The 71,296-nt window shown below is 36.8% G+C and overlaps 6 protein-coding genes and 1 non-coding gene across 16 annotated transcripts; 4 read left to right on the top strand and 3 right to left on the bottom strand.

Moving 5' to 3' along the window:
• Nucleotides 1-15,904: 15,904 nt before the first annotated feature.
• LOC138888804 (small nucleolar RNA R71) lies at nt 15,905-16,011 on the top strand. The gene has a single exon (XR_011406383.1). It is a non-coding gene; the product is annotated as a small nucleolar RNA R71 (small nucleolar RNA).
• Nucleotides 16,012-30,245: 14,234 nt separating this feature from the next.
• On the top strand, nt 30,246-31,084 carry LOC104224862 (protein RESPONSE TO LOW SULFUR 3-like). The gene has a single exon (XM_009776578.2). It carries the CDS (start codon nt 30,368-30,370, stop codon nt 30,719-30,721), a length of 354 nt encoding a protein of 117 aa, XP_009774880.1. The 5' UTR covers nt 30,246-30,367; the 3' UTR covers nt 30,722-31,084.
• An 8,763-nt stretch (nt 31,085-39,847) lies between these two features.
• Nucleotides 39,848-43,655, bottom strand: LOC104224864 (chloroplastic import inner membrane translocase subunit HP30-2). Its single transcript, XM_009776582.2, has 6 exons — nt 43,196-43,655; nt 42,553-42,668; nt 41,762-41,888; nt 40,340-40,488; nt 40,197-40,259; nt 39,848-40,106 (listed from the first exon to the last, which is right to left on the bottom strand). The coding sequence occupies exons 1-6, from the start codon at nt 43,490-43,492 to the stop codon at nt 40,076-40,078; spliced, it is 783 nt and encodes a 260-aa protein (XP_009774884.1). The 5' UTR covers nt 43,493-43,655; the 3' UTR covers nt 39,848-40,075.
• A 1,421-nt stretch (nt 43,656-45,076) lies between these two features.
• Nucleotides 45,077-45,640, top strand: LOC104224870 (serine/threonine-protein phosphatase 7 long form homolog). The gene has a single exon (XM_009776590.1). It carries the CDS (start codon nt 45,077-45,079, stop codon nt 45,638-45,640), a length of 564 nt encoding a protein of 187 aa, XP_009774892.1.
• A 6,610-nt stretch (nt 45,641-52,250) lies between these two features.
• On the top strand, nt 52,251-58,730 carry LOC104224868 (DNA-binding protein BIN4). 4 transcript variants are annotated; one of them, XM_070171085.1, is made up of 13 exons: nt 52,251-52,439; nt 53,195-53,453; nt 53,559-53,620; nt 55,479-55,707; nt 55,907-55,965; nt 56,045-56,098; nt 56,937-57,054; nt 57,338-57,384; nt 57,524-57,550; nt 57,764-57,845; nt 57,962-58,095; nt 58,177-58,225; nt 58,587-58,730. In XM_070171085.1, the coding sequence occupies exons 1-13, from the start codon at nt 52,392-52,394 to the stop codon at nt 58,643-58,645; spliced, it is 1,227 nt and encodes a 408-aa protein (XP_070027186.1). In that variant the 5' UTR covers nt 52,251-52,391; the 3' UTR covers nt 58,646-58,730. The 4 variants fall into 4 exon arrangements, with proteins under 4 accessions (XP_070027186.1, XP_070027188.1, XP_070027187.1 ...); XM_070171087.1 differs by lacking the exon at nt 58,587-58,730 and adding an exon at nt 58,463-58,562 and having other exon boundaries at nt 52,252-52,439; XM_070171086.1 differs by having other exon boundaries at nt 52,254-52,439; nt 57,764-57,839.
• LOC104224866 (pathogenesis-related thaumatin-like protein 3.5) lies at nt 58,641-65,711 on the bottom strand. Of its 7 annotated transcripts, XM_070171091.1 has the most exons (9): nt 65,649-65,711; nt 64,499-64,572; nt 62,757-63,273; nt 61,937-62,662; nt 61,781-61,820; nt 60,525-61,671; nt 59,598-60,354; nt 59,098-59,371; nt 58,641-59,002 (listed from the first exon to the last, which is right to left on the bottom strand). In XM_070171091.1, exons 7-9 carry the CDS (start codon nt 60,082-60,084, stop codon nt 58,855-58,857), a joined length of 909 nt encoding a protein of 302 aa, XP_070027192.1. In that variant the 5' UTR covers nt 60,085-60,354; nt 60,525-61,671; nt 61,781-61,820; nt 61,937-62,662; nt 62,757-63,273; nt 64,499-64,572; nt 65,649-65,711; the 3' UTR covers nt 58,641-58,854. The 7 variants fall into 7 exon arrangements, with proteins under 7 accessions (XP_070027192.1, XP_070027189.1, XP_070027191.1 ...); XM_070171088.1 differs by having other exon boundaries at nt 61,781-62,662; XM_070171090.1 differs by having other exon boundaries at nt 60,525-61,820.
• Nucleotides 63,739-64,505, bottom strand: LOC104224865 (uncharacterized). Its single transcript, XM_070171093.1, has one exon. The coding sequence runs from the start codon at nt 64,502-64,504 to the stop codon at nt 64,067-64,069; it is 438 nt and encodes a 145-aa protein (XP_070027194.1). The 5' UTR covers nt 64,505; the 3' UTR covers nt 63,739-64,066.
• Nucleotides 65,712-71,296: the final 5,585 nt, after the last annotated feature.

The following is a 71,296-nucleotide window of genomic DNA, read 5'->3' as shown; positions in this document are numbered from 1 at the left end:
TAATTGCAATAAGGTCAGAGGGGTAGTTTGGTAATTGAACATTTTGTAATTCTTTATGTTAAGCATAGGGGACAAAATGTAATGGGGTGGGTTTTGATATTATTGTTTAATTGAATGGGGGACAAGACAAAATGTAGTGGAGGGGAATATGGTAATTATTTATGTTAGGCATGGGGGACAAAATATGATGGTTTGGTTTGATATGTTAGTTTAATATAGTGGGAGATGAGTGGGAAGATAATGAGTTTGGTAGGAGAATATGGGTTGATTTAAATTGATTAAAGGATTCTGGGATGGGATATATATAGAGGTCTTAATCAGAATAAGAGGGGGGCAACGAATCTGAAATAGGAGAATAAGAATAGAGAGAATAGACAGAAAAAAAAGGGACAGAGAAAAAAGGGCTGAATATTTAAAAGAGAAAGAAAAATTCCGAAAAATATTTAAACTTTCAAATAAAAAAAACTAAAAAAATCTTCTGCTTTCATTCATTGTTTTGAAATCAGCATTAGTTGTTGGTTGTTTCATAAGAGCTTGAAGCTTTTGTTTTGGGATTACTACTCCACCGGTCTATTCCTGGGTTATTACTGTTGCTGGACTGTTGTTGCTGTGCTATATTGTTATTATTGCTGCTGATTCTCATCTTCATTTTCTTTTGCTTCCAATATCAGGTACACAACTGACTCGCTGGTTATTGTAAACTGAAACATGTAGCATAAATACGAAAATGAAGAGTTGAAGTTTCAGATTTATTTTAATTATATTCTAAATTTTATTTGTATATATAAATTGTTTAGCTTACTCTAATCAGAATCATGTAGTTGTTTAATATATATAGTGAAACATCGGATGATAGCTTAACGGACGAACTATCTATATATTGCCTAAAATAAATAAATGGTGTAGTAACTTCGTCTAGTTAATTCGCTATTGTTGGATGATTACCATGTCTCAAAAAGCACGTTAGTTTATCAAAATAGACCATTTTGGAACTTGGAGGAATGTTGTTTAATTAAATATTATTGGTTGATTTCAGCATGTAAATAAATTAAGACATTTTTTTATTTTATTTTGTAGAGACAAATTTAATAGAGAATAATGTAGGCATTTTAGGATTGTCTTTTAAAAATAAATGAGACGAGCCTCGCCGAATAAAAATACAAAATTATGGGGCCCTCGATAAATGTTTAATTAAAATTAATTAGACTTTGAGATGAGCCGTTTAGCAAAATTCCACGGCCTTACCCAGAAATAATAATACGTTAATTGCTTCAGGCGCGCATTTTAATAAGCTTACCTTCTTAAACTCGGGTGTGCATTTCATGCGACCCAAATCCAAATCCCAAAACATTGAATAAAAATGTGTTTCGGATTGCGGGTGCATTTCATGTGACGTAATCCAAAGACATATTTTAAACAATGTTCACATCCTTTTAAAATAATAATAATAAAGTGGTAAAAAGTTAAAATTGACACATAAGTTCATATTTGTATTAAAATCAGATAAATAAGCCGAATATGACAGTTGAGTGACCGTGCTAGAACCACGGAATTCGGGAATGCCTAACAACTTCTCCCGGGTTAACAGAATTCCTTATCCGGATTTCTGGTACGCAGACAGTAATATGGAGTCATTCTTTTCCTCGATTCGGGATTAAAATTGGTGACTTGGGACACCCTAAATCTCCCAAGTGGCGACTCTGAAATAAACAAACCAATCCCGTTTTGATTGTCCTTTAATTAGAAAAACTCCTACGCCCCTCGCGGGAGCGGAAAAAGGAGGTGTGACATTTAGGATATAATTTTATATTTTTAGGATCAATTAGGGGTTAATTTGTTTTAGAACCAAACATGAAAAATTACAAATAGCTCACTTTCACATTTTAATTGTTTTAATCATAAATTTGGCGTAAAATAGGTTTTAAATAATTTTAGAATTTAATTAGTTTAGTTTTGAAATATATTAGGACTTTATTTTAATTGTTGCAATTGTATAAAATCAGAAAAAAATAAAAACACAAAATTACAAAGAAGAAAACAAACAAGAACAAATTGGGCTTATCTCAAATTTAAACCCAAACTTCGGCCCAAGTCAGTTTTCGACCCAGACCCAGAACCATCTCTCCATCCAGTCCAATTCGATAAAATCAAAACGACGTCGTTTGGCGTTGATTAATCCAAACCGTCGAGGTTAACAAGATCAACGGCTCAGAGGCGGGGTAGGTGTACTATAAGACTGTCTGAAGGTCCCCCCCCACCCCATTCATCATCGTCTTCCTCAACCCCCACAAACCCTAGTCGTGCCGCCCTGAAAACCCTAGATCGCCGGTGGTGGCGCGGACGCTAATCACCCCCAAATTTACACCCCTCGTCCTCCCCACTCTCCTCTTTCCATTCCTACCATTGGTTTCCCTCGAATATTGCCGGAGCTCGTCGAATCTTCGATTGAAGTTTCCGGCCAAGTCGCAAGTTCATCCAAACCGGCCCAAAATCATACCACACCATCCTCACACTTCCCTCTACCCAAATCCATGACCATCTTCCTTCGAATCTCGGCGAAGCGGCTCGAATTTCATATCTAAGAATTTCTGGCCAAAACCCTAACCCAAAATCTTTGTGATTTTAGACCATAAAATCCTTAACCATGTGTTCTTTTGTGAAAAAACACATGGTTAGGGATGTTATGTGTCAAAAATCTGGAAAGATTCGGATGATAACAATCGGCCGGAATTTCTCGTGCTTCAGTGAGCTTTCTTGTTTCTTTTTAATTGAATAGTTACAGTTTTAGTTATAAGTTTTGATTTCATTAAGGTGTTCTGTTAATTTTACGATTTCGTTTTTGTGTGTATTAGTATAGTTTAAATCTTCTTTGTTCCTTGCTCCTTGATCAGTAAAGCATCTTCGCATTTTTAATTTAGTTTGAGGCATGTGTCGTTTATTAGTTAATCACAATTTTAATTGTAGAATCGGCATAATTAATTAGTTTGGATTCAGTACCATTTTTTTTCCATTAATATTGACTGATCCTGTTTTTTTTTAAGTTGTTTGAGTTTGGGTGATTGAATAATTGGGATTGGTTAGTTCAATTGGTTAATTTCTGACTTCTAATTAATCAGTCCTAGTTAGTTTTGAATTAATTCAGGGGATTGGTTATAGCTGTTGAGAATATAGGTAGAATCAGTAACTTGGAGAAGCTTTCAGGGGTAGTTTAGGCATGGAAAAGGGCAGTTTCTTTGGGAATAGTAATTTCAAAATAGGGGTAAGGGTAGTATAGGTTTTTTAGGGGTAGAAGAGCATCCTAGGGCCTTCTAGAAGGGTATTTTAGTGTTGGTTTCAGCCAACTTAGGAGATTAGCTTGGGAAACAAGTCAAGAAATGAGGGACTAAACTGAAAATAGGGGAGGGACTAAAAAGAAAACCAAAAATCTGATTAACCCTCTTGGATCACCAATAAAAGGGCATGAAGTGCCTTGAGGAAGGGGATTGAATTTTCAGCCTAAACATTTCACTAAACATATTCTTCAGTCTCCAGATCTGAAATTCTATTAGCTGAATTACAACACTTTTCCTGGTTTAATTTCGAGTGGTTTCTAAATTCAAACAAGTCAAATTTGGAATCATTTATCTAGGATTTTTAATGGTTGGTATTCCTGAGTGTGTTTTGGGTTGATTCATGGGGTTTGCTCTGCATTTCAACTCATTTCTTCTGAATTGTTGAACTTGGGTGGACTGTATTACTCCTTCACTGACTGTGACTGGGTTATTACTCTAGTTTCTGAGCTGCTGCTGAGTTGTTACTGCTGCTAACCTCCCCTTCTCTATTTACATTCCAATTTCCAGGTACACTTTCAAAATCACCTTGATGTAATCACAATGTGGGATGCAATGCAATCACCTTGGTCAATCTGTGCTCGTTGGATGTATATAGTTGTAATTAGTTGACTGATAAGTGATTATATATATCTGATTCGTTTGGATTGAATCGTATTAGAGATTGTTAATTCAAACCATTTCCAGACTATTCAGACTGTTGCATTCCATGTTTATGTAGCTGTAGCTTTCAGTTTGTTTAAGTTTAGCAGTTTGTTAAAGTTAAATTTGCAAAGTTACAACTGATTTTGAGTTCAATACGCGTGATTGGTTTCAATTTTGGTTTTAATCTGAATTGCATATTCAATAGCTTCGTACTGTGCCAGTTTTCATTTGGGCCTGGGTGTATTAATAGGCAGCCCAGGTCTGTCTTGGTCAAGTAGTGACTTGAATTGGGCCTAGGTGCATTAAAATCCTGAAACAATTAGTTAAACCAAAGGGTGCCCCAAGGGCTCAATCCCTGGGCTTTACAGATGCCTATCATTGGGTTTAAAATTTTGGCTTGCGTTAGGCCCAATGCTTGGAGCTGTAGGAGTTTGAGCTTGCAGCATGTGCAATTACATGATTTGGGCCTTATGGGCTCAAGACCAATTTTCTCTGCACTTTTTCCTGGATATTTGAACTCGGATTTGAAAAGTATTGGCCTTAACTAATCAGGATTCTTAGAGACAAATTAAGTAGATACTAGTAGAATTATTTAATTAATTAAGTTTGGAAAGGTTGTTTAGTAAATTCCACCGCCTTCCCCAAAAATAATAATACGTTAGAATCTTTAGGCACGATTTAATTAAATCACTTTCTTAAATTCGGGTGCGTATTGGTGCGGCCCAAATCCCAATCTCAACGAAGTTGAAGTGTGTTGACAACCACGGGCGCATTGATTGCGGCGCGGTTCGAAACGCATTTTCACGACGTTGCAATTCTTTTAAAAAATAATTATAAAAGGCACATAAGCTAGCATGTATTAAGATCAAATAAAATTAAATACAATAGTTAAGCGACCGTGCTAGAACCACGAAACTCGGGAATGCCTAACCCCTTCTCCCGAGTTAACAGAATTCCTTACTCGGATTTCTGGTTCGCAGACTGTAACAGAGTCATATTTTTCCTCAGTTCGGGGTTCAACCGAAGACTTGGGACACCATTAATCTCCCAAGTGGCGACTCTGAATAATTAATAATTAAATCTCGTTCCGATTGTCCTTTAAATGAGAAAAACTCCTTTACGCCCTTACGGGTGTAGTGAAAAAGGAGGTGTGACAGTCGTCACGTGAGTTACCGCCCCGTTTCCCCCATTTTATGCTTCTTCGTGTTTCATTATCGGTATTCGGAGTGTTGGAGGTAAATCGGATTGGTTTTCATAAGAAATGAGACACTTAGTCTCTTTTAAGAAGGCTTAAGTTGGAAAAGTCAACTAGATGTTGACTTATGTGTTAGAGGGTTTGGATGTGAGTTCCGATGGTTTGGTTAGCTTCGGGAGGTGATTTGTGAATTAGGAGAGTGACCGTAAGTGGTTTTGGAGGTACGGTGTAGAATTAGGCTTGAATTGGCGAAGTTAGTGTTTTGGCGAATTCCAGTTGATAGGTGAGATTTTGATCTGAGGGTCGGAATGGAATTCCGAGAGTTGTTATAGCTCCGTTAAGTGATTTGGGATATGTGTGCAAAATTTCAAGTCACTCGAACATGGTTTGGTTGGGTTTTTGATCAAAAATGAAATTTGGAAGTTCTTGAGATTCATAGGCATGAATTCGATGTGATTTGATGATTTTTGGTGTTAGTCGATGTCTTTTGATTATTGGAACGAGGTTGAATAATGTTTAGGATGCGTTGGTGCTTTTGGTTGAGGTCCCGGGGGCCTCGGGCGTGTTTCGGGTGAGTTTTGAGCGAGTACGGACACCCCGGAACTTAGAAAATGGAGGGGGCAGCAGTTGTGGCGCGGACCGCGCTCCTTTTCGCGCTGGGCGCGCTGGCCTAGCGCTGACCTCGTCAAAGTGGCCGCGGCCGCGGTCACTGAAGACTGCAGGTTGCTGGTCCTACTTCGGAAGCTTATATCTTTTGATCCACAATGAATTTTGAGGTGATTCAAACACGAAAGTTGTAGATCTTTGTGTCTAGTTTCCAAAACAGTAAAGATATCGCAATTTGGACATCTGTAACGAAAGTTATGGCCAAAATACTAAAGCCTATCCCTGCAGAGCAAGACCTGCGCGGCCGCGGTCGTTTTTGCATGGACCCCGCTGGTTTTGCGCGGACCGCGGTCATTTTTTTGCGGTCAGCGGTGTCGGAATCTGAGGGGTACCCTATAAATACTAGGTTTTGGGTTTTATTTGATATTTTGACCTAGAGAGCTCGGATTTTGGCGATTTTTCGAAGGTTTTCCAAGAAATTGGTCGGGGTAAGTGATTCTAACTAAGATTTGGTTAGAGTACATGAATCTATCACTGAATTCATCATTTAATTCGTGATTTGAGATAGAATTTGGGAAGAAAATTGTGGAACCTTTCAAAAATGTAAAATGATGATTTGAAGGACCAAATGGTATCGGAATTGGATAATTTTGGTATGGTTAGACTCGTGAGGGTATGAGGATTCTGAAAATGTAAATTTTACCCAATTTCGAGACGTGGGACCGGGGCTCGGGTTTTGCTAATTTCGAGATTTTTGATATTTTTTGAATGTTTTCGCTTGGGCTTTGTTCCCTTAGCATATTGTGACCTATTCGTTCTGATTTTGGATAGATTCGATGCGCGTGGAGGCCAATTTGAGAGGCAAGGGTATAGCGAGCTAGAGTTTTGGCTAGTTTGAGGTGAGTAATTTATATAAATGATGTCATGAGGGTTTGAAACCCCGAAATTTCACATCGTCACGCTATATTGAGGTGACTTGCACGCCGGATAACGGGCGTGGGGTAGAGCACCGTTGGGGATTTTACCGTATTTTCTACTTGAACTAAATTGAGAATCATCCTTACTTGGATTTAATTGTTACATTTGGGCTTCTTGCTAATTAGTTAAATCCTTCAGGGATTGACATCACCATTTTCGCATACATGCATATCATTTGATCTCAGTCCAAGGTTTTAAATACTGTTTTGCAAACTCAACCATCTTTCTAAGATTTGAAAACTTAAATGATATTTTTAAATGATATTTCGGGCTAAGAACTACTGTTTTACAAATGCCCAAGGGGCTTATGATGATTTTTGGACTGAGCATGGATCGGGCTGCGCGTCGCAGTAGTGTTATATTGATATTGAGGCTGAGAGCCTGGTTGATTACATTGATATTGAGGCCGAGAGTCTGGTTGATTACATTGATATTGAGGTCGAGAGCTTGGGTGATTATACTGAGAATGATATGAGGCCGAGGGCCTAGATTTGATGCCACAAGATGGCTTGTTATTGCGCTTGGGTTGTAGGAGCCCCTTCGGAGTCTGTACACACCCCCAATGAGTGCCATCGACGATAAATAAATATGGATGGCTCGGGCTGCACGCCGCAGTGGGTACTAGAGGGTACCGTCATATGCATTGCATTGAACTCATGCATTTATTCTTTATCTGTATTATCTGCCATAATAATTATATGCTCTTATTTCATTGATTGATTGCTTTGTACTGTTCTGAGCCTGAGGGGCTGATACTGTTCCGAGATACTGAGCCCGAGGGGAAAATTTCTAGTTATTATTTTGATATTGAGCCCGAGGGGCAGATTTCTACTTGTTGTTTTGATATTGAGCCCGAGGGGCAGATTTCTACTCGTCATTTTACTGCAAAATTACATGTTTTACCGGTTTAAAAGAAATTTCACATGATGTTTCACTGAATTGTTATTTTAAATGATTTCACTGCTTCTGTATAGAATGTTGTGTGCCTTAACGTGTTTTCTTACCTTCAGTCATTATTTATATTTATTACTCACTTGGTCGGAGTACTCACATTACTCCCTGCACCATGTGTGCAGGTACAGGTATTCTTGAAGCATAGAGCGAGTTTTTCTGCTGTTCAGTTTTCATCGGAGTTATCGAGGTAGCTGCATGGCGTTCGCAGACCTGTTTTCTCCCTTATCTTCTGTCATTTATGATATCTTCAGACTTTGTTCCTAATTCCATACTTTGTAGAATTTTTAGTAAACTCTGTAGTAGCTCATGATTTGTGACACCCCGGTTAGGGCTGAGTTGGGTTGGATTTTTCGTATTTTATCTATACTTTCCGCTATTGGATATTATTAAACAATGTTTATACTATAATTGTGTTAATTAATTATCTTAAAAGGATGAATTGGGTTGAATGGTTGGCTTTGTCTTCATGAGAGGCGCCATCACGACCAGGTTCGGGAATTGGGTCGTGATAAGTTGGTATCAGAGCCTAGGTTAATTGGTCTAGCGAGTTATGAGCCGGTTTAGTAGAGTCTTGCGGATTGGTACGGAGACGTCTGTATTTATCCTCGAGAGGCTGCAGAACCTTTAGTAAAACTTCACATTCTTGAATTCTTATCGTGCGTCCTTGATTCATCTTGAAAAGAAACTTTTGAAATTCCTTCCACGCATTCGTACGCGCGCATGAGCGCTCAGTATCAGATGTGCCTCGATGGCTTGTGATTCCCCGATCGAGGGGCGAGGTGTTATCTTTGTGAGTTTATGGTGGGCCAGTCTGGAGGACTTGAGGGTGGATCTTTGCCTATGGCGGGAGCACCGAGGTGCTGATTGTGTGAGCAAGTGTTTTGAACTTATATGTTCGGTATTGTCCCTATTAGTGGAAGTGACGGTTGAGTAACTATGTGATGAGTATGTTAGTACTGCGAGATGTATTCATATGATTTGGAAACGACAAGAAGGGTCTGATGGAAGATAGAAGAACTATTAGATGCTTGAATTCCATCTTGATTCGAGGTATAGGCCCGAGTTATAGGTGTGTGAAGAATCTTTTCATGTCTCCTAGTTGGGAGTGAAGTAAATTTCATGTTATGGTATAAGTACAGACTCAGGAGGATCAAGTGACTACGTAATGCTTATGGCGGTGGAAGGTATGCAAAAATGTTAGTTGGGGGCAAAGCAGGTGGGTCATCTCCTGCGGGGTGTTCTAAAGTTGTGTTATCCTTATGTTATCTATTAGAAAACCTCAATTGCAAGTGAATAAAATGTGTTGAAATCTAAATTGGATCGCCTAGAGAGTGGGATTAACTGCAGTGTGAGTGAATGCGAGATTTGCAGAAGAGTTAAAAATTCTAAATGACTTGTGTTTCCACAAGCTTATGAAGGGTCGAGTTTAATCTCACTATGGTATTGAGGCAACAATGGAGTATATGCGTTATGAGTATAGTATGTTGTGATCTATGGCTTCGAGCCAAGTTGGGGAGCTTGCTATTGGTTAGCGGATTATGCGGTTATGTACTATGTTAGTTCCGATTTGATGCATGCTGGTGAATCAGTTCTGGTTGTGGAAATTGGGCCGAGAATGGCACGAGTGAAGGAAAATTTTTGACAAGATGTCATGAGCTCGGATGAGCAGGAGATAAGTTTCGATGTTTACGGTAAGTTGGTATTGTCTTCAGTGCCACCTAAGATCGGTGTTTTGTAAAAAGGGTTTTGCGTCCTGGTTAACAATTCTTGATCGCTCTTTAGCGTTAGTGCGACCGGTGGTTTGGATGTACGCTCCAGATATTGTTGTGGTAGGTTGTGGGAGTGTGTCTTGTGGGAGTGTGTCCCACGGGAAGATTCTATAAGTGTGGCATGTGATCACTTGATTGATTAAAGATGTAAACCAAGTATGAAGTTTGCAACAGTGTGATGTTGAGTATAGTTTTCTATATGCTATTTTGTATGCCTTGCTTCCTGTTTTCTAAGGAAAGTCCGTATTAGTGCGTGGGATTGGTAATTCCTTCTAGAGTTCATTTTCTTTTTTTTGTACCGCGTTCGAATTGGTAGCCTGTTGGCATATTGGGGCATCATATGCGGCTTTTGATTATGTCTGGGTGGCTTATTGCCTGAGCAGTTCGTAATGGGTGATACGAGATCAGTACAATCTAAGTATATGAAGTAAATTAAGGGGTTAAGACCATTGTTTGGTTCAGAATGAGGTGATAGTTCTTGCCAGAAGTATAGACCCAATGAATTGTTGATTCGGCGGTGTTATGAATTTATACAGATCCTATCTGTCATATCGGTATTGTAAGAATTTGAACAAGACCTATGTATGTCATGCAGAGCATGGGATGTGTGATGATTTTTCTTCTAGATGGGATCAATGGAAGTTCTTGATTAGTTGAGTACGTAAACGTTCATGGTTCGGAAAGGAGGTGAAGTCCTCATGTTACCTTAGTATGGTATGGTATATGCGATATGTTGTGAAGGGTTGAAATTTGCGTGTGTAAGGTTACAGTTCAGTTCTGAATGGAAATTCATAACATTCTTAAGCGGTACAGGCAGATTTAGGTGATTAGAGAAATGAGCTTCAGATGATTAGGGTGAATGATCTTCAGATGATTAAGGAAATGGTATTGTTAATTGGAAGTGATTTGATGAGAGTATATGTCACAGAAAAAGGTAATGTGATTAAACTGATGATATTTCGGTAGTATTGCGGCATGTTCTTGGTGGGTCCACTGGTGGTATTCAGGTTTGCTTGGTGGCACAGGAAAATTTTGAGTATCTGTCGTGGAATGATTGGGTATAAAAAATGTGCATGTATTCGCACGGTGGAAACTGGAATCAGGTATGATGATATGTATGTAATATGGAGTTGGAGACTGGGAGTTCTCATGTACATGCTAGGTTGTGGTGGTGGATCGTGTGTATTCAGCACCGTTTAGCGGCAATCGGGATTTGGAGGCTCGAGTGGATCTTTGTTTGCTGGTATGTTAGATTTTGGATGTGATGTCGGAATTCAGACTGGTTGTCTCACTGTTGAGTGATTCTAAACTATTGTGCTACGAGCAATACCGAAAATGCCACAGGTTGAGTGATGAAGTGCATTGGATTATACTCTAGTAGAGTGGTTTATATTTCAAAGGACCAGCGGACGGTTGGGAAGGATTGTTTTCTTAATTGGGCATTCGTGATGGATGTCAGTGCAAAGGTTGCTATCATTAATTCAGTTCCGGTGTTGGGGGACTTTTCAGATGAGTTTCATATGGCTAGGCATGTCGCCGGGCGAGGTTGTTGATTTTGGTATTAATTTGGTGTCGGGCACCGGATCGTCTGGATTCGATAGGAGTTGTAGTAGTGGAAGTCAAGCGGGATGAGTAATTGGGTGTTGCTCGGTGAATAATGTACCAGTTATGTTCTATCAAGTTTGCGTGGTGTGTGTTATTTGTTTCACCATGGGTGTAATGATTTGCTTTGGCTCCAGACATCAATTGAGCATGATTGTCGATTTCAAGCATAGTAACTTGAGGTGTTTCCTGTGGAGTAGTATTTGGATAGGAACGCGCGTTGCAGCAAAGCTATGTGGAAACATGACATTGTGGGTCAAATTTGTGTGTCCTGTTTCTATGATGTGAGACAGGGTCTCAGCCTTGTGTTGTGGCAGTACTGGTGAGTTTGAGGTACAACTCTCTCAGTTGAGTCATTTTCATGAATTGAGTATGTTCGAACTATTTCTTATCAGTGCACGTATTATGCAAGTTGTGGCTTAGGCATGTATTAATGTGTCATGTCACCTGAATAGTGTGTTTGGTCAAAAGAGATCGTTGAAATCATTAATGAATGCAAATGGATTCGATATCAGTATGTGTGATAGGTAAATATTTAGGTTCGTTCAAAATTTGCTATGGTAATTACTAGGAGAGAAATGACTTCATGAATGGTTGACATAGGAAATGGTTATGATTTATTGCGTGTTTCCTTTATCATTGGCAGTATGTGAAAGTGTTGTAATGAGGCTTTAGTTGTTAAGAGGTTTACTATCGATATTCGATTATTATGTGCAGCTACTGTGAATAGAAATTATCGTTCTGAGTGTCTGAGTTATGTGGTATATCATATAATTGCACCTGATGTTGCAGGTATGGGTTATTACAGTTGGTTCGGGCTTATTCTGAGTATGGATGTGAAGTTCTAATCTTGTGTATGATTTCGGAAGGTGCGGTGTGGTTCTATGGTTTATGGACTAGATGGATTGTGAAATTTCAGCTATGTTATGTTATCAGACCTATACGAGATAGGGTAGTGTGGGATTACCTACAGGTTTATGCTCGATAAGGTCATTCAGCTTTCGGTTGGCTTCTAGGACAACTCTGGGTACGCTCGAGGACGAGCGTTCGTTTAAGTTGGGGAGAATGTGACGACCCGACTCGTCGTCACATGAGTTACCGCCCTATTTCCCCCATTTTATGCTTCTTCATGTTTCGTTATCGGTATTCGGTGTGTTAGAGTTAAATCGGATTGGTTTTGATAAGAAATGAGACACTTAGTCTCTTTTAAGAAGGCTTAAGTTGGAAAAGTCAACCAGATGTTGACTTATGTGTTAGAGGGTTCGTATGTAAGTTCCAATGGTTCGGTTAGCTTCGAGAGATGATTTTTGACTTAGGAGAGTGATCGGAAGTGGTTTTGGAGGTACGGTGTAGAATTAGGCTTGAATTGGCGAAGTTAGTATTTTGGCGAATTCCAGTTGATAGGTGAGATTTTGATCCGAGGGTCGGAATGCAATTCCGAGAGTTGTTGTAGCTCCGTTAAGTGATTTGGGATATGTGTGCAAAATTTCAGGTCATTCGGACGTGGTTTGGTTGGGTTTTTTATCAAAAATGGAATTTGGAAGTTCTTGAGATTCATAGGCTTGAATTCTATGTGATTTGATGATTTTTGGTGTTAGTCGATGTGTTTTGATGATTGGAACAAGGTTGAATAATGTTTAGGATGCGTTGGTGCTTTTGGTTGAGGTCCCGGGGACCTCGGGCGTGTTTGGGTGAGTTTTGAGCGAGTACGGACACCCCGGAACTTAGCGCTGGCCTAGCGTTGACCGCGTCAAAGTGGCCGCGGCCGCGGTCACCGAAGACTGCAGGTTGCTGGTCCTACTTTGGAAGCTTATATCTTTTGATCCACAAGGAATTTTGAGGTGATTCAAAAACGAAAGGTGTAGCTCTTTGTGTCTAGTTTCCAGAAGGGTAAAGATAACGTAATTTGGACATCTGTAGAGAAAGTTATGGCCAAAATACAAAAGTCTATCCCTGCAGAGCAAGACCTGCACGACCGCGGTCGTTTTTGTGCGGACCGCGATCATTTTTGTGCGGTCAGCGGTGTTGGAATCTGAGGGGTACCCTATAAATACGAGGTTTTGGGTTTTATTTGATATTTTGACCTAGAGAGCTCGGATTTTGGCGATTTTTCGAAGGTTTTCCAATAAATTGGTCGGGGTAAGTGATTCTAACTCAGATTTGGTTAGAGTACATGAATCTATCACTGAATTCATCATTTAATACGTGATTTGAGATGGAATTTGGGAAGAAAATTGTGGAACCTTTCAAAAATGTAAAATGATGATTTGAAGGACCAAATGGTATCGGAATTGGATAATTTTGGTATGGTTAGACTCGTGAGGGTATGAAGATTCTGAAAATGTAAATTTTACCCGATTCTGAGATGTGGGCCCGGGGCTCGGGTTTTGCTAATTTCGAGATTTTTGATATTTTTTGAATGTTTTCGCTTGGGCTATGTTCCCTTAGCATATTGTGACCTACTCGTTCTGATTTTGGATAGAATCGACGCGCGTGGAGGCCAATTTGAGAGGCAAGGGCATAGCTAGCTAGAGTTTTGGCCAGTTTGAGGTGAGTAATTGATGTAAATGATGTCCTGAGGGTTTGAAACCCCGGAATTTCACATCGTAACGCTATATTGAGGTGACTTGCACGCCGGATAATGGGCGTGGGGTAGAGTACCGTTGGGGATTGCGACTTAGTCCGTCCCGAGAGATGTTTTTACCGTATTTTCTACTTGAACTAAATTGAGAATCATCCTTACTTGGATTTAATTGTTACATTTGGGCTTCTTGCTAATTATTTAAATCCTTAAGGGATTGACATCACTGTTTTCGCATACATGCATATCATTTGATCTCAGTCCAAGGTTTTAAATACTGTTTTGCAAACTCAGCTATCTTTCTAAGATTTGAAAACTTAAATGATATTTTTAAATGATATTTCGGGCTGAGAACTACTGTTTTACAAATGCCCAAGGGGCTTATGATGATTTCTGGACTGAGCATGGATCGGGCTGCGCATCGCAACAGTGTTATATTGATATTGAGGTCGAGAGCCTAGTTGATTACATTAATATTAAGGTCGAGAGTCTGGTTGATTACATTGATATTGAGGCCGAGAGCCTGGGTGATTATACTGAGATTGATATGAGGCCGAGGGCCTAGATTTGATGCCACGAGATAGCTTGTTATTGCGCTTGGGCTGTAGGAGCCCCTCCGGAGTCTGTACACACCCCCAGTGAGCGTCGTCGACGATAAATAAATATGGATGGCTCGGGTTGCACGCCGAAGTGGGTACCAGAGGGTACCGTCATATGCATTGCATTGCACTCATGCATTTATTCTTTATCTGCATTATCTGCCATAATGATTATGTGCTCTTATTTCATTGATTAGTTGCTTTGTACTGTTCTGAGCCTGAGGGGCTGATACTGTTCCGAGATACTGAGCCCGAGGGGCAGATTTCTAGTTATTATTTTGATACTGAACCCGAGGGACAGATTTCTACTTGTTGTTTTGATATTGAGCTCGAGGGGCAGATTTCTACTCGTCATTTTACTGCAAAATTACATGTTTTACCGGTTTAAAAGAAATTTCACATGATGCTTCACTGAATTATTATTTTAAATGATTTCACTGCTTCTGTATAGAATGTTGTGTGCCTTAACGTGTTTTCTTACCTTCAGTCATTATTTATATTTATTACTCACTGGGTCGGAGTACTCACATTACTCCCTGCACCATGTGTGCAGGTACAGGTATTCCTAAAGCATAGAGCGAGTTTTTCTGCAGTTCAGTTTTCATCGGAGTTATCGAGGTAGCTGCATGGCGTTCGCAGACCCGTTTTCTCCCTTATCTTCTGTCATTTATGATATCTTCAGACTTTGTTCCTAATTCCATACTTTGTAGAATTTTTAGTAAACTCTGTAGTAGCTCATGACTTGTGACATCCCGGTTAGGGCTGAGTTGTGTTGGATTTTCCGTATTTTATCTATACTTTCTGCTATTGGATATTATTAAACAATGTTTATACTATAATTGTGTTAATTAATTGTCTTAAAAGGATGAATTGGGTTGAATGACTGGTCTTGTCTTCATGAGAGGCGCCATCACGACCAGGTTCGAGAATTGGGTCGTGATATGTTGGACAAGCTTTATATTCATATTTAGTCAGTATTCGTTGTCGTCTTGCAATGTGTCCCATGGCCAAAAGTATGACATCATATATTCAGAGTCCCTTAGTTGCAAGTTGGTACGCAAGGATAGGTAAGACACTGGGTGCTGGTCTCGCTTCCCCAAGTTCGGGGCGTGACAATTTTATTGTCCACTATTTTGATTTTAATATCCGGGTGGACTTTGTACCTATTGCTTTTGATAGTTTTGAGAGTTTTCAGCACCATTTGCATTGCTCCATTGAAATCCTGGATGTTTTTGTGCTAATGGACTTCCAAAAGGATACGGCTTGTATCCGATGATATTGACTTGTTCATCATTTTGATTGGTTGCTTGACATTCGTGGTTTAGATGGTTTCCCCCACACAAGTTACAAGCCTCATATTGGCTTGGTTGTTGTGTATTTACCTGAAAGATTCAAATTTTTGTGCCAAAGAAACAATCTGTTATGTTAGTATATTTAAAGCATCCACCTGATTTACTGTAGCAGATTTCTTAATGATTACACGCTCAGATGGCCATTGTATGGCATTTTCAAAAATTTCATTAAGCAATTGCAATGCATCTTCTGTGATTTTTCCCATTATGGAACCTCCTGCAGCTGCATCTATTACATTTCTAGAAGATGGTTTCAAACCATGATAAAAAATGTACAACTGCATATGTTCAGGAATGTCATGATGTGGACATTTCCTTAACATTATTTTCAATCTTTTCCAAGCTTGATAAACTGACTCAGTGTTAGTCTACAAGAAGTTAGATATATCATGTCTTAACTTTGTTGTTTTAGCAGGGAAAAAATATTTATTTAAAAATTTCTGAGTCATTTGGTCTCATGTGGTAATAAACCCTTGCGGCAAACTTCGTAACCAAGTTTTGGCCTCTCCTTTTAAAGATAAAGGAAATAGCCTTAACTTAATTGCTTCAGGAGGTACTCCATTATACTTTGCGGTTTCAACCAATTCTAAAAAGTCAATTAAATGACTATGTGGATCTTCACTTAGATCACCAGTGAAAATGCAAGATTATTGAATTGTTTGAATCAGGGCTGTCCTGATTTCAAAGTTATTAGCTGCTACTGGAGGTTTCCTGACACTAGATTCACAGTTAAAGCGATCAGGTCTAGCATAATCCCTTAGGATTCTGTTTGCTGGTCTTGGTGCTACTTCATCAAACTGCTCCTCTACATGAGCTGGTGGTGGAATTTGTAGTGGATTGTTATCATCTTGTAATTGGTGCTCCATTCTGTTGCAAGTTATGTTTTGAGACGATATTTGTCCTTTCCTGCACAATCGCAAAGTTTTTTCAATTTCAGGATCATAATTAGCCAACTCTTTTGTAGAAGAGCAGGTCATAAACTATTTGAAATTAAAGTAAAATAAAGACAGTTCCTAAAATAGTAATAGATAATTTTTAAAAATAAATAAAAAAATAGTACGCAAATATTATAGTTAACTAAAATAATAAGTTGTAACTAACCATCAAAAGAAATAATATAATACTAATTATATTATATGAAAAAAAATTCAATAATAAATCAAGTATGCTGAAGGATTAAAGTACTATCACTTAAAAAAAGTTGAACAAAAATATTATTTTATAAAAATACATTAAAAGTAATAGTTATAATAATAGTAATATAGAATAGTACAAAGGATACGTTTAGAATTAGAATAATAAAACAAGTACTTACAATTTTAATAATAAAAATAATAAAATATACTAAACAAATTGACAAATAAAAAAATGAGATTGTGAATCATAAAACTAATATATTATACTATTATATAGATGTTAGTACTAACAATAATAATATAATAATAAAATATAAAATAAAATAGGTTGAAGTTTTTTATTTTTATTTTTTTATATATGCTTTTTTACAATATTATATAGAATTGCTCCTAATATTAATAACAATTATGATAGTAGTATTTAAGAGATAACATTTTGAAGGAAAAATTAACAATATAATAAATTCTCAAATTAGTAATAAAATAGTTAATCTGAAGTAGATGTGTGCCAATCCCCGGCAACGGCGCCAAAAATTTGACGAAGCTTGTGTGTATAGGATTTTCTGCTCGTACTCTGTCAAATAGTATAGTTATGATATCGTCCCACAGAGATTGGACAATCTAAACTACAGACTTGTAATATTTTGACTACTATTTGAGAGAACCAAATTGATGAAAGGTGTGTTTGAAATTATAAAATAAGACAAATTTCTTCTGAAAAGTTTATATTTAAAAGAGTTGAGAATCGTTGAATTCACTTGATATATCATTACAATAAAATCTCAGTTTTATACGTATTTCTCTAAAGAATAATTGCTTATTGCTAATACAATTATATTTTTACACTAAGAAATAAATAAATAATTAACACTCTGTGAGGTTATGTCAATTAATTGATTTAAAACTAGTGACAATTAAACTGAAATATCTTGCCTGAATTGTGCTCAAGTGTAGTAAAATCTTCGTGAGAATATTTTTACTAGAAAATCAATAATCTTGCCTTCAACAATTCCTCCGTGAGAATTAAAACTGAGGAAAGCAAGATTACAGACTTGAAATAACAATCTTACCAAAAATTACTTTCACTCTAATATTATATTCATTAGTTATTATATATTAATTTTGCTCTGTGAGAATTACAAAATTAATATAAGAATAACTTAGATATAAAATATTTAGATGTGATAAGAATTATTAAAAAATCATCATTCCAGCACAGTATGAAATGTAAATAGAGTTTCAGGGCAAGAATGTATTGAACTAAGATAGTATTATAATTATATCAAGTTTTATCAACTATCCCAACAAAAAGAAATTACTCCATTATGAAGTAAGAAAGGTAAAAAATACTTTCAAAAGACTAAGAATATTTTTACTACAAAGATAAAGACTAGAGGAAGAGACCAAGATTACTCTTCTCTTTCTCTTTAGAAACTTAGAAAAAATTAGATAGGAAATTGGATACAAAGTGGGATGCTCTTTCTTCTACAAACATATGCTTATTTATAGGAAAATTTCTGCAAGACCTTGGTGAGAATTTTCAAGATAATATCAATATATCATATGGCCTTGATGAGAAATTGACATGGCAATTTGTCATGAAATGTTTGTTAGAATTTGCAATAACTTTTATATCCCTTGACTTTGTGTAGTCTTAGATGAAATTGTCACGGATGTATCCTTCTTCTTTGAACTGTAGGTTATTTCTTTTTCTCTTTTTCCATGTATTCTTTTTCCTGGAAGAATTGTTAGAAAAGTGCGAGAATAGGATATAAATTGGTCATGTTTTATATCTAACATATTATATTTTTTTATTAAAATATAAGAATAATTTATATCCATCAGTAATTGTTTATACTGACCATGCTGCTCTCAGGTACCTAATTGAGAAAAGGGAGTCAAAGCCGCACCTTATTCGATGGGTGCTACTGCTGCAAGAATTTGACTTGGAAATCCGTGACCGAAAGGGAATGGAGAACCAAGTAGCTGATCACTTGTTTAGGCTGGAAGAAGTAGAGAAGAAGGTTGAGGTGGAAGAGATTGTGGAGACTTTACCAGATGAACAATTGTTGGCCACGAGCCTCAGAGCCTTGAGGGAATGCCATGGTATGCAGATATTGCAAATTACCTGGCAAGCGGTATTATCCCCTATGACCTCTCCTCTGTCCAAAAGAAAAAGTTCTTTCGTGACTGTCGTATGTATTATTGGGATGAGCCTTATCTGTTCAAGATTTGTGTTGATAACATGATCCGGAGATGTATCCCTGAGACAAACCAATCTTCTGTTTTGCAGGCTTGTCACGCATACTCATGATGGCCATTTCGAAGGAGTAAGGACAGCTGCGAAAGTGTTGGAGTCGGGCTTCTATTATCTGACATTTCAAAGATGCACACCTCTAGGTGAAGGGTTGTGATGAATGGCAACAGACCTGGAATATTTCTAGCCCACATGAGATGCCCATGAACCCAATTCAGGAAGTGTAAGTGTTTGACGTATGAGGAATCGATTTCATGGGCCATTTTGTCAGCTTATATGGCAACAAGTACATACTTGTAGCTGTGGACTATATGTCAAAATGGGTGGAAGCTGTGGCACTCCCTACAAATGATGCAAAGAGAGTCATTGGTTTTTGAGAAAGAATATATTCACTCGGTTTGGCATTCCAATGGCAATAATCAGTGATGGAGGCACTCACTTCTGCAATCGAGCTTTCACAAAGTTGTTTAAAAAATACAGTGTTCGCCATAAGGTTGCCACCCTATATCACCCACAAACAAGCGGGCAAGTGGAGGTGTCGAACCGAGAGATAAAGAGTGTTTTGACAAAGACCGTTAATGCTACAAGAACGGATTGGGCAAGAAAGCTAGATGTTGCACTCTTGGCCTATCGTACTGCTTTTAAAACCCCAATTGACATATCTCTATATAAACTGGTGTTTGGAAATGCGTGTCACTTACCCGTGGAGTGGGAACATAGAGCTTTGTAGGCATTAAGGCAGCTGAATCTAGACATAGAAATAGCGGGTACACGTAGAATCACAGAATTTCACGAGCTTGATGAGTTCCGGCAACCATAATTTTGAAAGTAAAAGGCTATATAAGGAGAGAATGAAGATGATGCATGACAAAAATATTCTTGAGTAAAATTTTAAACCTGGAGATATTGTATTGCCATACGATTCGAGATTGAAGTTGTTTCCGGGCAAGTTGAAGTCAAGATGGTCAGGACCATTTCGTGTGGTAGAGATGTATCCCGCCGGAGCTGTAGAAATTGCATCAGAAGATGGCTCCCGCAAGTTCAAAGTTAACAGGCAAAGGTCAAATCATTATCAAGGCATGGTTGAAGAATATAAATTGATCTCAACTATGTACTTGAAGGATCCTTGATAAAGGATAGCCCAAGTTGTGTCGTGATGTTAAATCAGGTGCTTCGTAGGAGGCAACCTATTGTAATAGTGTAATTCATTGTGCCGCGACGTTAAATCAAGCGCTTGTCGGGAGGCAACCCAATTTTCTTGTTTTCATCTAGTTGTCATTTAGTTAAAAGAAAAAAAAGGAACGTGGGGCGGCAGCAAAATGAAGCTAGCTTCGCGAGACCGAGACCAAGAATGTTAAGGAGAAAACTTTTAGGGATAGTGAAGTGTGTCTCGCTTCGCAAGACCGAGACCGGGCATAACTGAACCAGGTAAAAGGGCGCGTCTCCAGGTCGCGCATTACGCGGTCCTAGCACGACCCCAGGTAATTTCTTAATTTTTTTTCTTGTCTATTTTTTTGTTTTCTAGTCAGTTTATTAAAAAATCCTCTCTCGTTCCCTTAGGTCATGACACTATTAGAAAATTGAACCAAATGAAGCTTAACAAAAGTTGTGCACATAAAGTGTTCGATAATTTGTTCGAATGAATTTTTTTGGTGAGGTTTAGTGAAATCTGAGTAGCTAACCTACCTTTATTGGCAATAAGAACATATCTTAGGTGTGGGGTAGCCGTTGGGTGTCTTATGAACTTCAATTGTGCTCTTTCAAAGACAAGTATCATTCGCGGCCAACTTAGGCATAACTAAGGTGTGCATTACCCACATGTTTTTGAATTGTGCTAATTAACATGGAATAACTATCAAGTTACAGACTGATGTACATGGGCTCCAGACAATTGATTTGAGTGCTACTGATGGCATTATTGTAGAGGAGCCAGGACTAGCCGATGTGACCGTGGTTCACTACCGGTCCTCATCTCGACCAGAGTGATTTTGAAGGAGTTTCTGACATCCACTCTACTTTTGATCTTGCTTATTTGTATTTCTGTGATATTGCGCAACTGAGGACAGTGCACATTCTTAGGTGTGGGGTGGGGTGTCAGGCTTTAATTTTTGTGGTATGTGTCAATGTAATTGTATAATTATAGTAGTTTTTTTGTAGTGGCTAAATCCCGGGTTTTCTTTAAACCATAGTTCTTTCCCGAGGATGCCATTTTCTTGAACCGGGTAGATCTTTTTTTTCAAACTTTGTAAAGAATTATGGACTTTTCCCGAAGTTGGATTACCTAGGCAGTTTTCTTGAGGGATTAAAGTCTAAAGAAAAATGCAAAAAGATTTTTTTATTTCTCTTTTATTTTGTTTTATGGTTGAACTAACAATGGAATTGGAAGAAGCTTGTGTAATTTGTGCTTTTGACATATTTTATATCGAAGCATAGGTCTGGAGCATTTGAACTAAGTACTTTCTTCATGAACTCTATAATTACATGCTTTGACAATATGTGTAACTATTTTTGACACTGAGGCTCATCTCTAGAATCTTGTGATTAATTTCTATGTATTGAAAGCTTATGATGATTGTGCTAGTTGCTTTAACTCGAGTGTCTGGTCCGAGCCATCCTAAGTGAGTCATGTGCATTGTGTGAGGTGAGACTTTATTGTATTATGTGCCATCCTTGTAAGTCTAGAACTTGCCCCGTGTGTGAGTCAAAGCGAAATGATTAAGTCTTGTAAGTTTGGGAAGTGATATAGGCTTTCTTTGATTGACTAGTTAGCCTATTTGCCTACCAATACTAATATTATCCGTAGTCACCCCTTTTGAGCTTGTAGACCCTTTCTTTGGCAACCACATTACAAGACAGATCTCTTTTGTTCTGAATCAAATTTTGTTGAACCTTTACCTCCGAAAGCACTTAAGTAACTAGAAGAGTAAAGAAAGAGAGTGGGTAGCTTTTGAGTGCCACCATAGAAAGGCCGAAAAGGTGCACATTTGTACAAATAAGAAAAAGTACTAGCCGAAAATACCAAATTGAAGAGAGTGGGAAAAAAAGAATAACACCTCTCATATAGGTCTGGGCTAGTAAATATTTATATATTGATGTGCTTAATGAAGAAGGGCCTAAATGTGTATGATTTCATGGCAAGACATTGAATTAGTCATGACAAGGAGGTGCTTAAAAGTGAAGTGTAGTGTATTAAAAGCTTAGGAGGGTTAGTCACTATTTTCTCAAATATATCCTACCCTTCCCTTAGCCTACATTACAACATATAAAGTCCTACTTGATCCTTGACTTTACGCGCTTAAATTAGTATAGACTTACACTAAGGGCAAGCATATGGTATTAAATTGGGTGGCATAAGAGTTTCTTTGTGAGAGTGAGAGAATTCTTTCTATATTTGAGTCCTTAAACTATACTTGAACTTATATTGAGTGTGTGGACTACTTTCTCTCTTTGGTTTGTTCGTGTGGACACATGATTTGTAAAGGATTGGTAGAGACCTTGATTTTTAAGTGGCACAAGAAGTGAGTCATAGTGTAGAATACATTAGAGTCAAGTTTTGAGGCGAGGATGTTAGAAAGAGCCACATGAGTATTTTAGATGATCTTGGCCTGGGTTTAAAACATGAAGAAAGATATGAAGAGTGCATATGATGGGTTCTAAGCATTGATATAAACCATTGTCATTGGTGTGATGCTTGAGTATGTTTTGAAAGGTGTTTCTTGCTTATGTGCTTACTTTTAAGTTGCTCGAGGATGAACAAGAGTTTAAGTGTGGGGTGGTGATAAGGATGAAAAGTGCATGTTTTGAGTATGTTTGTGTGTTATTTCGTGTGTGAGTTTGCGGGAGTTCACATTACTTTTGAAGTGAAAATATGCTCATTACGTGTTTCTTATGTGTAGGAATAAACTTGCACGGAAAAGGATCAAATGGAAGAAAAAATTGGTGAAAAAAGAGCTGAAGAGAAAAGCCTCGGACAGCGTTGCAAGGTTCACTTAGCCAGACCGGGACCGAAGCAGAAAAAATCAGAAAAGTCTCGGACAGCAAAGTGAGGGTCACTTCTCCAGACCGGGACCGGAGCAGAAAAACTCAGCTTTTCCAATCTGAATTAGGAGAAGCCAATTCGGCCCAACTCAACCCCATACCATATAAATATGAAAGTTAGCCACTCTTTGAGGGGAGAGAAGACTTTGGAGAGGTAAGAACACGCATGGAGCAAGGAGAAGGATTCAACTTCACGTTTGTTCCTCTTTCTTCCTAATTTTCCATTGTTATGAATTCTAATCTTGTATTTGTGCAAATAATTATGAGGAGCTAAATTTCCATCTAGGGTTTGATGGAACCTCTTGAAGTATGACTTTTTCACTACGTTTAATATGAATTTGCCATTTACTTTTCTCTATTTGTTCAACTATATGATTATTATGGTTGATTGAAGAGCCCTCAATTGACTGTGCTTATTTAGTGTGTATTACTTGGAAAAGGTACATATTTAAGTAATTGTTGAACAACATCACTCCTAACGTATATGAGGGATCGATACGGAGGGTTTAAAGGTGTGATTAGTATAACGAAACTTTGGTGCGATCTTAGTAAGCGTTAAACTAGTGTCAACTAGCGTAGTTCGGTAGAATACGTCTAGTAAATTGTTGTATTTGCTCGGAAAAGAATTACGATACCTAAATTACTCACGATTTAGAGAATATCTAGGCGAATTTAAATGAGACGTGGCGGGGAGGATTCTGACGAGAGGGGAAATCGTAACCCTAGACCTTTCCAATCTTGTCTACAATATTTGCTTTGTTTGTATCAAAATTACTGCTTTTTAATTACCTTGCTTTTAGTTAGTAAACAATCAACTCATTATTCAATATTTTTGAAGGTTGATTACTTGAATTTTTGCGAAACTAGTGATTGTGATTAGTAGGTTAATTCCTTGTGGAATTCGATTCCGAACTTGTAAACCGGATTATATTTACAACGACCGCTAAACCTCTTAGGAAGCATAATTGGGTGTGATCAACTGTCTGTATACAAAATTTAAAACCGAACAAAAGAAGACAGACACAGACATAATAAGAACTCGACAAGCTCTGCTTAAGAACATCATTTTCTTTTTGCTAATTAAATGACTATGATGGCTGTCTGGTCTACTCTAGTTGCATGCCTAATTTTTGTTTGGTATTGAAGTTCCTTTTGTACCAAATAGGAGTACCAGTTTTTCTTTTCAACCCCTTAACTCGAATCTCATACTTACTAGTTGGAGGTGAAGGTGGTGTGGTTTAATCAACAGATAGGGATAACTGCTTAAGATAGAAACTTTTAAAATGCTATTGATAAAGCGAGCCTTAGTAAATCTTAATAGAGAGAACACAATTGGTTATTTTCTATTTTACTTCATCAGTAGAAAAAAAAGGTAACAAACAATTGTTTTGGTTCGAAAGATAATGCACTTTTCCCGTTTTAATCTTCGTGTTCTTCAACTTAACATCCAATTTGACATTTGATTGAAAAAGATGTGTGATTTCTGTCCCTGAAGCTAACAGGCCTTAGCTTTTTTTTTTTTTTTTTAAGAGCAAGAAGGGGTACTTCTGTGGTTTGAGAAAGCCAAAAGACTATTAAAGTTCTTAACATTAAAGTTAAGATTTAGATTCTATTGGTTCAAATATTAAAGTTCTTAACATTGAATCCATTGTATTTTTAAAGTTATGGGTTCAGACCTACCATTTGTTGCAATTTTAATGAATTTTTACACATAAATTTATACTTCGTGTCGAAAGTACTGGGTTCAGATGAACCCTGTGACAAAACTCTACATCTGCCCCGGCAAGAATTAAAATGCAACTTTGGTCTCTTATATTATTTTTTTGTCTTTTTAAGATGAGAGTCTCCTGGAAACAGCTTTTCTACCCCTCAGGATAGAGGTAAGATCTGCGTACATACTACTTTCCCCAGATCTCACAAGTGGGATTACACTGGGCCGTTATTGTTGTTGGTCTCTTATATTATTTTCTATTTTTCAGGGAAAAAATATACTCTAATTACACACATTACATTTTCTTCAACTTAGTTCCAAGTCCATTACTTTGAAAAATATTAACAAGAAGTCGTCCAAAGGACATCTAAAATTCCGAGTATGACGATGGCAACATAAAGAGGTGGATTTTATATAAAATGAAAGTCAAATACCTAGAAATTCCCATTTCTCTGTGTTCTTCTTTTGTTACTTCTTCTTCATCACTGAGTATAAATAAAATAAATTGGAGGCAATAGGGAAAATAAATCTGGTAAGGACACGGCCGACCCTCAACAACTCAATTAAAAACTGTCATAAAATAACAGTCCACAAATTTAGGTCAAGGGTGGAGCACTAGTTTTTTCTTATTGTTTTCGCATCCAATGACGCAGCAAAACTTAGAAAACTCATGTCACGCTGGAACAAAACTTCCTTCCTCCATTACAAATATTAATTATTTTAAAAACTTAAATTTATTTTAGAATATTAAGCATTTTAGAGAAATAAATAATCATTTATTACTCCAATTATGTTTTATCCTCATTGCTCCAATAGAAGAGTGCTAACAGACTTTTTAAGGGAGAGGGAAAAAATTTAAACAAATTCTAATGATTTGGTATTTGTATGAAAGTATTATTATATTGGTCAAAATCTGACCGTCACGACCGAACCAATCAATGTCCCGTCTAAGAAATCGGTCAGTGAAAGATAACATAGTCCACTTTGCACCCTTTTCCCGACATCCGTCAAGTCGGAAGGAGCAGCGCCTAAAGGGACGACCAAGACACATTGGAGGCAGGCGAGCGTCGGACCAAGCAAAGAGTAAGGGTGCCTTGACTATATATAGTAAGGAAAAACCTTCGATTAGGGAGCTCCCTCCTTTCTCTCTCCGAAGTTCTCTTCTAACATTCTTGATAGGAAAGAAGCAATCTATAGAGGAATATGTAAAGCTATCTTCCCATCGATCGATGGGAGACACAATATAGAATTTCAATAAGATCATTTACATCTCTTTCATCTTATACACGATCCATGCCATTAGCTCTTTGATATGGGATTAATTATGTCTGACTAAGATTTACCCCTTCATCTTTGATTGATTTGTTCAAAAAAGTTTCGATATCTTTTGAGTCAAACAATTATAAGGATGAAATTATCATAGTACCTAATAAGCCCTTGGATTAATTGATAGTTTAAAATTAGAAACCCAAAAATTTGTGGACGAACCAAAATGCTTGAGGGTGCTAGATACATTGAGCGTAGACATATTCCTCTAACTCTGATATTAATACGAATATTTAAAAAACATATAATATGGGTAAGATCGTAACAGGACCTAAAAAGCTCCTGAATTAATTGATGGTTCAAAATTAGAAACCCAAAAAAATGAGTAGAAAACCAAAAAAAACTGGAGTGTGCCAGATACATTGAACCTGGACATACGCATTTTGGGGCTATATAGGACTCCTGTAACTCAACAATATGCCTCACAAATTTATCACCTTTGTATTTCTGTTTCTATTGCCTCAGTGTTAATAGCAAATTTTATAGTTGCACCATTTTCTCAACTACTATTTCTTTCAATATGTTTTCGACAATTGCTGTGCCTTCCAACCAAACAAAGCCTCATCACCGTGAGGTCTCCACCGTACCGGAGAGCGAGATACTCAGGCGAAGAAATGAGGAGTTGGAGAAAGAATTGAAAAAGAGCTTTGAGAGAGAAGAGAAAATGAAGCAGGAATTGCACAAAACATGGGAAAGGCTAAGGGTTGCGGAGGAGGCTGAGGAGCGTCTTTGCTCCCAGCTGGGTGAACTTGAGGCCGAGGCTGTCGATCAGGCTCGGACCTACAGGACACATGTCGTCCAGTTGATGGATCAACTCTCTTTGGCACAAAAACTTCTCGAATCAGCTTCCATTACCGTCCCTAATTCCCAATGATCGTAGGGGAAATTGGAAGAGCATAATCCACCGAAAGCATTGGCTGTTGCTTTTCAGTTTTCTGGTGTGTGGGTGTTTTATTTCTTCATCACTGATTTTTTTCTTTTTCCGATTGACATAGATAGCCTTTTTCTGGAAAATTCATTTGATGTTTGATATATGGCTGTTGTGTATTGTTGGCGGCCGGTTTTTATTGTGAGGTTGGTTTCTGGCTCCATGTAAATAACAAGATCGATGTAACATTAGGAACTAAGAATTGTGGAGTATAATGACCTTTTTCTTCTTCTCTTCTTTTTTAGAGGTGTAATCTGGGGAATTTTGTGTACTTTTAGATTATGTTATTTTCTCTTGATCTATTTTCTTCCATTCTCTTCTCCTCAATTCCGCGATAATGGTAAACCTTATGCCCGGGCGGAAAAGGTCTGTATTGCCAAAACAATAATTTCACCTCTTAATTGGTGTGAGTTATGAAACGAAAGGCAGTAAATAGCGATGGTGCTCGTTATATACTATCGCATTGTTGCTATTGATTTCAATGGAAAGCTATATGGAATTTTGGTAACGGGAAAGAGCAATTCCTGGCCCTTCTTGGCGAGTAGGGGTGTCAAACGGGCGGGTTGGGTCGGTTCGGATATGAGCGGGTCAAAACGGATAAATTATCCGAACCGACCCAACAGATAGAAAACATGTTTATCTAGCGGATAATATGGATATTCATATTATATATGGCTTCTTAGTGAGAGAATTCCTAGTCTTCCAAACTTGAGGAATAGGTTTTTCAAATGTAAAATTTAAACACATTAGTTATCCATTGGTTATCCATTTGGTTAATCATTTTCTAAGTGAATAATATGGTTCTTTATCCATATTCAATCCGTTTTTAAATGGTTCATTATCTAATCCATTTTTGTATGGATAACTGTTTTTTTTAAACTATTTTGCTACCTCTATTGGCGAGCTTGAATATTAGGAAGTTGTCAAAAGCTTTCTCCCTCTATAGTGTTTCGCAAGTTAGTTACTTTACAAAAGGGATTTAAGTTACTTAGTTACCACATTTATTTTATGTTGCCAATTAAGTTTATTATATAGAATTACCTGCAGCACAGTTATGTTGTCTTTTAAATGCGCTGATTATGCAAATATATTTTTATACCATCAATATATAAAACTTAAAATCGAACAAAAGAAGATGACACAGATGTAATAAGAACTCGACAAGCTCTGCTTAAGAACATCATTTTCTTTTCACTAATTAAATGACTATGATTCTGTCTGGTCTACTCTAGCTAGTTGCATGCCTAATTATTGCTTGGCATTGAAGTCCCTTTGCTAATCCTTTTTTACCATACTTATCAGTTGGAGGTAAAGGTGGTTTAGTGGGCATTTGGACATAAAGAATTGTAAAATTTCAAAAAAAAAAAAAAATTTAAGTGAAAATGGTATTTGAAAATTAGAGTTGTGTTTAGACATAAATATAATTTTGGGTTGTTTTTGAAGTTTTGTGAGCGATCTGAGTAAAAATTTTGAAAAACAGCTTTTTAGAGTTTTTCAAATTTTTGAAAAAATTCCAAAATTCATCTTCAAGTGAAAATTGGAAATTTAAAGTGAAAAAATTCTTATGCGGCTCTTAATCAACAGATAGGATCTAGTAACTGCTTAAGATAAAAACCCTTAAAATGTTATTGTTAAAGTGTACCTTAGTAAATCTTAATAGATCGAGAGAACAATTGGTTATTTTCTGTTTTAGTTCATCAATAGGACAAAGGGGGAACAAACAATGTTTTGGTTCGAATGATAGTGCATTTTTCCAGTTTTAATCCTCGTCTTCTTCAACTTAATTAACATTTAATTTGACGTTTGATTGAAGAAGATGTGTGATTTATGTCCCTAAGCTAACAGACCTTAGTTTCTTATTTTTAAGAGCAAGAAGGGGTATTTCTGTGATTTGAGAAAGCCAAGAGACGGGGCAAGAATTGAAATGCAACCGAGCTAGAGTTCCAAAATTTTGGTCTGTTGTTTTAATTTTTATTTACACGGTCTAAATTTTCTTCAACTTAGTGCCAAATCCATTTCTTTGCAAAATATTAGCAAGAAGTCGTCCAAAGGACATCTAAAATGCCGACTATGACGATGGCAACATAAAGAGGTGGATTTCATATAAAATGAAAGTCAAATACCTAGAAATTCCTATTTCTCTGTGTTCTTCTTTTGTTACTTCTTCTTCGTAACTGAATATAAATAAAATAAATTGGAGGCAATAGGGAAAATAAATCTGGAAAGGAAACGGCCGACCCTCAACATCGCAATTAAAAAATGACATAAAATAACAGTCGACAAATTTAAGTCAAGGGTGGAGCACTAGCATTTTCTTATTGTTTTCACATCCAATGACGCAACAAAACGTAGACAAGTCATGTAACGCTGGAAAAAAAAACTTCCCTTCCTGCATTCCAAATATTAATTATTTTGAAAATTTTAATTTAGTTTAGAATATTAAGGGCCCGTTTTGCCATAAGAAATTTTTTACTTTTTCGAATTTTTTTTTTTTACTTTTTTTTCGAAATTAGTGTTTGTCCATGAAAATTTCAAATTTCACCTTGAAATTGAATTTTGAAATTTTTCGAAAATTTGAAAACTCCAAAATTTGTTTTTCAAAAAAATTTACTTCAAATCACTCACAAAAATTCAAAAACAGTTCTAGATTGTATTCATGTCCAAACACAGCTCTAATTTTCAAATATTATTTTCACTTTAAAAAAAATCACTTTTATTCTGGAACTTTACAATTCTTATGTCCAAACCACCGCTAAGTATTTAGAGAAATAAGGAATCATATTTACTCCACTTATTTTTTCTATTTTTTTAAGTGTTAACAGACTTTTTACGGGAGAGGAAAAAGAAATTAAACAAATTCTAATGATTTGGTATTTGTATGAAGATCTTATAAGACAGATAATAAGGATAAAATTATCATATTACCTAATAAGCCCTGAATTAATTGATAGTTTAAAATTAGAAACCCAAAAAATTGTGTACAAACCAAAAGGCTTCGGGGTGCTAGATACATTGAGCGTAGACATATTCCTCTAACTCTGATGTTTTAATATATTTACGATTTACGAATATGTAAAAAGCATATAATATGGGTAAGATCGTAACAGGACCTAATAAGCTCCTGAATTAATTAATTAATGGTTCAAAAATTAGAAACCCAAAAAACAAAAACAAAAATGAAGGACGCTAGATACATTGAACCTGGACATACTCATTATGGGGCTATATAGGGCTCCTGTAACTTAACAATATTCCTCACAAACTAATCACCAATTTGCATTTCTGTTTCTATTGCCTCAGTTTTAATAGTAGCAATTTTTTTTATAGTTCCACCATTTTCTCAACTACTATTCCTTTCAACATGTTTTCGACAATTGCTGTGCCTTCCAACCAAACAAAGCCTCATCACCGTGACATCTCCGCCGTGCCGGAGAGCGAGGTGCTCAGAAGAAGAAATGAGGAGTTGGAGAATGAATTAAAAAAGAGCATTGAGAGAGAAGAGAAAATGAAGCAGGAATTGCACAAAACATGGGAAAGGCTGAGGGTGGCGGAGGAGGCTGAGGAGCGACTTTGCTCCCAGCTCGGTGAACTTGAGGCCGAGGCTGTAGATCAGGCTCGGACTTACAGGACACGTGTCGTCCAGTTGATGGATCAACTCTCTCTGGCACAAAAACTTGTCGAATCAGCTTCCGCTACCGCTCCCGATTCCCAATGATTGTAGGAGAAATTGGCAGCTCATGCCTGTAACGTTATGCACCTAAGCCTTGGCTATTCGTTTTCAGTTTTCTGGTGTGTGGGTGTTTAATTTCTTCATCACTGATTTTTTTTTATTTTCCGATTGACATAGATAGCCCTTTATTTTATTCATTTGATGTTTGATATATGGCTGTTGTGTATTGGTGGCGGCCTGTTTGTATTGTGGGGTTGGTTTTTGGCTCCATGTAAATGACGATATGTAAGATTAGGAACTCAGATTTGTGGTGTATTGTATATTGACCTTTTTTTCCTTTTTCTTTTTATTTTTCCGAGGTGTTATGGTGATTTTTGTGTTCATTTAGATTATGTTGTTTTCTCTTGATCTATATTCTTCTATAATTTCTTTCATGTCCTCAATTCTGCAAAAAATGGCAAAAGGTAATATCCAGTGCGGAAAAGGTCTGTATTGCCAAATCAATAATTTCACCTCTTAATTGGTCCCTAGGGCTATGAGTTGTGACAGGAAAGGCGGAGAGTAACACGACATCATGTCATCTTTCAATTTACTGTTAGGTTAAAATGTGCTAAAGGAAATGCGCTGAAACGGACAGACCGTGAGAGTTAAAAAAGGAAGAAACTTAAAAAAAAAGAATTATCTTGTATTGGAATGAACTTTCATAATCCTTAGTATGGGTGTACAACCAAAATCGACAAACCGCACCAACCCGATAATTCGAGGCAAACCGAGAAGAAAAAAATTCGACTATGGTTTGGTTTGATTTGGTTTGGTGTTGGAAAAAAAAACCGACCATAATTGGTTTGGTTTGGTTTTAACTAAAGAAAGTCAAACCGAAACTAAACCAATCCGATATTACATATATAGAAATTATATATATATATTTAATATATAAATATACTTATTGTGATGTAATTTATAAATATTTTTAAAAAAAAATCATAATTTTATCTTTTAAGGTATTATTTCAAGGTTGAACTTAGAACTTTTGAATGTTCCAATAAGTTTTATAGTCATTAATATTAGTAAATTAAATAAGAGAATTTTTCATAAAGCACCATCTTTTAGGCCTAAATAGCCATTTATAGATACAATTTGCTATATTACGTGTTATAGATATCATTTATGTTTTTATACAATGTATTTCATGTATTTAAGATGTTGTATTCAATAATACAACAAAAAAATAGGCGTAACAACAGGAATGCCAGCTAATGTAGATATGTATTTACCTGTATTTAAGTGTATTTAACCTTAAATGTAGTAACGTAGCTGCGCAATATCTGAAAGGTTAAACGGAAGGAAATCAAATCACACGATTCTCTCCTAATTTTACTCAACTCAAATAATCCATCATTAATCCGTATTCTGCACTAAGAAAGAAACCCAGAAACGTGAAAAAAAAAAAACTAAAATACAGAGCAACAGCTGATCGATTTTCTTCCATTCTCTTCTCCTCCTTTTCGATTGATACAAATTATATACAAGCGAAAGTATAACTACTCCATACATATGGCATGTTTAACAAATTTGTTGCGTCATTCTGACAAGTGGAGCGATGAGGGCAATTACATCGACTTTTCAATTGAGGGAATACTGATAACGGAGTATGCCTCCTTTAATAATCTGGTTGCTTCAATTTCTAATCAAATGGGCATCGATTTGAGCTCAAAGATGATTAAAATACAATACAAAGTAGAGGAAAATTCCACGCCAATGAAAATACACAATGATATGGGTTACAGAGTATATGTAGAATTGAAAAGGAGAACAGAGAATTTGGGATGTATCCTTTATGCATAACAGCTATCGAAAAAGATCTTATATCCGGAGGCAGTTTAAATCAAGGGGATATTGTGCTAATAGATGAAGCAGTTCAAAGGTGCGAGTCTGATACAGATGATACAATGGCTCTAGATATTTTCAATTCAGGTGAAGCGATCGGAGTGTTCGAAATCCACAAAGATTTGATAATTTCAAGAACTGATCAAAAGTAGGTTTTTGCTGGACAAGTTTATAAGAATAAGGCTACATTGAAAGAGGTGATGGAGAATTATGCTATAGCTCAAAGGTTTCAATTCCGGATTGACAGGTCTAATGCTGTAAGGTTTGTACGTATTCAAAAAAAAATTCCATTGAATTTTCAATCACTAGATGGTGCTGTAAGTATTACTTTTTGCATTTATGTGTATTTGTGTATTCTCAACATCGTGATCACATTTGAAGTAAACATGTGTGTGTTAAGGGTCCTTAAATACATGTATCGAAATGTATGTTACTAATATAAAAAGACAACAGTGGTGTTTGGAGACTTGCCATGTTGCGATATTTCAATTTTCAGAAAAGTTCCATTATTTTTCTCTAAGCTGAACTGCTGGAGGAACAAATACTAAGAGCAAGAAAGCTTTTTGGGTTACTGAAGGCGGTAGTAACATAGACTTCCCAGTGCTAAAGTAAATAAATTCTGTACATCTTATGAAGAAATGGCTTCTCATTCTCTTTAGGTTCTATTCAATGTGTCTTTTCTGTTAAGGCCATGTGATTGCTATATGAATTTTCACAAAAATTTTCATACTCGTTTTACTGATACATATGATATTTTATGTTACTGATATAAAAACATAACAGTGACTCTAATATAATGTAGAATGGTTAATTGTTTGCAGCTATGCATTGTTATGTATTTCAGAAGATTGTCAATGAAGGTTTAAGGCTTCAAGCATTAACAAATCAGAACTATTCAAGGTGAGGGAATTTAATGATAACCATACATGTCCGCTGAAGGACAAGGTGTATGAGCAGCGGCAGGCTAGTAGCAGCCTTATCGGTGGTATGATAAAACCTAAGCTTACAAACCATAAGAGGAAATACACGCCAAGGAATATTATTGATGATATAAAATCAGATTTAGGTGTGGATGTTCGCTATATGTTGGCGTGGAGGGCTAAAGAAAAGGCAATAATTTCCTCGAAGAAGTTAGAAAGATGTTTGGATGTTGGAATTGTAGTAACCGCAAAGAAGCTACACATACATACACGACTCTTGGGAAAAAATACCAGGAGATGCTGACTTTGAATGAGGGATTGTCTACACGTATGACTGTAAGTTATATTTTAATGTAATTGCTTGATATATCTTAATTGTTTTCTGAATTAACGAAATGAATACAACTGAATAAAATTAGTTTTAATTATTAATACAGTCTGGCATGTTTTTAATACATATGAATACGTATATTCTAAAAATCATGAAAGACAGATTTTTCCATACATCTGTGTTAATTTAACTAAAAACTGGATGGCTACACTTTTGGAATACATCAGAATACAAGGAACAAAGTTGTATGTCAAAGAAACTTTAATGCTTAATGTGAATATATATGATTCTAGTGGATCTGTTTGCATAATCTTGCATAAAGCAGGAACATGAGAGTTTCTATAGTTTCATTACATTATATGTAATGTTTGCATCATGGATACAATATATGATGTATTCGTATATATGCAAATATTTCAGTTGTGTGTAACTTATTAATTCAGCAATATACATTTGTTAATGCTCAAAAACTTATATTTCTATTTTAAAATATAGGTGGTACCATCAACTGAATACTTACATACGGTTAACGATGGTAGGAGGAACTACACGGTATGCTTGTTAGAGAGAAAATGTGTTTGTGGGAGGTTCCAAGTTGATGAATTGCTATGCCCACATGCTTGGGCTGTATTGGAGAGCAAGTTTCTAATGCCAGAAGAATATTGCTCTAACTATTACAAACCAAATACAATTGTAATGACATACGGTGTGCCAGTGATCCCGCTACCAGACAGAAATGACTGGAATATACCACAACATGTTGCAGATGAGGTTGTACTACCTCCCAAATGGAAAAGACCTCCTGGAAGGCCAAAAAAGAAGCGAGATAAAACTTTAAGTGAATTGCTACAGCCAAAAAATCAACATTCATGTAGCATATGTGGTCAGGGAGGACATAACAAGCGAACTTGTAGAAATGCTCCCCGTAATAAATAGTTTACAATTTGACATGTATTGGTGCTTGAACGATTTGTCAATGACATTGTCAAGTATTATATTCTGAAATGGTTTGCGTGAATTTTTTTCTGAAACATATCGTTGAAGTATTTTTATACAGTAAATGTTTTATGAAATATATAGTTGAGTATAACTGAGTATAGATGATTAATTAGCGTAAATATGACTGCATAAATATTATAATAATTGACTACGTACAACCTGTGGAATACAAATGAAATGACGTTATATAATATGTATTTTCTGAACTTGAAAGGTATATGTGAATATATGCTGCTGAATACAACTGAATACCTCTTAATTTGACAGCTAAATACAGTTGAATATACCTTAATACACTGATTAATACAACTAAATACAACTGAAATTAACAGCTAAATATAGTCGAATACAACTGAATACAACATAATAATATACTTAAATACAACTGAAAACAGAAAGAATGAATACATCTGAATTAATTCTGCTTACAACTGAGTATATCTGCGTTTAACAACTAAATACAGTTGAATACATCTGAACCCAGAAAGAGATACAATTGAGTTCTTTTATAAACAACTTTCTTTGACAGTAACATGTTTATTGCATACAACATGTGCAAGCAAAGTTAGTTTGCATTAATACATACTTGACTCCTGTAAGATAAATATCTATCAACAGATCAAATGCGTCTATACCCCATTGATATTCAGAATAGCACCCACTCTCTACTAAGTCAAAATGTAGCCTTGGTATAGTTGCACTATTCTTCTCAGATGAAAAAAATAAAGGTGTGTATGAAATACAACAAAGATATCTTCAAGGCATCACCATCATTGTAGGGACCCCATTTCTTGCCATCGAAGCATTGTATCAAATGTTTCTTCTTTACAATATTAGCACCCCCAAAGTAAGTCTCAATAAGCCGGTTAGGAGTAGTTGCACTAAACTCAAAATCTTCATCTTTACCTACACATTTGAGGCCAGTCACAAGCCGCAAACTCCCTTAATGTGAAATGTAATTCAGTACTATTGACGTGTACTGCAAATACATTGTTAGGAGTGCCGTCTAACTGGAGAGCCATGAAGCATCTGAAGAGTTGATGTTGAACATCACAACGCTTCATTTGAAGAATGATCCAAAGCATGTATTGTCGAATTGTTGGTACTGAACGAGAGTAAGCTTATCTTTTAGCTGGGAGACTATATCAGTGTTAGTGTAAGCACTAATATGGGGTGCTAATTTTGGCTGGTGTTTCACAAAAAAATTAATTCCCTACAATTAACAATAAAAGATACATGTTAATACAGTTGAATAAATTGCAAACACTTAAAGAATACTAAATATAGTGACAAGGCTAAATATGAATACATATGAATACAAGTAAAACTTAAATTAAAATTGAACAGTTAGAAACTACCAAAATACACATGAATACATATAGATACCATATAAAAAACAGAATACAGTATACCAAAAAGTACAAAAATACAACCCGATACATATGAATACAACATCATACATGTGAAAAGGATTGAATACAATATACCAAATCTTGACATGCTTGATTTTAATAAAAATGCAAAGCAAGTGATCAAGAAATTCCTAATAGCGAGTTGTTCTGCAATTTTTCTATCATAGAGCAGCTAACTAAAGATTCCTTAAAACCAATCCTTCTCAATTGCACAGGTAATTCTCTTGGAAAGCTATTACATAATAAGTAAAGAATACTTTGTATAAGGCAAGAAGTTAAGAGTACAAAGTTAGCAACAATCGTCCACTCACAAAGTGAGGTTTCTTTCCCAGTAAATGCAGATGTCTACAATATGTTTCAGGAGCTAATACAACTATCGTTATTAATTGCTTAGCAGACGAAAAATTTATGAGTTTAATCTAGGTAGAATATCCAAAAGAAACCTTCATGGTCCATATAGCTTTAAAATTCTGAAAGCAACCAGCTGATTATCAAAAATATTGACCAGGACACGATGCTATACACATATAGGGTGCCAAACTAATTACTCTATCAAATCTCATTCTGGTTTGGCAAGACTAGGCCTTTCTGATGGACAAAGTCATGTCTCAACAACGGCATGTTCAATAGCTCCACTGGACTAAATATCTCTACATGTGTTCATAGTATTTGACGAGTTAAGATGGCACATAAAATAGAATACACATGAATACATATAGATACTATAGAAGAAACAGAATACAGTATACCAAAAAGTAAAAAAATACAACAAGATACATATGAATACAACATCATACATGTAAAAAGAATTGAATACAGTATACCAAAATATACAAAAATACAGTCAGATACATATGAATACAACATCATACATGTATAAGATTTAATACATTATACATAAAGTACAAAAATACAACTACTTACATATGAATACAACATCATATGATTGAATACTTATGAACACAAATAAGTTTATTTGAATGCATATTGATACAAATAGCAACTACCTTTTGGATTTGTGAATCTTTCATAGGTTTTTTCCTCTTTGAGCCAACTGGATTTTTGGTTTCTTTTGAAGATTTATCAACTTCGACTTCTTTCAACTTGCCATTGTGTAATTTAGTTCTTCTCTCATCAACTGCGGATGCTGATAAACCTGCAAAATCTGACTCCGCTTGAGTTATTTGCAACGAGAAAGAGGGCCCATCAAAATTGAGAATTTTGGTGGGTATACCTCTGGGTACTCTGTTGAGTGGCGTTGAATCCGTCATTGGAGAGAAAACTCAAAGATTCCTGATGATTAACAATACAAATGGTTAGTGTTTCAGAAATTTGTGTAAAATCGATATAGAAATTAGAGAAACAAAATAATGACAAAGCAATTTTGAAGAAGATACATTACCATGAGTGTAAAAATCGGAAATAGAAGAGTGAATCCCTGATGATTTTGAACTTTGTTTTGATAATGGCGGAGAAATAGAGATTTAGGGTGATTTTGAACTTTGTTTTGATAATGACGGAGAAACGTGTGTTTGTGGAGAAGATGGTAAAGCGTATGGAAGAAGAGAGAGAAGCTGGTCAGCGGAGATATACGGTAATTAGGTGAGAGAAAAATACAAAAAGGGGAGAGAAAAAATATTTTGTAGCATATATGATGCCTTAATTGTAGGATGGTGCTATATTTAGATTTTTTGCTATAAACTATAAAAAGGTATTTATAGGATGTAATATTTTAAAATGGTATTTATTTAATATAAATAGGGTACTAAAGTATTCTATAGGTTGTAAAATTTCCATTAAATAATGCTAACAAAAGCCCAAACCAAAATTAAATCAATACTAATGCTAACAAAAGACATTCAATTCAATATTACGAAATGGAATGTATTGAATATCTATTTTTGTTTTACAATAATTTAGATAAAAATGCATAACCTATTTTTATTTTATTTTTTAGCGTTTAGTCATGTAATTAATACTATCTTATTAGTCTACTTATTTTAGCATGACTTAGTACTTTAGTTTATGTTTATTTTTATTATGGCTTTTTAATTAGCAAAATTTATATTACATAATTTGTTGTCTTTATTGTTGAATATTTTAGGATAATGCCATGGACACATCTCACATTTTATATTATTTTCTTGAAAAATACTTTATAAAGTTATATCTTACTATGATTAAAGAAATATTTTGAGCACAAATTATATGTTTTTTTCTACGTAGATTTTACCGGAAAAAAATCCGAGAAAACCCGAGTTTTATTGTTTTGGTTTGGTCTTTAGATTTAATAACCCGACATAATTGGTTTGGTTTGGTAATTGTAAAATCTGAACCAACCCGATCTATGTACGCCCCTAATCCTTAGACCTTAGTACATCTTCTTACATAGAGAGTGAAGTCAAATGTAAAACTGTATTCTCTTTCTTTTGCAAAATCAAACACCAAAAGAAGATCAAAGCAAGCAAGGTTGATCTAACGGTTTATGCCCTAATAACTTTAAATTAGTCTCTTTCTGTTGCCAAATCAAACAATAAACGAATATCAAAGTCAGCAAGATTGATAGATAAACTGCTTTTGCCTTTGACAGCTTTTACAAGTTTACCTCATCAGATTTCTACACATGTGGTTCTGCAGCTTAGTGCCGAGGGTCTATCGGAAACAGCCTCTCTGCTCCATCGGGGTAGGGGTAAGGTCTGCGTACACATTACCCTGCTCATACCCCTCGCCGTAGGGGTAAGGTCTGTGTATACATTACCCTACCCGGACCCCTCACCTGTGTAATTTTATTGGGTTGTTATTGTTGGTTCTGCAGCCTAGTGTGTCGAAGTTTTTTTGGTTTTTTAGTCAATGGTATCCTAATTAGTTTATGGGCATGTAGTCAGCTGAGCAACATGTCCAGACTTTGCAACTCAACATCTTTCGAAGGCAGACCCAATACATGCGAATGATTTCTCCATCCTCTTAAGAGGTCCCCCAACCCCAATATTTGAAAGAAAGATCATTCTGCATATATTTCAATAAGAGAATGTGCCTTTGGCCTAAAGCAACTGCAAAAGCTGGCTAGAATTATTGAAGATCATAGAAGGAGACCAAATCTCCCACTTCACAGTTACCACCGATGGACAAGACAACAACAACAACCCAGTGTAATCCCACTAGTGGGGTCTGGGGAGGGTAGTGTGTACGCAGACCTTACCCCTACCCCGAAGGAGTAGAGAGGCTATTTCCGAAAGACCCTCGGCCACCGATGGACAAGACAGACTTACTCATACACACGCACTTGATGAGGAATAGCAAAAATAATCTGCACCTATGGAATAATTTCAGGAAATTTTGAGCAAGTTTTAGCTGATATCTCATATTCACCTCGGTGGACTGTTATTCATGTTTTGAAAGAATAGCAGTAAACAAGAAAATAAAATCAAGAATTGCCGAAATCTTAACTAGCAAATTTGTCAAGAGAAGTTAAAGTTTTATTCATGCCCCAGAAAAGATGATCTCCAATTTTCTTCTTTTTTGGCTTTAAATAATGGACAAATCTGATGTTTCCAGTTCAAAAGCTTAATGAATAGTGAATCTGCCCCTTCACCCTTCAATACTTAACACAAGCCTTCAGAGCTGGGAGTAAAGGGGTTAGGACACTAAATAAATTAAGCAAACTGTAGCAAATCATATAATGCTGGAAAGCAGCTAGCTATATATCAAAGAAGTTCCATAATGGCCTAGTTCTTTGCAGCATTATAAAGCATAGTAAAACTGTCACTATTTCTCAAAATACAGAATACAATCTCATTCCCGCAAAGGAAAATTTAATCTTTTGCAACTTGCAACTGTAATAGCATTGAGTTCATCCTTGTCTCTTTCTGAGTTCCGGATCCCTAGAGCAAAAAGTTCCAACAGGCTATTTAATGATTTCATTCACTAAAAGAGTTCAACAGAAAGTTAATTAGCATGAAGCATTATTTCACCTCTGTATCTGATCAAGAATTAGAAGCCTTGGCCCAGGAGGGATCCTCACATCTCTAAGAGCACTGCAAACAGGAGAATGAAATGAGGTTTAATCATGAGAAATGCATAGGATAATATAGTTGCATGATGCAATCTGTCTTACCTATCAGTGAGCAACGGCAAAGTGTTGTCTGTCAACAGCCCTTTCTTGAAATTCTTTTCATAATTTTGCAGGCCAAGGCTTGACAACATTGATCTGGTTCTGATATAATGTGTATCTTCAGCAGGTGGCTGCGAAAACTTCCGTCCAAGCTGCACAAACCAATTAGAGAAGATTTTAAGGATGAAGAGATATCGACATTATCACTCTATCCCAGACCAACAAACTAGGTGCCAACAGGGAATGACAACTGCTACTTCTCACACCCCAACAGCCCTAAAGGTCTCTTCATACAAGAATTCTAAATTTATCTTCTTAGCAGATGGACCTCAAAGCCAAAATAAAGTGATACAAGAGATACATGTCTGACTGGCCGTAAGAAGCTCTTTTAATGACATAAGTAGAGGATTTATAATGCAGCTTGATTGAGATTAACTCATTGTTTTAATAATCTTAGAAATCGCCCAGGCCAGTGGCACACGATTTGAAACTCCATGGATAATGAGCCTGCCCTTCAACCCTTATCCATTTAAATACCAGGCTTTTGTATGCGGCACAAACCCTTGATGTACGCCTAACCCAGACATCATGTGTTGCGCTCTTATCATTAGACCAAAGCCTTGGGGACAAGATTAACTTGAACTTTTATTTTGAGTACTCCAAAAAATTTCTAGTGAAGTATCACCTGCCAATTATAAACTTAACCATAATACTGACCTTCTAACTTTAAAAGAGAGGAGAGGGAGAGAAAAAGAACATACAGAAAACTTAAAAGATCAGGATATTGGTGAACTGGATATTTTAATTTTCAAACAGGGAGGAAATTCACATCTTACTGCTCATTTTAGAAGTCCAAGTCAGTGTGTCCATTAAATACACTGAAATCTCATATTTAAGTTCCCAGTTCCAAGTACAACTGTTAACTGAGAACGGACCTAGAAACAAAAACAAATTAGGATGACAATGAACATGAATTGTATCAAGTCACAGCTACTGTACTTCATTGGTGGGATTGGCGTAATTATTCAGAACGAAACCAAACTCAAAACTTGTGGAAGAAAAACAACAAATCAAACTGACTTAGGGATTGGCATACTATCAGACGTACAAGTCTAATGACACGAGAATACAGAGTACTGGATTGAACCAAACTCCAGTCATAAAGTAAAAGGTAAAAGAAAAAATCAGATCAGCTTTGCCATACGCGAGGGGAATGCTTTTATAATGTAGCATGCCAATACTATTATTACGTTTTATTTATAAATAAGCACGCTGATATTGTCACATTAATATAAAAACTATTATCTTTTCTCCACAGATATATGAAGAAGTTGGCTCTCTCTCGCGCGCGCGAAGGAGGGTGAAAGGGGGGTTGCTCAGAGACATGAGTGCATCATTGTATGCCATTTGTTACATCAGTATTACCTCAAACAGTCCACCTTGAACAAGGGCAAAGAAAATGCCAGATGTCAAAGCATTGGGTACTGGATTTGGGCCACCCATGCCACTAACTAATGAAAACAGTGCTCCAGAACCAAAGGCAGCTGCCATACTGCAAAAAAAATGATTTATCAATCTCAAACAACTACCATAAACAAAAAGATGCATAGTCAAAGAATTTGTCAATGAGAAAAAGGAAAAATGAAAGGTCAGGATAAAAATCGATAACAGAAACCAGATTGGGGTTGTCTGTGTTCAATGAGGTCACAAACCAGGACATCCACACTGCTAAATGTTTTTAAATGAAAAAAATAGGAAGGTAAAGGTGTTAGAGAAGAGATGGCGAAAAGACTTCGTTGGTTCAAATGAAAGGTGTAATTGAAACCTAATTTGCTTTGCCTGGTCTATAACGAAAACCAAATGTGCAACCAAAATGGATGCATGAATTTTAACAGGAGAGGAGTAAGGTTACTGTAATACTGAAGTGACAGCCAACTTGGGAAGCATGTCCTCTTCCTAGGGAGGGGGAGACAGTATCCAAATTCTTAAGGGTAATTATACTACTAAAGCAGTTTGTGTGGACATGCTCCTGAAATCTAACCTATAGAGGACAGAGAAGTGTGTAAAAAAAAAATAGCAACATTAATGATTCTCCTGCAAAATCAACTTAAGATCAAAATGGTCAACTACTAGCAGCTTTACTTTTGTAAACAAGCTGATTATAAAAGCTGACCGACAAATTTTGTCTAACAGGAATCCAGTAAAAATAGGCTTACCTGGACTGGACATCCTCTTTGCCTCTAATTCTTTTCAAGACACAAGAAATTCCAGCATTAACACCTGTCATGACAGCAAAATTACGGGCCTGAACTAATGGACCTCCTGCAAGAGCCTGAAACCGAAAAATCAATTACATTCCTTAACCATCAAAAAAATTAGCAGTCAGTCTTAAATATTTCAACTTGAATTCCTCCAATGATGTTCTGGCTTAACCACATTCATTTATATTAACTCATGATAGAATAATTTAACTTCAGATAGAACTTATGGGTAAAGAACTTTATAGCGCATATATATAATAACAACAACGAAGCAAGTAAATATTAGTGATTGTGGTATAAGCACAATCAAAGCCCATATAACAACTCCTGCACTCAAGAAACAAAACCTACTACGGTTAACATATAGATACTACATCCATTTAAGTTTATGTGACACTATTCCCTTAGTAGTCTGTTTCAGAAAGTATTACACACTTCTATATTTGAAAACAGTTGACTTTACACTTCTCATTTTAGCCTTAATGAAAAGTTCATAAACTAGCTGCCAATTCAAACTATGTCACATAAATTAGAATTGATTGTAGTGTGCTTTAATTGGTAAAAGCACAATAAAATCCTATATGACCTAAACAAATACCTGGGCTTGTTGAAAAGAGGCCATAGCTTGAGGATTGAGATTGGCAGCCGGGGGAGGAGTAGGCAAAGAGGAAGAAACATCCTGTGTAAGCGTTCCCATAAAGCCACCGATAGCAGCACCCTGTAGTCCACTGGTTGCAGTCACCACAGCAGCTTCAACCGGAAGCGACTGTTTGGCTAGCCAGCCCTTGAACCCAATCTCCAATTCCTTGAACTTGTTCTGTAACTGCGTTATTGGGTTCTGGCTACTGCTATTCGGCATTTCCACTACCATCACTCCTTGCTTTCCCTCGCCCATTAGAGAATTGAAAAATGGTATCTACACAAACCTTATTTTCTCCGCTCGAAAGTTGCCGTGTGAGAAAATGGGGTTTTCTGAGACTTGGGTGGATAACGTACCAATGTGGGTTTTCTCTTTTATTCCCAATTTCGCCCTTAAACCCTTATCTTTGCTAAATCACAAAACTCGCTACTCTCTTATCTCATTTTACCCCCGGAATTTGTGAGTCCGGAACCTAAATATTGTCTTTTTTATTCAAATTACGTTAATAGGTGTTAAAAAAATATTTATATATAGCGTGCAATTACAACACGCTATACCTTAACGGCAATTTTTGTCATTAAGGTATAGCGTATTGTAATTGCACGCTATATGGCCTGACGATTTGACTGTCATATATAGCGTCTTGTTATTGTACGCTATATATAGCGTTTTTTTCATACGCTATACACCCTTTTAAATACTGCCCTTCGTCTTCTTTCCCGACCAGAACTCTTTCCCCCGTTTTTTTTAAAATCCCACTGCTTCTGGTCCCCCCACTGCCCGTTCTTAAAAAAAAATTGTAGCCCCTCCTGTCACACAAAAGGTTAAGAACGTAGGTCCCACATCGTAGTAGAGCGTTGTATTATTGTGGTTTAACTCATTCGTCTTCAAATTTTCTCACAAAACACCCACTACATCGAGGTATTTCGATTTATTTTATGTCTAAACTTGTATAATAATGTATATCACTGCCTATTGAATGTGTTTCCATATCGTTTTATGTTTTATTTGCGAAACTAGTATGTTATATTTATCCGAACTTAGATATTAGTGTTCTAAAAAAAATATAAAATTGAGATTTAATTTTTTATGTTAATATCCGAATTTAGATATTAGTGTTTCCATGTCGTTTTGTGTTTTATTTGCGAAACTAGTATGTTATATGTATTTTTGTTAATGTTATGTGATTAAAATGTATTTGTTATTTATATTTAGTTTATTTATTAGCGTATTAAAATGTAGAAACTTTTAGTGTAGTAAACTGTATAGTATTTTAGCGTAGAATCCTTGTAATTTAAGTATTTCTTATAATGGTTTATATATACTTTGTACAATTAAATAATCAAAATTATAAAACAAACACACACAAAATTATCAAAAAATGAAATTTGACACACATAAATATTCATGATAGTTTGGTGCTACTGGGTCTCAAATATCGAGCCTGGAACCCAATTGTTATACATACTTTGTACAATTAAATAATTAAAAATTTAGAACTTAAATTATAAAACAAACACACACAAAATTATCAAAAAATTGAATTTGACACACATAAATATTCATAATAGTTTGGTGCTACTAGGCCTCAAATATAGAGCCCGGAACCCAGATGTTATATATACTTTATACAATTAAATAATTAAAAATTTATAATTTAAATTATAAAACAAACACACACAAAATTATCAAAAAATTGAATTTGACACACATAAATATTCATGATAGTTTAGTGCTACTGGGCTTCAAATATCGAGTCTGGAACCCAATTATTATGTATACTTTGTACAATTAAATAATAAACATACAATTAATGTTGTTTAATTTACAGTTGACGACATGGACGCGCCTATACATCCCAGCCCTTACTCTCGTGAGCTATTAGTGCTTCAGGGCGATCATAGGTCCACCCATATATGGGAGGGAGAGTTACTTTCCCAGACTTTACGGGCTAGGAGAGTGGACGACCTGTGGGATTTTCTGAGGCACAGAGTTCTCCACGATCATGTAGTCCATCGCCTCCAGGCCACGGGATTCTATAGGATTATTGAGATCGGGCGGATACAGGTTGATTGGGCTTTGATCACGGCATTGATTGAGTGGTGGCGACCGGAGACGCACACTTTTCACCTGCCCATTGGCGAAGCTACCATCACGCTGCAGGACGTTGAGGTTTTATATGGCCTGCCCGTTGATGGCATGCCCGTTTCACTGCCTATTGCTATGAGATCTATGTCGCGTGATGCTTATTTGGACATGCTGCAGCAACTCACGGGTTTCAGGCCACAGGACGAGATTTCATCATCGGGTGCTAGTCGGTTGACTTTGACCCCTATTAGACAGCACCTGGAGCTACTCCACCCCGATATCACCGACGATACAGAGGAGGTACATATCACCTAGTATACGAGGTTGTTGTTGCTTCTTCTATTTGGAGGGGTCTTGTTCCCGAACACTTCGAGGAACCTAGTCAGCCTTAGATTTTTGCATCATCTTCAGCTGCTAGATGAGTTACTCTATTACATTGTAACACAAAGGAAAATTGAAGCTTACCACTCGTCTTGTGAATTATGTAAAGCATGTGAGGATAAGTTTAAATCAAGGAAAACTCTTTCATTCGGAACCTGTCCGGCAAAAAATCCTCCAGAATAGCCACCCGATGACTGGGGGTTATCCGGAACCTGTCCGGCAACCTCATTGTTTGGAACGTCTTCGACCTTGACGTACATATCCAACATATTTATTACAAAATATTTTCGGTATTTATCTGGAGTCCTCAGAAAATCCCTCAAAGTTTCATCATCGTAGATGTTTAACTCTGAGTAAAAAGCAGCCTCTTGCGGAGTGACGGAATACGGATATCTTCTGGTTACTTTAAGTATCACTGAACGTTTCCTCACACCCATTTTTTTGCATAACAACGATATCAATTTATCGTACTCTATTGTAAGTGGCAATTTAACATGACCCTCTAGAGATAAACTATACCTCATAGAGTTATTCTCCATCACAACATCACCCCTCAATATAATGAAACTCTTATTCTACGCTCTTCAGATATTACGAAAAAAATGCTTCAAAATTTAACAACAAGAAAAAATTGAACGGGAGTTAGATTTATATGTGAACGAATTTTTCTAAAATCCTAACTACTTTATATAGGAAATGGCTAGCCCGGGATATGGAATTTTTTTGCCGTATAGCTGTCACGACCCCAGACTGGCCCGGTCATGATAGCGCCTCTCGTGAAGACAAGGCCAGCCGACACAACACTCACCTTAACCCTTTGAGCATTAAGAGTCATTTTTAAGTCTTTAAATTAAACAATGTTTCATAATAAAATCCTGGAATAATAGTGCGGAATAAAATACCAGTCCGACATCGGGGTGTCACTAGTCATGAGCAACTATCAAGGTCTGAATACAACAAAAGTCTAAAAATGTACTAATATAGTAACAACAATGAGGGGAAGGAAGCGGTGCTGCGAACGTCATGCATCCACCTTGCTAACTCTGATGACTCTGCGATTGAGTTATCAACACCCGCTACCTGGTTCCGATATACCTGAATCTGCACACGAAGTGCAGGGAGTAATGTGAGTACTCCAACCCAGTAAGTAATAAGAGTAAATAAAGGCAGAGCAGTATGAAACAATGAATCCACATTCACGTTAGGCTTAATAAACACAACAGGCCTTCAAATCATAATATAAGTCAATCCTCTCTTTTAAAATCCAGCTTTTAGTAAAAATCATTTGAAATACTTTCCAGCAGTTTCGGTAGGAGTTCAATACCATTTAAGATAATAATAGAGATTAAAGCCATAATCGGCCCCTCGGGCAAAACATAGTTTGTAAAACAGCCCCTTGGGCAAAACAGTAATCATAAACACTTCATAACTTAAAAATCTCAGTGGAAATAACCAATGCCAAATCATTGATTAATTTCTGAACATCTCATAAATCCCAGTTTAAATAAAAGTTGTTTTAAAATATTTGTTCAACTTTCCGACAGAGGCTCAATATAAAGATAAGTGAAAACAGTCGATAAATCAACATATTCGATAGAAATTCACTTTAAAGAGGAGTGAAATTAATAAGTCCATAAACAAGCCTCTCAGGCAAAAACATCACTCATATGCATGTATATATCTATCGCCCCTCGGGCTAGCCTCTCTGTCACTCGTGACTCAACTCTTACCAATCAATACTCGCACTCAACATTCATGCTCAATTGGTACCATATAGTAACTGCTGCAGCGTGCAGCTCTCCGTGTATCTCTCACAATAATTGAAATCAAAGTAACCGCTGCGGCGTGCAGCTCGATCCATGCATCGCTGTGGCGCACAGCCCGATCCATATAAATAGTCGACTGCGCTCACTGGGGGTGTGCAGACTCCGGAGGGGCTCCTACAGCCCAAACGCTATATTGCTGCGGCGCGCAGTCCGATCCATATAAGTATCGCTGCGGCGTGAAGCCCGATCCATATACATATATATACATTGCTGCGGCCTGCAGCCCGATCCATAGATATATAATCCTCACAACTAGGCCCTCGACCTCTCTTAGTCATTAACCTCACCATCAGACTCTCAGTGTATCTCAGTCATCAATCTCACAATCAGACCCTCGGTCTATCTCAGTAAAACAGGGAACTCAGCCCAAAACAATTTCCACATTTTAAGAACATAGTGATAAAGCCAGATTTGAGCAGTAAACAGGTAAAACATGACTGAGAATATGTTTTCAAACAAATAGAGTGATGAAAGATAGTAAAAATGCCTCTAAGGGTCTCAACAAGTCGGCACAAGGCCCCAAAATGGCATACAACCCAAAAATATAATAATGTCAAACAATTAACTATCAAATACGCATTAAAATATTCGTTCAGGATGGACTAGGTCACAATTCCCAGCGGTGCTCTACCCCATGCTCGTCATCTAGCGTGCAAGTCACCTCAAAGTAACACAACGACATATAATCCGGGGTTTCAAACCCTCAGGACAGTATTTACAATCATTACTTACCTCGATCCGATCCAAAATCTAGCCCGCGATGCCTCGCCCGCACAAATCGACCTCAGGATGCTCCAAATCTAGACACAATCAGTACATAATCATTAAAATATGCTAAGGGAGCGAAGCCCACTCGAAAATATCCAATTTAACATCAAAATCCCGAAATTGCTCAAAACCGGCCCCCAGGCCCACGCTTCGGAATTCGACGAAACTCACAAAATTCGACAATCCATTCAACCACGAGTCCAACCATACCAAAATTACTAAATTCCGATAACAATTCGGCCTCCAAATCTAGAATTTTTGTTTTTGAAAAGTTTACAAATTTTCTCCAATTTCTTCCATTTGATTCACTAATTCTTGATCAAAATAACCATGGAATCATTAAATATAATCACTTTTGGATATAAAACACTTACCCCAATCCATATGGTGAAAATCGCTTCGAAAATCGCTTCAATCCGAGCTCCATAGCTCCAAAAATGAGAAAACTCTTGGACTGCCGAAATCATACACTGTCCAAAAAATTTCGGGGTTACTGTTCACGCATTTTACTGTTCATGGGTACTGTTCATGGGTGTTGTATACGAGGTATTATTCATATGTACTGTACACAGATACTGTTCATGTTTACTGTACACGGATGTTGTTCACAGGTGCTGTTACTGTTCACATGTGCGAAAAATGCAGAAACTGCCCAGAAAATTGCAGCAGCTTTTCTTTTCACTAAAAGGCTCTAACTCCATCATACGAACTCGGAATTCGATTATTCTTGTTACTATGAGTCACAAATAATAATATGAACATAGTCCTTCAGTCGAAACTCAATTCGGAGCTCATTTGCTCAGTTCAATACTCATTTCGCTCGTTAAACAATTAACTCATGTTTCGTGTCAAAAACCCAATCGCGACTTGATGAAATTAGACACTTTCCAGATCAGTCCTATAATTCATTATCAAAATTCCGGAAGTCTCAAAATCAAATTTCGATCTCTAGAACTAAAAATGGTCCTTTGGATCATTACATGCTTATGCTCAAAACGGCAAAATCTTCCAAAAACTCTTCCAAAACTTATCCTAGCCTCATGGGACCCCGACCAAACATGCCAACATAATTCATAACATCGTTCAAACCTGTTCCAATCATCAAAAGACCTCAAACAATATCAAATTACCCAAAACTCATCGAATTCAAGCCTAAGTTTCCAAAAACTTCCTAAATACACTTTCGATCAAAAACCCGACCAAGCGATGTCCGAATAACCTAAAATTTTGCACACACATCACAAATGACATAATGAAGCTACAACAACTATCGGAATTCCATTCCGACCCTCGGATCAAAATCTCATCTATCAACCGGAATTCGCCAAAATACTAACTTTGCCAATTCAAGCCAAATCCTTCCACGGACTTCCAAAATGCATTCCGATCGCGCTTCTAAGTCATAAATCACCCAACAAAACTATCCAAATCATAAAATTTCCGATCCGAGCTCATATACAAATAAGTCAACTCTTAGTCAACCTTTCAAATTCAAAGCTTTCAACTGAGACTGTTCCTTCAAATTCATTCCGATTTTTTCCTGAAAACCAAAACCAACAATCTACATCAGTCATAATACATTACACGGGGCAACTCATGCCCGAGAACTGGCGTCAAAGTACAAAAGCTCAAAACGACCGGTCGGGTCGTTACAATAGCATTCTTTAAATATACGCTATACACATTTAAATTATTGTGTTTGTCAGTTTACTTATTGGTGGGTCCATATTCAGGGTATAATATTTTTTTTGGGCGCTATATGTATAGCGTATGAATACAAGACGATATAACTTAACGACAGATGTTACCGTTAATGTATAGCGTCTTGTATTTGCATGCTATATATAAAAATGCATTTTTTTAAAAATATCTATTAAGGTAATTTGAGTCCAAAAAACAATGTTTAGGTTCCAGACTCCCGAATTGTTTCTCTTTTCCTTTTTTCCCCAAGACAATTTCCTGGTTGCTCTAATAGTATTGTTCCAACTTCTAATCAAGCAAGCATGGTTCTGTACAAGTGATGTCAAACAAAGAATCAAAATAAATATCTCACTGCATAACTGGTCCAATTTATAATGGTAAAAGTACATTTGACCCCAATTATTAACAGAAGATAGATTTGGATCATTTCACCAATTTGAAGGATAAGTTTGGATATTTTCTCTACTTTTTAATTGCTTTCATGGATGTGAGGGGGGAAAATATAAAGGGATAATCCAATATGATTATGTGTAACGAACGCTACACACCTAAATGATGTTATATGAACAACAAGGACAATTGGCGCGAGCTTTATAAATCTTCACTTTTCTATCTAAATTGAACTAATATCACCATCATACGAAGTGGAATAAAAGTTTTAAAAAATTAATATGTATAAATAATAGCAATAATCATCATATATAAGTTCTCTAACAATACTAAAACTTATTCCCAATTAGTCGCTGTATAGGTTCAAATATAGTGACCACGGTAACAAATAAGTAAGACAAAGGACGGGGTCGACCACGATATAACGATTGAAGGTCGTTCTCACAAAGGCTGATGCCCAAAGCGGGCAGCCGAGATAAGAAAGTAACAGTAGCATAGGTTCAAAAGTGGACATATTTCTTTGGATATTCTTTATCCTGTACTTTTTAAGGTTTTTGGGAATATACCTTATAAATAGGAAGAGATAGAGAACAAAATGACATCGGCTCTTTGAACTAGAACACATTGTAAAGGTTGACAGTAGAATATGCGAACAAGTTATCTTATTCATTGATTTATCCTAGCACACCTTGTTCAATCTTTATCCATAAATCTCAAGATTCCATACACATCTAGACTTCTCACTTTTCCACGTCGCTGTCAGAGAAAAATGAACATCCCAATCATATAATAATTGGGTGGTAGATCCTTTCCCATTACATTCCTTGTCGTTATTTACAATTACTACTCATTTATGCTATCATATTTATTGTCAATCATAGCATATTAAATTCGCTATTTAATGCCCTTGAGCTCTACTCGTTATACAAATGCTCTATTTTATTCGGTCTAGAATTTATTAAGTTCAACTAAGATTCGCCCTTTAACTCATCACTAATTGGTTTAGCATTTATTTGCTCAAACAGTAGTAGATATCATCTGTTTAGATATTTTCTTCAATTATATCTTATCTTTAGTTAAGTCTGCATTGATTTAAGAATTTTTTATTTTTTCCGAAACAATTTCCTTCCATGTATTTTAGGTTTATCCAATTTCGTTGTGACACCTACACTAAAAAAAAGTTTTCCGGCGTACGGACCAATTCATTTGACTTAAATGATGTTATATAAAAATGTATCTATTAAGTTTAACATTAATTTATTATAATTATAATTAATCCTAAAATTGGCTGGTAAATTAGAATAAAAAGCAAGTATAGCAAGTTAAATTACGTGTGGGATAAAAACATCATAAACAATGTTATTGTGCTTAAATCCATCCGAATATGTCACCAGACTGCTGTTTCAAAACTTGTAGCTTTTTGTGGAATCAAAACTTGTAGCATGTTTGGCAAAGTTTCAAAAACAGTTTATTTTTAAAAGTATTATTTTAAAATTTGTTTAGCTACCAAAAACACTTTGTTTGATTAATTAATTTTAAAAAGTATTTTTAAGCAGCAATTAGTATTTGATCAATTGTTAGTGCTTTTATAAATGTATTTTTCTTAAAAGTGTTTTCAAAAAAAAATATTTTTGAAAGAAGTGCTTGAAAGTTGAGTTATTCCCACTTAATATATTTTTTTTACTTGTGCATCCATGTACTGCTCAAAAACATTTTTTACCTTCTAAAAGTTTTAATCTAATTTTGTAATCTCAATCTGCCGAAACAATATTATTTTTCTTAAATGTTGTGAAAAGACCAAAAACGTAGACCGAGTTTGGTCAAAAGGTAAAAAGAAAAAGAAAGAAAAAAGTAAAAGGTTCGCATACTCCTATTTTAACTTTTCACTGTCCCTTCAACCTGTTCCTGCTATAGCTCCGACGTCTTCAAGCTTGTGAGTTTTCTTTTTTTCCAGGCGAGGGTTTTAGCATCCACTGAAATTATTGTCAAAACCTCAAAAAATGAGCGACTCAAGAGAAGAATCTCCAGATTGGCTCCGCTCTTTTCAGGTATCTGTGTTTTTTTACCTTGCAATTCATACATTTTTGCTCGATGTGCAGTGCTCTGAATCGATTTTATGCAATGAATCACTGTTTAATTAATGGAACATTCCCTTGTCGTATGACTGAGTTTAAACCTCTTTTGATTGCTAATGTAACGTTGCTATCACTTCGGATTAATGTTCCTGAGTGCTTCTAGGCAGCACCGGATTCAAGTACATAGATGTAGTAAACAATGCATCCATTGTACCTTTGTGTAATAGGTGCTAACTTTAATATATATATATATTTATATAATGAAAAATACTTTCTAAACTAGATATAGAGGTCAAGCTGAAGGAATTAGGTGCAGACTCAGTAGTGATTCGCTCACTATTACTTAATTGCACCCCCTCAGGGGCGGAGCTATGTAGCTCCAAGGGGGTTCAGTCTGCATCGAAAAATTATTATACTGCATAAATAGGGCAAAAATGAGCTTTTCTTTGGGTCATGTATAACTGTTGTGTTTCATTGACATAAGGGAAGATTCTACTGTCCTTATAAATTCGTGGCGCCGCCACTGCATCCGATCCAGCTTCTTTTGGTTGGTGTTAATTCCTGTCCAGGTTGATAATTTAGTGTCATCATTGAAGTATAAGACTGTTATTTTGAAGTTTATTCATTCTCCATGTACGTAAAGCGTTTGCATTGTTTAGTTATTATTTGTTTGCTGTGCTTCCATTTTCCTGGCAATAACCAAGAAATCTACTGTTAAATTCAAGCAGGCACCTGCTCAGATCACCTTATCGTCCGGATCTGAATCTCCCTTAGATAAAAGCCCTCTAAGTGATGACGAGGATAGCATCAATCTTAGTAAACTGTTTCAGAAGGATAAAACATCTCTTTCAGAGGCCAAAAGCAGTCAGGATGGGCAAGAATGTCAACTCAACAAGATGTCTGAAGTAAATTCTCCAATTAAAAATGAAAAAGTAGATCACAAACCTACGAGGAAGAGAAAGAAGGAAAATCAGAGTGAAAAAGAAGGTATGTAGCTAATCCATTATACCAAGTGATCCAACTGCATCAGCTTGAAAGTGCGAATTTAAGATGATAGGACCAGTAAAGATCTTCTCTTTCCCAATGGTACAGGAAAAAGCACGGACAAGGTATTTACAAAGAGAAGAGCGTTGGAGAAGGCTTTTACGGATAAAGTAAGCAGCTTTCTATCAGCTATCTTAATTCTTTAATTTACTGAATTAACATCAGTCTTGGAAGTTTAACTTTTATCATTGACAGAGAATATATGGATAGTGAGTGTAATACTTAATGAATGCTAAAGAAGCCACTATATCGTTCGACTTGTGTGATTCGCATTGATACTATGTGTTTGCTCATATGCAGCTTAAATGAGACCCTTGATCTTTTCTTTTATGTTTATTTATGCCCCTAGCTCTTGCTGGCTTTATACCAATCATACTTTGGAGATGGTGCAGTCAATAATTGCTCCTTTGATAGACATCAATGCATCAGATGCAAGAGAGTAGGGACTTCAACAGCCTGTCAGTCAAATATTTAGTCATTTTCTGGTAAATGAAGAGTAAATGGCTAAACGAGCCTAGATCTATCAGTACTATAGTAGTTTTTTGATAGAGCAATTATTCTCCTAAAATTTTTCTTGCAAGCGTTCACTCTGGAAAATGACAGCAAAGTAGCCTGAAAATGCATATCTAGTTTAGCAACATATATTTCTTGATAGTATTCTCTCCTTATGAAGCAAAATATGTCCACTAGCTAGCAGTTAAGTTTGGGTGGAAATACTGTTCTAAGCTTCAGGAACAGCCTAGGTAGTTCAAACCTCTTAGTATGCTAGAATGATGCAATTGTTAACTAGGCAGATTATAATATTTTGAAATAATTACTCTATCCGGAATTTGTTCTGGACCAATAGCCTGTTTGGCCAAGCTTCTCAAGACAAAAAAAGTGCTTTTTTTCCCAAAAGCACTTTTTTTTCCTAATTTGAGGTGTTTGGCCAAGCTTATTTGGGGAAAAAAAGTGCTTTTGGGAAGAAGCAGAAGCAGTTTCAGAGAAGCAGAAAAAAGTAGCTTCTTTCCAAAAGCAGAAGCAGAAGCAGTTTTGGCTTTTCTTCTTACCTAAAATACCCTTAACAAAATATAGTATATACCAAAATAACCCTTAAACCTAATACTTAGGATATTAATTTATAAATATTTCTTCTTATTTTTAGGAAACTTTCTAATATATAGTGTCTTTAGGGGTGAATGCTTTTATATTTGTTGAAGGAATTTTAATATATTTAACTTATATTAAAAGAATTAAGTACTTTTTAATTTTATTTTCATATTTTACTTAAATAAAATGATTTTTTTTAATTATTGCATGTAATAACAAAATTTTGATATTATTTATTTACTTATAATATTAATTATTAAGTAAATCTATTCATGTCCTTATTCGTAATTTGACACTTAAAAGCACTTTCTAAAAAGCTTGGCCAAACACAAATTATTTCTCAAAAGTGCTTTTCAGACTGATTAGCCAAACACAAACTGATTCTCTCCAAAAGTACTTTTTTCAAAAGCACTTTTTTTAAAAGCACTTTTTTCAAAAGCACTTCTCAAAATAAGCTGATTTCTCCAGCTTGGCCAAACAGGCTATAAATTGTGCAAATTAAAACCTCTTGACATATCTCTCCTATAAAAAAAACTATTATTAAAAAAACCTTTTGACATATCTCTATCCTTTCCCAATGTAATCTTTTGGAGTCACATGAACACTTTTTCTTCTAGGTATCAGTAAAAGGTAGTACGAGTACTTGTTATTATTTTTGGCAATTGCTGCAAGTGGTGATTTGCTTTGGCCATCCTTATGAAAATTATCACAATATGGTATAGGCATCTCTTTTCCACCTTTTGATCAGTTGCCCGAAGTTTAGCGACATTTGGCTTGATCCTCAGTCTTCTCCCCTACATTTTATTGATAACTTTAATGCAAATACTGTTAACGGTAGTGATTTTAATTCTATCTCAAGTATAATTTTGGTTCATGCAGGAACCTAGTCATTCAGTCTTGACGTTGTCATCGGATTCTGAATCTTCTCATGATGGCAGTTCCATAAAAGTGGAGGAAGTCCTTGATAAAGAGTTGCTTATGCACGACGCTAAGCCTATAAAAGAAGAAGAAGAAAATGATGTACCTTCTACATCAAAATCTCCAAAGAAAAAGCTGAAGAAAGAGGATCCGGAAAAGAAGAAAAAACTAGAGAGTCAGCTAAAGGAAGGTAAGCCCGCTGTTTCTGGCTTCTGAACATTCTAACCATATAACTTAGTATATAAGAGATGAATGAATCTCAAAACATTTTGAGCAAGTGTCTGTTTAAGCTTAAATTAGGATTTTCCTCTTTTTATCTTGTAAGAGTTGTTGGTTCTCCTGACATTTTATTTATTTTTCTCTGTAATATGTTGTTTGAAATGGTATAGAGAGGGAAGACATGGATGCTGTGGAGGAAAATATTCCAGAGAAACAAAGTGTACCAAATGTGAGAAACTTTAGTAATCCTTTATGGATCTTTGGTTATGTTGACTGTTCACTCATCCACTTTTATGGTCATTGTGTAGTTGTCATCTTCAAGGCTGCCTTTGGTGCTTCCCGAGAAAGTACAAAGGACAAAGGTAAAGTAAGCAGGGTGTAGTGACCATGTTGGTGTGGAGGTTATCACTATGGTTTGTCTGTTTTTCTCTTTATTCTTTTCCTTTCAGCAAATTTCCTTCTCAAATCTGCTAATAAGTTCAGAGTTTCCTAGTTTCCACCCCCTTTCAGTCTTTTTGTCTTTTGATAACCAAGAAATCCCCGAGTGCGCCCCTGGCGCACTGATCAAAACAATATGGTTCATGGGCCCGCTCCTCTACCCTTCTCCACTTAAAGACAAGGCTTTTGTTTGTGGCAGGGTTCGAAACTGTGACGTGCACTTAACCCGCACATCATGTGCTGCACTTACCACTAGTCAAAACCCTGAGGGCACATCCCCTTTCAGTTTTTCTCCTTAACTGAGAAGTATTTGTCTAAATGTCAGAGGAAGAAGATCCTTATCAAAAAAAAAATGTCAGAGGAAGAAGATATGGTGGCTTATTCCAGTTTGGCATCTAAAAAGTTCACTGTACTAAGTCCAAAACAAAGTCATTTAGGTGACACTAGTTGAATTCTTCCCATTTGCCTAATCTTTTGGTGGGCAAAGTTACTTTATTTGTGTTGGCGTGAGAGATAACAGGTATCCGGTGATTAATGGAGGCGTGCGCGAGCTAGCAACACCATTATCAAGATTAAATAAAAATTTGTGCTTAGGCATTAGCAGGTTGCCACTTCTATGGAATTTTTAACAAGTTGGATGTTGGTACAATTAATGGATTGTTAATATTGTACTTGTTTTTGTTTCTTCTTTCCCCAATCCTCTGTTATTTTCTGTTAATCCTGTGAAGCTTTGCATCACTTTAGACTCCTCTCTTGACATAGGCACTTGTGGAGTGTGAAGGTGATTCCATAGATCTGAGTGGTGATATGGGTGCTGTTGGGAGGATAGTTATTTCAGATGGTCCATCAGGAAAACATGAAATGCTTTTCGATTTGAAAGGTATAAACATGTTTCTGAAACCTTTATTTACGAATTTCTTGCAAGTCCCTTTCGTGTTTAATATGTTTCAGACAATGAACATCATTATTGTTCTAGCATGACACAATTTATTAATTTAATCAATATGCTATCATATTACTTTAGCCCATATGTTTAAGCACATGAAAACAGAACCACATTTTCTGCTTTAGGCTGGGTACTAGCAATTTCCACAAAAGTTTTCTTGTAATCTTATTACTCTGGAAAATTTTGTTCTGAATGCTTCAGTTATTTTATATCTCAGGAACCATTTACAAAACGACAATATTGCCTTCCAGGACGTTTTGTGTGGTATGGCGCTCTTGTCTCTAGCTATTTTCTGCTGTCTTTACCTATCTCTTCCCCCCCCCCCCCCACACACACACACAGTCACTCACAAATGCACCCACCTCCACATATGTATTTCTAATAAAATTGTGCTCTTTTGTAGGTAAGCTTTGGACAGACAGAAGCAAAGGTTTGTTTCTTTGGCTTGTTTACTGATTAATCTGATATTCTATCCATAGCGAAAACAGTGGAGACACGATTATTAACTTTAGATTTGCTATTCTGGCACGGGTTTATGACTCGTCTCTAATTTTACTTTCCATTTTATCAAAGCGTGTCCTAGAATTTTTAGAAATAAGTAAGATTTATGCTTTTAGTTGATGATTATGTGCTCTCTGATCAGGTGGAGGCCATCATGAATGACTTCATACAGCTGAAGCCACAATCAAATGTTTACGAAGCTGAAACCATGGTTGAAGGTCAAGGTTCCATCTGAAATATTTACTTTTATAGAAAGTAGATGTCAAACGTCTTCCTAGTGCTTCACTAGGAATTAAGCCATTTACGATCCAATTTAAATCTATCCTTCTGACTTTGATAGGGACTCTTGATGGTTTCACATTTGATTCGGACGAGGAGGCTGAAAATTTGCGAAGACCAGCTTCCCAAGACCAGAACGAGAATGTTGATCATCAGATCAATGGAAATGTCAAAGCTAAAGCTAAAAAAGCATCGGTATGCTTTGTTCTTTTTGTTTACCACTGAGAGTTGCTTCAATTTCTAGGTCATATATTGAGGTTCAAGCTGTCTCTGCAGGGTACGGAACAAAAGAAGGGCAAGAAGGGAGTGAAGATACCAAATAAAGGTAAAAAGAAACCTCAAGCGCCGAAGAAAAGCAAGAGCAAAAAATAAGATATGATTGTACATATTTCATTCATACTTTATGTAATCTCATTATTTTCTTTTCCTCTTTGTTTCCTTTTTTTCTGTGCTTTGTGCTTTGTCTACACGAATACGAGTCATAAATTTTTAAGAGCTTATGAAAGTAGTCATAGGAAATGAGAATATTGGTACTGACAAGATCGTATTTTTTATTTGCAAGATTTTCACATCGCAGTTGAAAATCCACCATCTCAACCCTAAACATCCACCATATTTCGTTTGGAGGTTCTTTATCTATGAACTTTAATCTTGGATTTTGATTGCTTTTCCTTTGCATTTCTCAGTTGCAGGTGAATTTAGATGTGTGTTGATTCAATTTAACAAAGAACAGCAATTCATCTGATTTTCTACATTTTGTTAGTATGTAATGTGATACTTAAAAAACAAGTAAAGAGAATGTTTAAATACAAGCTACTGCCTATTTTATACAGGTTGCTGTTTGTATGGATTTGCTCTAAGTTTCCTCAGGAATGCCCAACTATTTCTCCAGATATCGTTCCTTAAATGTTCTCTTGTTATGACATACGATGTCCTGATTTGTGCTGTTCCGACTTATGTCTGGAGATATGTGCTGAAAATTAACAGCACAATCAGCATCGGGAATGGAAGGAGAATGTGTGAAGATACTGTCCCTGATAACTTTTCCATTTTGCTCTCTTCAATAGGTGTAGTTGTTTCTCCACCGTTGGGTCTCTTTACCCTGTTCACAATCCAATAGTGGTAGATTAGAGGAAAATGGAAAACATAAGATCTAGTGTATGGATAATGAGATATATTTATACACAATAACATTACCCGTTCATGGGGCAGAAGATGATTGCGTAGTCGTCAGCCTTGCAGGTAAAAGTGCTGGTGCCATCATCATATGCATAGCTATAAGCCCTTGGACAAGCTCTCTTGAAGATGCTGGAATAGAATGATGGCCGACAAGTAGTTGGATTGGCAAACTCTCCGGCACAGCAATACTGATCTAAATCAAAGGCCTCACATGCACTCTTGCATGCTACTACATTTCCTTCTCCTTCTCCATCTCCATCTCCACCCACCACTTGAAGTTCTTTTGGACAACCTGTTAGATTTTTGGAAAGATTTATTAGTTTTATCTGTTAAATGCTTCTAAGTGTATTTGCACCTAAAGGTGTGGTCTAGCAGTCAATGAATTGCCTAAGTCGTGGGGGGCACGGTTTCTTGGTGCCTGTGCTGATGGAAGGTAGCAGATACCCAGTATAATAGTCGAGGTGCGTGCGAGGTGGCCTGAATGTCATTGCTATAAAACAACTACATGGAGAACATACCCATGTTAAGATTGGATACACATCCAGTGACATTGCATTCTCCATCGACTCCCTGTGGGGTTGCAACCATTGGCAGGTTGTAACCATCGACAATACTAACGTCGTAGAAATCTTTAGCCTCTCCCACACCCAGAGTTATCTCGAAGAGAGAAGCAGGTGGTGTGGCACCAAGGCCATCACATTCGAGCTTTCCACCACAATCACCTGTTTGACAAGAGCCAACGCCAGAGGCATCAAAAGTACAGCCAGTTCTTGCCCAAATTCGACCAGACCATCCGGGGACACTTGGGATTCTGACGCTTTGGCCAGCATTCAATTGAAAGCCAGTCGTGGAAAGTTTAGGTGATGAAGAACCAGACAGTGTACCAGGCCATATTGTATAAGGACAAATGTTAGTAATGGTGAAAGTGCTGCCAAAAGAAAGAGAAAAGTACGCGCAGAAAATCAATGAAATTGAAAGCTTTTTCCAGGAAGTTATGGTAAGCATATTATTATGGTCCTTAGTCTATGGTTATGTCCTATCTTTCTGGGATATAGAGGTAGGAGTGGGGGAAATTTAGAATACAAAAATGGAACACCCTATCATATTTGTAGGTGGAAAGGAATTCTACATATTTGATACAAAATCCAAAGTGTTAAAGTTGTTTTGCTTATTCATCAGCTGCAACATCACACCTCTGGATTTAGCATTTCTTTGCGTCTCGGATGGCACCAGTAAGAGGCAATTCCTTTCTTTAGCAACTTCGAGGATGCATGTCTATGAAAACGATATAGAATCATTAAATAAAGAATCGGTTTGCTTAAAAAGGTTAGACCATATGAAAAGGGTATTTAGATTCCCATAAATTAAAAAATATGTATCAAGATAATATAGATAACCAGTCTTCATTACTAAGTGTGAAACAAAGTGTCAAGCTTAAGCTTTACCATAATAGACATTGGAATCGTTGTAGGATCCAATTGTCACTGAGACACTAACATTCCTTTGCAATACTAACCAATGACTTGCACATTTCGGTTGGAAAATATTTGCCTGCTCTCTATCCATGCGTCAAAGCAACAAGTAGTCCTCCTCTATTTATATGAACCTATTTCTTTTTTTTGTCCGTTCCAAAAAGAATGAATTCTTTCTAAATTTGAAAATAATTTAGCTTAAACTTATATTTCTACCCTTAATGAGAAGCTTTTAAAACCACACAAATATTCTGGGTCCCTTTTTGACTTGTTGAAGACCACAAATTTCAAAAAAAATTATTTTTTCTTAAACTTCGTGTCCAGTCAAACAAAGGGCAGGGCAGCCCGATGCACTAAGCTCCCGCTATGCGCGGGGTCCAGGTAAAGGCCGGACCACAAGAGTCTATTGTACGCAGCCTTACCCGGCATTTCTGCAAGAGGTTGTTTTCAGTCAAATAAGTTCACATAAATTGAAACGGAGCGAGAATATGATATGACGCGTGTCATTTGCACAAAAATTATCATTTAAGCATGATGAACTAATATACATTTTTACATAAGATATTCTTTTAATTATATTACATATTTTTATACTTAGACATACATAAGATCTTTATATGACCAACAACAATAACAATAAACCCAGTGTAATCCTATAAGTAGGATCTGAGGAGGGTAATGTATACACAAACCTTATCCCTATCTTGTAAAGATAAAAATATTGTTTCTGATAGACCCTTGGCACAAGAAAAGATCTGTATATAATCATTCTATTCTATTCAGATTGTAATACATTATTTTGTATCATTCCCGTGTTTGTTATGTAATCATAGTAAATTGACATGATATGGGTTGAATCTGGATAAATTCTGACGTTCATTTAATTATTTTTCTTGGTGAACGGTTGGCTCCCTTTTATTCATTAAACATAATGAATTTGCGACGAAGCAACAACATGTCATTGGTTAGGTTGTGCAGGAACGACTTCTTTCCTTGGTCTTTTTACTTTTGAATTAAATGGAAATGGGCTCTCTTCTTGTTGCCACTGTAAGTGGATGTCGGCAGATCGTACCAACTCAACCAACTCCAATAGCCAATTTAAAATGGAGGTAGTTTTGTACTGGCAGCAAAGTCAATTTCATGAGCTATTCAACGATTTTATACACTGTATTAACCATAAATAAAAACAAAAATAACATACAGCAAAAATTACTGAAAGAGTAGCACACCTCTCTTGGAGAGAGTAGTTTACTGTGGTCTTTGGTGGCTCTGACAAACGGGAACAAATGATCAAGACCAGCAAACTTAACAAACATCTTTTCCTGCTTAACCTTGTCAATCAATCGAAGAAAAAGTTGCCAAAACAATTAATATGAGGGACATACCTAGCAATTATAATTGATGAACTCCATTATTCTTCCTTCAAGTATTTTGTCTCCATCACTATGAAAAGCCAGCAAATACTACAGTAGTCAGATTAGAACCAAAAAATGGAAGAATAACCCAAGGAGCAATGTACATAAACATGAGAACAGCCTCAGATTACCAGCCAATCAGATGAAACTAGCCGATATTGACAAAGAAGCATTTTTTTATAAGTAATGAGAAATGTTTTATAAATGGTAAACTCGCACTCCACCAGTGCTATATAGGAAATTACAGAGACTGCAAACACCCTGTCGGATCTCAATCATTGAATCTGCATCATGTACAATGCTGAGTTCGCACCAAAAAGCTAACAAAGAAATGCATCTAAGGAGAAATGCATCATTCCGTTGTTTCTTTCAATCCATACACTACATCAGATTGTGGTGAGGCATGCCTCCTTAGCCACTGACCAAGTGGAACAGGACGCTCTCAAGGGAGCTTTGTTGCAATAGATCTCCATAGACATACACAATTGACGAAGATGTATTCCCCGAGTGATCAATGTCAGATTCAAATGTTGATCGTTCTCCAAGAGGACATTTCAGTGGAAATCATCTTTGACTCGTATGATGACTCCTAAAATTCACCACAGCCGATCGCACAGACATTGCTTGAAACGAAATTGCGCTAAGCTACAGCTAGAGACCTGACTTTTTCTGGTCACTGTCATTCACCTTGCCTTCCTGAAAAGTAGCAAGAATGCAGCATATAAGCAAATACTGCACTGATTGGAAGTGCCAATTTAGAATTCAAAGCACAAAGAAATGGGGAACATACAGCAAGTGTAGCCTTTCTGAATTACATGAAAACGATATCGGCAGCAAGGCACAAATGACAGTTATTATCAGAAGGCAGAAAGTTAATTATTAGTGGATCAATGCCTGACACCTCTGACTTCAAGCACTTTCAACCAAACAGGATCTTTCTTTCGCAATAACAGAGGAGCAAATTGAACAGCAGGCTAGTCATTTTATTGTGGTTAGCAGACACCCCTTGATTTGGCTGCTAAAGATTCTTCTTCAGGTAACACTATCAGAAAAAGCAGATGCAGATAGGCAGAAGTAAACACCAGACTTCTGACTCCAAGCCATTTCAACCAAATAGGACCTTGCTTTAACAATATCAGACATGATATTACTGACAATGCTACAGCAGGATAGAGTTATGCTTTAACGTGGTTAGCAAAAACCAACTGATTTTGTTAGATCCACATCCTACCCATGTTCAAGAGTTCAAGGTTCGTAACTGGTTCTAGTTGTTCAGACTTCAGACCTCGTGGAAGAGCACAGATCTGCTGAATAAGGAAAGAACAAACTCAGTAAGAAACTCATGATTCTGCTAATGAATTCAGACAAATAATAAATCCTCAATATAACAAGCTATATCTCAACTCACAGTAAATGCTTGAGTTCCTGCAAAAGTAAAACCATTTTTAGGATGCCATGTATGAACAAATTTTAAAAGTGAACTAAGACGAGACTAATGCAACAGGTATGAAAGAAAATAGAGCTCTCCTCCAGAACCTGCCAAACAAGTAGGAAGTTAAAGCTATAAAAGTAGGTGAGCTTTAATGAGCTCACTGAAAAGAGTTCTTCATCTGATGGGGCAAGTTCCTGTAGGAAAGCAAACAGTACTATATGTTCCTGTAGGAAAGCAAACAAAGTACTATACATCCACTGAATGGATTCCAATAAACCTCCCAAAGTTAATCACGGTAATTAGTAGGTGACTAAAGAAGTCCAGCAAGCCAATATAGGCATTTGACAACCCAAAAAAGGATAATTGCCACTACTTAAAGTGATTACACAGTAAAACCATATATAGTTAAGGTTATACAAATAGCTGCACTGCATATAGTTAAAGCCTCATGTGGCATCAACTTGAGCGCACATCAACGTTTGTAGACATAATATTGTTACTCCTAAATAGTTACCATAAAGCTACAGTCCATGGGATTGTCCAATATAAGTACCTCCTACAAATGGCAAGACAACCAGGTCTTCCATGTAAATTATGAAATTATTCTTATTCCTGTCCCAAAAGACAGGAAATTTTAAAACAGACGAAAGGAAGGAAATTTATTATATCTAGCTCATGTCCATTCCATCTCCAACTTGACTGCAAATGGGACTGACAGCAGTGAAAGATCTCTCAAATGGTGATGGATGGAAATGTGCATCCCTTCTGCGCTTAAAGGCGCAGCTATCAGAAGGGGAACTTTCCGCATCAAACTTCCTCCGTACACCTTTCACAGCCTGCACTTCAGCTGATGTTAAAGGGAAAATCTGCTTGCTAACTCTGCAAAGAGAGTTATGATTATCATACAGTATTCGCTGGTTACAGTTTTTGTCACAAATGTGTGTCATCCCAGTTAGACGGCAGCGGTACATGTTCCCACAAACATGTTCATTTGCACATTTCCAATCGCATTTGTGAACAGGGTTTGGGCCATCTTGGCCAAGAATAGTTGACAGATATATAACATTTGTAGGCACTGCTACCATAGATTTTCCAAGTACCTCCATTGTTCAGATGATCAGCAAACTTTGAGTTTGAGAAGATATGCACACCCCAATTGCCTTGCCCTGATGCTCTGTAGACCCAACAAGTACGAGATCCGTCAAGATTGATGGGACGATTATGGAATAAAATGATTTCAAAGGACTAAAACCATCTTAAATCTTTTCCTATTGAAAATCATCTCTAAGCAGACCTCAATTTAGAAAGGAAATAAAAAAAAGCTTAGCATAAAATACTTGATCAATTGGCAGTTGCACCCAAAGGTGTGGGGAGAAGAATCTTGAGGTCTCAAGTTCAAAACCCAATGGAGAGAAGGAAACAATGGGTGATTTATTCTCATCTGCCTAAGTATTGGTGGGCTGAGTTTGGGAGGAAGCAGTCAACCGATAGAATAGTTGATCGGCGCAAACTGGCCCGAGCACTACTATCATAAAGAAAATAAAAAAATGGAGGTTCGAGAGGTGCTTCCCCCCACCCCACCCACCCCACCCCACCCCCACCCAAACTCAACAAATGGAGTCGTCCACCAGATGGGTGTTACAACTTCATAGGGAAAAGGAAAGATATGTGCTAAGCAGTAATAATTAAAAAAAAAAGAAGACATGTGCTAAGATATGTGCCAAGCAGTGCTGCAGCAAAAACAACTTAAGTGGAACAAAACCAGGGAACTGACTATTAACTGGCCACGATAAAGGTTTTTGATTCAAAAGATATCATATTAACCCTCTCCATTTACACATCTAGAGTAAATCTGTGGTGTTCTATTAGCACTAAGTGCAAAAGTTCTTCCTTACATGTAATTTCATAAATTATCTGGTTAGGTGTGTATTGCAAAAGTAAAATTTTCACCTCCAAATTACACCTAAAATAAAGCTCCATTACAAAATTGACAAAATAGGGCGTATAGGAACAGTAAAATATTCCCAAATTTAGCCATAGCGTACAGATATTTATCTCCCACAAACATTTAGCAGAGAATAAACCAAATCTAACGAGGAATATCTCAAGATCTAGGACATAATTATAAATAAATTTTAAAAAAACAGGTAGGTATTGCAGCTACCTAATTCTGAGCTACTTCTACAAGAAAATATTTTTTTAAAAGAGAGGCAAAATCATGAAATTAAAGAGACTCGAGAAAGAACTTACGCAGTAACGGAAATGAAGACCACCTCCCGGAGCTATTCCTCCTACCTACGCGCTCTCTCTCTCTCTCTCTCACAAAACACAGTTTCTCTCTCTGGGACTTTTTCAGAGTGAAGCAAGGGAATGGGGAGAAGTAGGAGGAGTATTTATAGAGTGTGGCGACACGGATAAGATGCTGTGATCCGATTCTCATGTGTACCGTTGGACGTAAATGTAAATCTACATGAAATTTCTGCGAAATGAAAATTTTATTTTGTCCTTTTCGACTTTGTTCCTGTTATTACGACGCCGTTTTAGTTTTCCATGGGTTTAGGCTAAATGCCGGAGGGTGCATTTTCCATTCACGTGCCCCACTCCTTTGGACTCTTCTATAACCTTTATTTTTCTTTTTCTTTTTCCTTTTATCGTGGGGAGCTTTTGGTCAAGGTCGTCGTTTTGTAACGTTAAAGTAGAGAAGGAGAAAATAAATAAATAAATAAAAGACTTGATAGGCCTATCAGGAGTTGGCACGTGTCGGTTGCAGCACTGTGTTTGGGAAACGTGGCTTTCGTCTTTGTTAGAGCCATTTACTTCTTCACCAACACCCGTTTTTGTCGTGCTTATTGGTTTGGTGGATCCGATAAATTTGGGCTTCTATTCCACCAATTTATGGGCCAAAATTCTAATGGCCTTTAGGTGGATTCCAGTATTGGGCTTCTATTCCACCAATTATGAGCCAAAATTCTAAGAAGGAATTTTTATATTCCTATACACTATTTCAATCTTTATTACCATCACTATTCATGTTTTAAAATAATTACATATTATATACTCAATTACCAATTATGTACATTTTAGGCATTTAATGATAATAATTAGTGTCCTAAAATCACTCTAACGTATCTTTCGCTCCCTCACGTTTCTCTCTCCACAACCCCCCCCCCACACAAATATCTTGCACTCACCCACGTTTGTCTATCTACAAACTTCAGTATCCCTCCATTAACGCCTACTTTCACTCTTCTTCAAAAATCAGTCTACATTTTTTCACTCTTCTTCAAAAATCCCTCTCCATTTTTATAGATTCAAGCTCTAAATACTCTACCACACACCTCCATTAACACATGTTGCTTGCTTGACTTTAAATGAAGGAGAAAACACTTTCGAAGATCAACCCTAATTCCAGTAAGAGAGCAGCAATTCCACTATTGACAGCCATTAAAAAGCTTTGAAGCTTTGAATTCGAATTTGGATTTTTAAAAACCATTATTTGTTTGGATTGGGTGTTGTTCCAATTATATTGCTACAAATAATTGGAAATATTGTTTGGAGTTTATATCTCAATTTTGAGGGTGTTTTGGTGAAGATTAGACTTGATTTTGGCTGAATTTTATATTGAAAGAAGAAGAAGACGACGACATGACATACATTACGCTCGAAATTGTAGTAAGGTTGTAGTAAAATTATAAAAAAATTATATTATTTGTTTATATATATATATATATATATTTAAATATTGTATGAAAGTTTAACAATATTTGTGATGATCCAAAAGGTCATCTCGTGTTTTAAAACCCAATCCGGGGTTTCGAGGCCTTCAAAACCTCATTTTCTTTCTCCTCGATTTGTGTGCGTAGTCTGGGCGTATATTCGAAAAACCCTTATGTGAATTTTTTTAAGAAATAATGAATTTTGGCTTAAAAGATGATTTTTGTTGACGTCGGTCAACGTTTTGGGTAAACGGACCCGTATTCCGACGGTCTCGGAGAGTTCGTAGTAAAATATGGGATTTGGAAATATTCCCGGAATCAAATTCCGAGGTCCCTAACCCGAGAAATGAATTTTTGAAGAAAAGTTTTTAACTGAAAATATAATGGTTTTTAGAAATTTAACAATGCTTGATTTTGATGATATCGGGCCCGTATTTTGGTTCCGGAGCCCGATACATGTTTAATATGGTATTTAAGTTATGTTTGTGAAATTTGGTAAGAAATGAAGTTTATATGACGTGATTCGGACCCTCGGTTGTAAAAATATGAACTTTAAGTGTTCTTGAGAATTTCATTGATTTTGATGCTAAATTCGTAGTTTTAGGTTTTATTTTAGCAATTTGATCGCATGATCAAGTCCATATGATGCCTTTAGACTTATGTGCATGTTTGGTTTGGGGCCCCGATGTCAGACTTTCTTCTATACGAACGCGAGCATGGTCTCGCGAACGCAAAGGCCGGGGGGCAAAGCTTTTGCGAACGCGACGGGGGTTTCGCGATCGCGTAAGCCTAGCAAGGCAACTCTTTGCAAACGCGACAGTATCCTCACAGATGCGATGAACACTATCGCCCAGTTCATAAATAGTCCCAAATCGGGACTTAGGTTATTGTTTCAAATTTTCAAAAGCTAAACGGCCTAGGGTCAATTTTCAAAAGACAATTTCTTCTCCAAAGTGTTGGTAAGTGATTTTAAATCATTTTATATCAATTACCCATTGTATTTCATCAACTTTCAACCAAAAATCTTGTTATTTAAGGGTAGAAATTAGGGATTTTGGGGGAATTGGGAATTTAGACCACGATTTGGGGTCGGATTCTGAAACTAATTACATATCCGCGCTCGGAGGTGAATGGGTAATCGGATTTTGGTCCGAACTTCGAGTTTTGACTAAGCGGGTCCGAGGTCGATTTTTGACTTTTGGGGAAGAATGTTGGGAATCTATAATTTTCCATTTGAATTGGTTTCTTTGGCTTCAATTGATGTTAATAAGTTAATTATGAATAGATTCTGGCGGATTGGAAGTGAGAATTAAGGGAAAAGCGGTATTTGAGGCTTGAGTTGGCCATGGAATCGAGGTAAGTGTTCGGTCTAACTTTAGCTTGAGGGAATATGTGTTGTTGTCTTACTTGTTACATGTTTAATTGTTGAGTACGATGTATAGGTGGAGTGACGAGTATCTATACGTTGTTGTTATTGGGTCATAACATACAAATGAGCCTTACACTTGTAACCATTGTGTCCCTTATCACGTATTTTTCATGCTTAAGCAGGTTACTCTTCATGTTGAACAAGTTTGGTTATATTTTCTTGTTATTGGGTAATTATTGAGTGTTGACTCAAGTTGAGACTTATATTTTGAATTTAACTGTTGAAACGAGATTGGTTATAGCCGATTCCCTTGCCAGGATGTTATTATTTCTATTATTTGGGTGAGGAAAGAGTGATAAAGCACGAAGGGTGATGCCGTGCACATTCATATTTATGCATATGGCGAGGAAGAGCGATAAAACACAAAGGGTGATGCCGTGCACATTTACATTTATATTGATGGATATGGTGAGGAAGAGAGATAAAGCACGAATGGTGATGTCGTGCACATATCCATTATTCATATGGCGAAGAAGAGTGATAAAGCACGAAAGGTGATGTCGTGCACATTTTTATTATTGATTGCATAGTGAGGATTGAGAGTAAAAGTACGAAGGGTGACGCCGTGCATTTTCTGTTTGTTGTGATTATTTGTTGTTATCGATTCAAGTGCATTAATTGTTTCATTTCCGATATTTCTGTGATTCCTTATTCTGGTACCCCCATAGCATGTTGCACTTTCCCGTTAATTTCTGTTTAGCTTCTATTATTGTTATTATGTTAGTATGTTGTTTAACTGTACATGTTTATGTTGGTTGTCGTATCCTAACCTCGTCACTACTTCGCTGAGGTTAGGCTCGACACTTACCAGTACATGGGGTTGGTTGTACTGATACTGCACTCTGAACTTTCTGTGCAGATCTCGATGTCGGACCTTGTGAGTAGAGTTTGGGTGGCTGCCTTCAGTCCATTGGAGACTCAAGTAGTCCTGCAGGCGTCCGCAGGCCCTAGCGTCCCCTTCTATCCTATTTCTTTTATATTTTATCTACTTTCGAGACAGATGTATATTTCTTTGTTCAAACTATTGTTTGTAGTATTCGCAGACAGTCCGTGAGTTGTGACACCAGTTTTGGGTGGAGTTTTATTACAGTTTCATTATTTGTATTAAGATAATCTGTTAAATTCTGTTCTTCCGCATTATTCTGCTGATTTACTTTTGTTAACATGTAAATTGTTAAAAGATAAAGGAAAAAGGTAAAATATTCTATAACGTTGGCTTTCCTAGCGAGTACAATGTTAGGCACCATCACGGTCCCGATGGTAGGAAAATTCGGGTCGTGACAAGTTGGTATCAGAGCTCTAGATTGCTTAGGTCTCACAATTCACGGACAAGCTTAGTAGAGTTTGAGGGATCGGTACGGAGACGTCTGTGCTTATCCCCCAAGAGCTATAAAGTTAGGAACAGTTTCACTTCTATTCATCTCTGTCGTACGGTTTGATATCTCAATGCTAATTGAACTTATACTCTGTTCTTTCGTAGATGACGAACACGTACTGCTTCATCTGCTGATCAGCAGTCCGAGCCCCCAACGTCAGCTCCTACGAGGGGTAAAGGGCGAGGCTGAGGCCGAGGCCGTGCTAAAGGCTGAGGTAGGGGAAAGGCTCATCCTAGAGCAACAATACCAACGGCAGAGCCTCAGGTAGAGTTTGATGATGAGGTTCCGGCCTAGATAGTTCCAGCGGGCCCAGCTCAGGTTCAGAGGGGTTCATCGCTATCCCGGTACTCCAGGATGCTCTGGTTCGTCTAGTGGGCCTTATGGAGAGTGTCACTCAGGCGGGCATACTTCCTGTAGCACCAGCCATTTCTCAGGCTGAGGGAGGAGCACAGACTCCTGCTACTCGCACTCTAGAGCAGATGGCTCCCCAGTTTCAGACTCTAGTAGTTTAGCCAGTTGGGGTAGTTCCACCGGGTGTTGTAGCTCAGGCCAGTGATGGATCAGATATGTCTTCTGATGCTTTGTGGAGATTGGACAGGTTCACCAAGTTTTTTACTACTACCTATGGCAGTACATCTTCAGAGGATCCCCAGGACTATTTGGACAGTTGTCATGAGGTTCTACGGAACATGGGGATAGTAGAGACCAATGGGGTCGACTTTGCTGCTTTCCATCTGTCAGATTCTGCCAAGAAATGGTGGAGAGATTATTGTTTGACCAGACAAGGTGGGTCACCCTCACTTGGGACCAGTTCTCGCAGCTATTCCTCGAGAAGTTCCGTCCGTTACTCATAGAGAGGAGTACCGTAGGTGATTCGAGCGTCTTTAGTAGGGTTCTATGACTGTCACCCAGTACGAGACGAGGTTTATTGATTTGGCCCATCATACTCTTCTTATACTCCCCACCAAGAGAGAGAGAAAGAGGGTGATGAGGTTTATTGAGGGACTTGCTCAGCCTATTAGATTGCAGATGGCTAAGGAGACGGGGAGCAAGATTTCTTTTCAGGATGCGACCAATGTCGCCAGGCGGGTTGAGATGGTTCTAGCTCAGGGGAGCGGTCAGGGGTCTGACAAGAGGCCTTGTCATTCTGGCAGATTCAATGGTGCCTCGTTTGGAGGCAGGGATTCTTTTGGTAGGGGCCATCCTCCCAGACCATTTCATTCAGCACTTCAGGCTTTTCACGGTGCTCTAGGTGGTCATGGTTCTCATATGCAGTATTCAGATCAGCTACCCTGCAGTGCACCACCAGCTCCTATTAGTGCACCTCTGCTCTAGAGTTTTTAGGGTGGTTACTCAGGCCGTCAAGGTTAGTTTCAG

Source organism: Nicotiana sylvestris, chromosome 3 (genome assembly GCF_000393655.2).
Source record: "Nicotiana sylvestris chromosome 3, ASM39365v2, whole genome shotgun sequence".
NCBI classification, from domain to species: Eukaryota; Viridiplantae; Streptophyta; class Magnoliopsida; order Solanales; family Solanaceae; genus Nicotiana; species Nicotiana sylvestris.
Note: the sequence above shows the minus strand (reverse complement) of the source record. Positions and strands in the feature narration are given on the sequence as shown.

Excerpts from the sequence above, each read along its gene's own strand:
- LOC104224862 (XM_009776578.2), top strand. The coding sequence starts at position 30,368 with ATGTTTTCGACAATTGCTGTGCCTTCCAACCAAACAAAGCCTCATCAC.
- LOC104224864 (XM_009776582.2), bottom strand. The coding sequence starts at position 43,492 with ATGGGCGAGGGAAAGCAAGGAGTGATGGTAGTGGAAATGCCGAATAGC. Across the intron at positions 40,489-41,761 it reads TTCAAGGTGGACTGTTTGAG|CTTGGACGGAAGTTTTCGCA; the intron begins GTAATACTGATG and ends TGGTTTGTGCAG. Across the intron at positions 40,107-40,196 it reads ATTCTTGATCAGATACAGAG|GGATCCGGAACTCAGAAAGA; the intron begins GTGAAATAATGC and ends TTTTTGCTCTAG.
- LOC104224870 (XM_009776590.1), top strand. The coding sequence starts at position 45,077 with ATGGACGCGCCTATACATCCCAGCCCTTACTCTCGTGAGCTATTAGTG.
- LOC104224868 (XM_070171085.1), top strand. The coding sequence starts at position 52,392 with ATGAGCGACTCAAGAGAAGAATCTCCAGATTGGCTCCGCTCTTTTCAG. Across the intron at positions 53,454-53,558 it reads AAATCAGAGTGAAAAAGAAG|GAAAAAGCACGGACAAGGTA; the intron begins GTATGTAGCTAA and ends CCAATGGTACAG. Across the intron at positions 57,385-57,523 it reads CTTCCAGGACGTTTTGTGTG|GTAAGCTTTGGACAGACAGA; the intron begins GTATGGCGCTCT and ends GCTCTTTTGTAG.
- LOC104224866 (XM_070171088.1), bottom strand. The coding sequence starts at position 60,084 with ATGCTTACCATAACTTCCTGGAAAAAGCTTTCAATTTCATTGATTTTC. Across the intron at positions 59,372-59,597 it reads TGTATCCAATCTTAACATGG|GTTGTCCAAAAGAACTTCAA; the intron begins GTATGTTCTCCA and ends AAAATCTAACAG. Across the intron at positions 59,003-59,097 it reads ATCTTCTGCCCCATGAACGG|GGTAAAGAGACCCAACGGTG; the intron begins GTAATGTTATTG and ends GATTGTGAACAG.
- LOC104224865 (XM_070171093.1), bottom strand. The coding sequence starts at position 64,504 with ATGGAGGTACTTGGAAAATCTATGGTAGCAGTGCCTACAAATGTTATA.